The 66,254-nt window shown below is 41.5% G+C and overlaps 1 protein-coding gene and 1 non-coding gene across 2 annotated transcripts; one reads left to right on the top strand and one right to left on the bottom strand.

Moving 5' to 3' along the window:
• The first annotated feature begins 4,625 nt into the window (after positions 1–4,625).
• On the top strand, positions 4,626–58,922 carry LOC130284632 (NXPE family member 4-like). Its single transcript, XM_056535157.1, has 6 exons — positions 4,626–4,652; positions 33,477–33,582; positions 39,953–40,692; positions 46,844–46,905; positions 50,524–50,742; positions 58,360–58,922. Exons 2-6 carry the CDS (start codon positions 33,505–33,507, stop codon positions 58,905–58,907), a joined length of 1,647 nt encoding a protein of 548 aa, XP_056391132.1. The 5' UTR covers positions 4,626–4,652; positions 33,477–33,504; the 3' UTR covers positions 58,908–58,922.
• On the bottom strand, positions 28,472–28,656 carry LOC130290092 (U2 spliceosomal RNA). The gene has a single exon (XR_008847506.1). It is a non-coding gene; the product is annotated as a U2 spliceosomal RNA (small nuclear RNA).
• Positions 58,923–66,254: the final 7,332 nt, after the last annotated feature.

Genomic DNA, 66,254 nt, shown 5'->3' on the forward strand with positions numbered 1-66,254 from the left:
ATGGGAGGGGGTGTGGCCATGACGTTATGATCACAGCCAGCGGTTCTGAGCATTCTGAACAAAATGTTCAGAACGCTGGAGCACCGGAGTACCCCTTTAACCCCTTAAGGACTCAGCCCATTTGGGCCTTAATTTTATTTTTGAGTTTTTCCTCCTCGCCTTCAAAAAATCATAACTCTTTTATATTTTCATCTACAGACTAGTATAAGGGCTTGTTTTTTGCACGACCAGTTGTCCGTTGTAATTCCATCACTCACATTACCATAAAATGTATGGCGCAACCAAAAAAATACTATTTATGTGGGGAAATTCAAAAGAAAACCGCAATTTAGCAAATTTTGGAAGGTTTCGTTTTCACGCCGTACAATGTACGGTAAAAATGACGTGTGTTCTTTATTCTTTGGGTCAATACGATTAAAATGATACCCATGATAACACACTTTTCTTTTACTGAGCTTTAAAAAATCGCAAACTTTTTGACCAAATTAGTACGTTTAAAATCCCCCTATTTTGAAGACCTATAACTTGAAGTGCTCCGTCTTCCAGGCAGCTTAAATCTGACCCTGGCAGCTGGTCAACTTTGCCTCTCCACAGGTTTTGATAAATCTCCCCCATTTTTCTTAAAAATCCCAAGTGAGACAATGGACAAAGGAGCCGTGATGTGGGTCATACTGACATGTCAATCTACGAGAAGGTCTTGAATTGAGTCATGCAGCAGTTTTTAAAGGGGTACTACCAGCCGAACTAATGCAGTTAAAATTGTAGGGCACATACTACTTCTACTAGTGCGACTTTATTAGGTACACCTGTTCAACTGCTTAATAAGACAAATAGCTGATCAGCCAATTACATGGCTGCAACTCAATTCATTTAGGCATGTAGATGGTCAAGACAACTTACTAAAGTTCAAACCAGACATATTGGTATGGAGAAGAAAGGGGATTTAAAGGGGTACTGCGGCGAAAAACATGTTATCCCCCATCCAAAGGATAGGAAATAAGATGTCTTATCATGGGAGTCCCACCGCTAGGGACCCTCGCTTTTTCTGGCGCAGGACCCCGGTAATCTGTGCACAGAGTGAACTCCGATCCATGACGGATGACTGGCGACTCCCCTCCATTCATGTCCATGGGAGGAGGCGTGACGGCTATGTACTAGCCGTCACGCCCCCTCCTATAGACATGAATGGAAGGGGTGTGAAGCACAGCTGTTAGGTCAATAGGACAAAGCACAGGAGAGGGTTTAAAAGACTAATAAAGCCCCATGCACTGCACTGTGGGTGCCATTTTGGAAAGAGAAATCTGAGAAAGAGTAAGGACTACAGATCCCAGAAAGCATTCACAAAGACAATAGCCTTCCAAAGCATGCTGAGCAAAGCATTATTAGTGGGCTGACCTCCTGTCACCTGCAGTACTGTACAGTTAGTGAACTACAAGTTCCAGCCAGCAGTGAATGAGCTTATAAAAGCTATCACATTACAAATCCTAGAAAACTAAGGAAACAGTGGGCTGACCTGGATTTTAGCATAAAAACATATTAAAAGTGTTATGAATGTGGAATCGCCATCTAAGGCCAAGTTACATGTATTTTATGGGTTTAAAAGGGTACTCCATTGGCCAGTGTTTGGAACATTTAGTTCCAAACGCTGTGTGCGCGCTGCGGGGGTCGGCCATGCCCGTTGTGATGTCACGTCAAGCTCTTAACTTGCTTGGCCTCTTTCTGCCTATAGATTTGCATTTCTTCATTGCTATGTTTTTTTTTTTTTTATATTTACTAAATTATAACTTTTAGTTTTTCTTATTTGGGCCACTTCTGCGGAGCACCACAGTGGTCTCTTTCTTTTTTTTGCTCTTAGTGACAAGCCTAACACAGTTATCAGTTGTCTTCAATAATGCAACTTTGAAGCTGTCCCGTTTCTCCTGGACTCCATTGAAACTGTTCTGGTCTGACTCATTTAACACTAAATTCTTTTTTTTAGAAAAGTAATTTTTTCTAAAATCTAAAACTTTTGTTTTGTGTGGTCATTGTCCTTATATTAAACCGCACTGACTGGTAATCACTAGATCCCAAGCTTTCACCTACAGTTATGTCAGATACTGAATCCCCAGTTGTGAGAGATTGTCATATACTGTATAAGAGATTGGCCTCTATTTATAAGAGATCGCTATATGCTGTATTAGGGATTGGCCTCTATTTATAAGAGATCGCTATATGCTGTATTAGGGATTGGCCTCTATTTATAAGAGATCGCTATATGCTGTATTAGGGATTGGCCTCCTTTTTATGTGTAGCTGTTATATTCAGAAGGGTTGGGCCTATATTTTATAAGAGATTATAGCATTTAAAGGGGTACTTCACTGCCCCAGAGTTGGGAGCATTTTGTTCCAAATGCGTGGTGTGGGCTGTGGGGGTGGTGGCGTAACGGTCATGCCCCTAATGATGTCATGAGGGGCATGGCCCTGACGCCACCACCCCCGCAGCCCACACCCAGTGTTTGCAACAAAATGTTCCCAACGCTGGGGCAGTGGTGTACCCCTTTAAATGCTCTAAAGGAAGAGACCACTGTAGTACTCCGCAGAAGTGGCCCAAACAATAAAAACAAAAAGCTATAATTTAGTAAATATAAAAAATAAAAATATATCAATGAAGAAATACAAATCTATAGGCAGAAAGAGGCCAAGCGAGTTATAAGAGCTTGCGGCCACCACGCCCCTTCCCAAAGACTCGCATTGAGGGCGCGTGATGTGACTTCATGAGGGTGTGTGGCCGACCCCCACAGCGCGAACACAGTATTCAGAACTAAATGTTCCAAACACTGGCCAGTGGAGTACCCCTTTAAACCCATAAAATACATGTAACTTGGCCTTAGATGGCTATTCCACGTTCAAATCACAACAAAATTTACAGAGGACTGTAGTATTTATAGAGTCACTTTTAGTGTTAGAGTAGCAATAAGATTTTATGTCGTTATATAAGCCTTTATTTCAAAAGTATAGGAAGATAGTCAGGGTATCCCTTTAAATGCTTATCTAAATTACTTTTGTTAAATTAAAGTTGCTGTGCAATTCTTGTTAAATAAAACATTTGTTTGATCTGCCTCTCTGTTCGTCGTACTTGTTCCTGCTCCTTATTGACTATTACACATACAATGGCTGTAAGCAGAACATTCGTGAGGCAAACAGCTGTTCCTCCTGATCCCCTGTACACATGAAGGCTTGGTCAACATTAGATGGTCTGCCAGTCTCAACAAAATTTCGGCTGACACATGTCTAGTGTGTATGGCCAGCAGGGCTGGTGCAATAATTTTTGCCACCATAGACAAAAGCTAATTTTGCCGCCCCTTGACCTGCCCATTAGCTCTGCCCTTTGACGCGCCCCACCTTACTACTGGGGTGACACACTGTAGCAAACCTCCTCCTCATGGGGCTGATGTATGGAGGTGCCTGTCTGGCCTCGGAGGTGGCACTGCACTCCTCCAGCAGGCTGAAGAGTGCAGATTATTATGGTACCGGGGGGGGGGGGGGGGGGGGGGGGGGTGTTGGGGGATGGATTACAAGGGTGGTGCTGGCTGGTCGGATGCTTTGGATAAGTGACGGGTGCTTTGGATGATGGCTGGCTATTAACTTTCTTGCAGTGGGCAGAGTGGCGCCCCATCAAGAGGGTGCTCTAGGAGGCTGCCTATTTTGCCTATAGGCAGAACCAGCCCTGATGGCCAGCCAGATATTTGGCCAGTCCCATCACATGTCTAATGTGTATGCACAGCTGCTGCTTTTCAGCACATTAACTCTCTGTGATGGGTATACATGCTATTTAGAGGGAAGGGATTGACACCATTACTGCTTTGGTTATGGTGGCTTGAAAAAGGCTGGACTGCTATTCTGCTATTGTGGTGTCACTTTTTATGTCGATCTACAGTAAGAGTTACGCTTTACCTCATCTGGTGCCTTGGACTATGATCTACTAGGAACATAATTATGATGCCACAAAAATATCTTCATAAAATGACGTGGTCTACCAAACATCTTACAGGAAAGGTTACTCTTTAACCAAGGAGATTTGACTAGTCAAATATTGTCTCATAGGCCAACTAAAGCATCAGCCCGGGACACTTTATAACACACAGAAAGGGGAAAAGACGAGGCAAACAGTGTAAAGAGGGAGGACAAGGAGGGTTATTCCATCCCAAGTGATTGATTAAGGTAAGTTGTTAAGGTTGCACATCCAAGGCTGCCATAGTCCTTCCATAGCATGAGAGTCAATTGGTATACAGATGAGCCTTTCATTGGGTCACAATTGGTTCAATAAAGGTGACTGTGTTTTCTAGCTCCAGGCTATAACTACTATGGCTGCTAAAAAAGATCAAATCAAATTTCCGCACCCTATAAAAAGGAAAACCTCCTTGTTTTTAGTTAGATTCCTTTACGTGAAGCGTCTTTTCTCTTTTGCTCTTCTAGGGTATATTCATGTTTAGTTGGCTTCTCGCTCGTTCCTGCCTAAAGTCAACTTTATATTGAATTGTAAGTGAACCCGATGACTGCGCGCAGAAGCCGGAAAAAAAGCCCTGACGTGTTATAGGCAAGAACCAACCCACTTCAAGAAGGGAGAGCATCGAGGAGAAGAAAAGACTCTCTAGATCCAACTCGGGACTCCAGGTATGAAGAGGGGAAAGCTTTCAAACTTTAGGTTATATTTATTGGTTTACAACTTGGATTTCTGGGAAGTTGATTATGAATCGAACTTGTTTTTGTTACAGGAGGAATTATATCAAAGGTCAATGTATGAAAGAAGGAATCCATGTATAGATAAAGCAATCAACCTTATTTCATGGCACTGGGGTCACTCGTGTGAGTACACGGAGGCTCCACTCCATCTCCAATAGTATTCAGCATAAGAAACAATTCACACTTGACAACTGAATGCGTTTTAAGAAAATACTTTACAATTCATACAAAATAGGAGAATTTTCCACTTTTTCAAAGTACAAAAATTACTTCACCCACATTGCTCACTAATAACGTCCGACAGTCCTGATCCAGCAACCGGTACAATTTCACCCTTTCACGGGCATAACGGAGCTGATCCTCCTTCCTCTCACGAAGGGGTAGACAGGTGAGTGTTTGCCGGACACTTCCGACGTTTCGGAGGACACGCCCCCTTTCTCAAGTGAGCATTTACTTAAAACGCATTCAGTTGTCAAGTGTGAATTGTTTCTCATGCTGAGAAAAGGAAGTATTGGGTCAAATTGTGATGGTGGGTTCAAAACTAGATATCTAAAATTAGAGGTCTTGATGGGGGAACCATCAGGATGGCTTGTATTTCATTTAAAGATTTCCATTGGTTGTCAATGTCAAGGACTTAAATGGGTACTCCGGCCCTAATACATCTTATCCCCTATCCAAAGGATAGGGGATAAGATGTATTAGGGCCAGAGTACCCCTTTAAGATATTTTTTTTTATAATAATCTATAACGTCGCCACTGATATCCCCTCTCCTTGGTAGAATGAAGGTACATATCTGTGAGGGTGTAAGCCGTCCAGGTGCAGCTACATATACCTGACTGGGGATGAGATATCGCCCCCCTGTATAGAGTCAGGAGAACATTGGAGCTTATGCCCTAAGGGCCTTCACCCATTTGTTCTTGTGATTGGCCAGGAGGAGGGGTCCAGGAGCCAGACCGGCAACAATCCATATGTTATGATGTGCCCTCATGGCATAATGTCACTTGTTAAGACAGGATCGGAAAATGTATGCCCCGCTTCAGTATAATTTAGCAAAGCAACAACCAATGTGAATAGGGCTTTATTGCAGTGCCTGCCTAGCACCATAGAGACAGTAGTGCCATGCAGGAAAATAGGAGGAGTGAGGGTGCTCTATAGGTTGCTTTATTCTCTTTTATTTGGAAATCATGGGGGTCCCAGCGTTCAGACACCACCAGGGCGGCCAACATATTTACCATCTTTGAGGATAACCATACCAAAGATCACGGATGGTCCAAACTTTTCATGTCCATAGGCTCCATCCTTTTTAAAAGCTATACTCCCATGTAACAGCTTTAAAAAAGTTGCTGGGAATCACAAACACATCAAAATATGAAAAATGTTTTAGCAAAATCAATGCCTGAAGTATATGTAAAGCAGATTGCCAGTCTGGGGGGTGTATAAGCCTATCTTACTGGCAGTATAGCAATATATTATGCATTGATTGCTGCTATTATACTAAAATACCCCACACCAGTACCCCAGTCCCCAAGACACAAGATAAAGGGGTACTCTGCCCCTATACATTTTATCCCCTATCCAAAGGATAGGGCATAAGGATGTCTGATCGCGGGGGTCCCGCCGCTGGGGACCCCCACAATCTCCCTGCTGCACCCAACGTTTGTTTAGAGCAGTGATTCCCAACTGGGGTGCCGCGGCACGCCAGGGTGCTGTTCGGCACTGACCGGGGTGCCGCGGGATTTTGCCATCAAATTTTTATTTTATTATTTTTATAATTTCCCGCCCCGGTGCCGCAGGGGGAGGGAAGTTTGTGTGCGCTTTGCTATGCATGCATCCCCCTCCCCCCTGCGGCCCAGTGAGTGAGTGCCCTGCCAGAGAGGGGAAGAACGTGGAAGCTGCACAGTGCCGGTGTAGTGACCCGTGCCCCAACATCCCCCTCCCCCCTACGGTACAGTGAATGAGTGCCCTGCCGGAGCCCTGAGTCAGTGCCCTGCCGGAGCCCTGAGTCGGTGCCCTGCCGGAGCCCTGAGTCGGTGCCCTGCCAGAGAGGGGAAAAACGGGGAAGAAAAATATCCTGCTTAAGGTACTGTACCATGTCATCCATGTACACTCCTCTACACTCCTCTATCACCCCCTACACCCCTCTGTCACCCATGTACATTCCTCTACACACCTGTCACCCATGTACACCTTTCTGCACCCCTCTGTTACTCCTTTACACCTATACGCCCCTGTATTCCTCTTCACTCGTAAAAGGAGAATCTGGAGGCTAATGATGGTAAAGTGCGGAGCCTAATAGATTTGTTTTGAAGGTTTAACGATGAAGAGTTGTGGCTGGAAGAAATGGTCAGGATGGTCCGGACCAGAGAAGGACAGGGAACAACGCAGAGCCGAGAAGACGTCACTTGTGAGTTGCTGTATAAAGCAGCACTTTAAATTAAAAACCCACTGATAAACAGATATTGAATATTGTGCATTGCAACCTTTTCCCTTTTTTAGTTTTTTCCCCGCGGGGTTCCCCAAGCCGAAAAAGGTTGGGAAACACTGGTTTAGAGCATTGGGTGCAGCGCAGGAGGCTCATAACGTCAAGCCCACACCCCGCTTGTGACATCTGTCACGCCCCCTCCCATAGACTTGCATTGAGGGGGCATGGCCATGATGTCACTAGTGGGGCATGAGTGTGACATCATGAGCCTCAGCCCCGCATCACCAGACATTAGGCAAGAAGCAAAGTTTTCTCCGTGGCACCGAATGTCTGGGGCAATCCTCTTAGTTATATTCAGCTCTGTGACCGAATTGGAGCGTGAGCGGAGCTTAGTGACATCACCGCTGCTGTTCTCTGCTGGGTCCCGCTGCTAGCAAACACGGCCACGCCCCCTTGATGGAGGGGTGTAAAGCCTATGGATAGGGGATCATATGTCTAGGAGTGGAGTACCCCTTTAACGGTGAATTGTAGGGATTGTAGACCTTCCACCTACCCAGTCTCATGACTTACTAGGATATTCAAAGTCTTGAAAATCTTCTTCAAGTGATCTGATTGGTTGCCATGAGCAACTGCACCACTCTTCCTCTGCACATGGGAATAAACACACTGGGGCCAATGAATTATTATAAACACACAGGGGCCAATGAATTATTATAAACACACTGGGGCCAATAAATTATTATAAACACACTGGGGCCAATGAATTATTATAAACACACTGGGGCCAATGAATTATTATAAACACACTGGGGCCAATGAATTATTATAAACACACTGGGGCCAATGAATTATTATAAACACACTGGGGCCAATGAATTATTATAAACACACTGGGGCCAATGAATTATTATAAACACACTGGGGCCAATGAATTATTATAAACACACTGGGGCCAATGAATTATTATAAACACACTGGGCCAATGAATTATTATAAACACACTGGGGCCAATGAATTATTATAAACACACTGGGGGCCAATGAATTATTATAAACACACTGGGGGCCAATGAATTATTATGAACACACTGGGGCCAATGAATTATTATAAACACACTGGGGACAATGAATTATTATAAACACACTGGGGCCAATGAATTATTATAAACACACTGGGGCCAATGAATTATTATAAACACACTGGGGCCAATGAATTATTATAAACACACTGGGGCCAATGAATTATTATCAACACACTGGGGCCAATGTATTATTATATATACACTGGGGCCAATGAATTATTATAAACACTCTGGGGCCAATGAATTATTATATATACACTGGGGCCAATGAATTATTATAAACACTCTGGGGCCAATGAATTATTATAAACACACTGGGGCCAATGAATTATTATAAACACACTGGGGCCAATGAATTATTATAAACACACTGGGGCCAATGAATTATTATAAACACTCTGGGGCCAATGAATTATTATAAACACACTGGGGCCAATGAATTATTATAAACACACTGGGGCCAATGAATTATTATAAACACACTGGGGCCAATGAATTATTATAAACACACTGGGGCCAATGTATTATTATAAACACACTGGGGGCCAATGAATTATTATAAACACTCTGGGGCCAATGAATTATTATAAACACTCTGGGGCCAATGAATTATTATAAACACACTGGGGCCAATGAATTATTATAAACACACTGGGGCCAATGAATTATTATAAACACACTGGGGCCAATGAATTATTATAAACACACTGGGGCCAATGAATTATTATAAACACACTGGGGGCCAATGAATTATTATAAACACACTGGGGGCCAATGAATTATTATAAACACACTGGGGGCCAATGAATTATTATGAACATGCATGGGGGCATAAATTTTGCGGGACAAAGTAGTAGTTTAAAAATGAAAGTTTACTCAGTAGTATATACATCGAAGGGGAGCGGACCATGCCGCTCACTCCCCTGCTTTATAACTGCTGATTGCATCGGGTCTCAGAAGTGAGACCCGGTGCGATCAATCCCTATCCCCTGTATTACTACCCCCAACATGGAACAGACTCTGTCACATGATGGGGGTAGTAGTACAAACACTAATCACTAATGCAGCCTCCCCAGCGGCAGGCAGACTCCCGCAGCCAGGGAACTACTACTCCCATCATGGAAAGACGTTTGGTCCATGATGGGAGTAGTAGTAGTCCCGACTGCGGGAGTCTGATACTAACGGATGGAAAACTGATACAAATGGATGCCACTAAATGTCATCCCTTTGCATCAGTTTGCATCTGTTATTAGAATGGTCTGTTTAGGAGGCAACAACGGAGAAAATATGAACTTCAGCGATCCAAAAAAGTGATGGAGATACCTTTTTTTAATAACATTTCGTAGGGTACCATTAAGAAAAAATATTAGAAAAGATACGGTAGTGATGGAAAAAATTTATTTAACGTAACTTTTCTTTATTAAAACGAAATTCTAATAAATTTTTAAACAGGGATCAATTTATGTGGGCGGGCAGGGCACTAAAAATATAGCCGACAATATTAAAAATGTAGTGTGTGTGTATGTTTTTAAATTTTATTTTTTACATTTTATAGGTAGTACTACTACTACACACTGTTCCATGCTGGGAGTAGTAGTACCTGTACTAATTGACAGATTGCTTGTATAATGGCCGGTCTTCTATGGTCCCCTGCACTGCCGTATATATACACCTTTTCATATTTCCCACAGAGAGCTGTGATTGGTCAGATGGTTCCAGCCAACTCTCTAAATATGAATAATAGGTATATATACGGCATATACTCATACTACAGTGGGACCAGAGGAGAGCGGCCGCCCTCATCTATACATTATACAGGACGATCGCATTGGGTGTCAGAAGTGACACTCGCTGCGATCTGTCTATTAATGCCGGTACTACAGCTCCCAGCATGGAGCAGAGTGTGCTCCATGTTTGGAGTAGTAGTACCTGCAGTTAAGGACACATCACAGCAGGTATCACTCCGGACACCGCTGCGATCGTTCTATCTATTTCAGAGATGCGAGTGCAGGAGAAAGCCGCTCTATTCATCTATACATTGTTAAGGAAGATCACAGGGGTGTCGCTAATGAAGAAATTTGTTATTTAGAATCGAGTCGAAGTTCGGATTCAGTCTCAATCGAATTTTTCATGAAATTTGGAACAAATCCGATTTCGTCAGATTCAATTTGTTCATCTCTGGTATGTAGGTAACTCCTAGACGTTCCGCAATACTGTCATTGTGAGTTATGTCATCTCCACGTAGCTAATACCTTATTGTTTTATTGTTTACAACTAAACTCCATTGACCAAGACTTCTAACCCACAACCTTACATAAATGAAAAGATGCCATCCACCGTGGTCACTAGATTTATAAGGTAAGAAGGAATCCTCAATACGATACAGATAGAGAGACCAATCCATAGGTTCATTATTCTATTATGTATATTATTATACCAGCTGTACATATATAATTATATACAATTTATACCCAGGTTATACCAGCATGGTCCATATCACTATATACAAGAGATATATAACTTATTCCAGCTGTACATATATAATTATATATACAGTATATACCCAGGTTATACCAGCATGGTCCATATCACTATATACAGGAGATATATAACTTATTCTAGTTGTACATATATAATTATATATACAGTATATACCCAGGTTATACCAGCATGGTCCATATCACTATATACAGGAGATATATAACTTATACCAGCTGTACATATATCATTATATACAGTATATACCCAGGTTGTACCTGCATGGTCCATATCACTATATACAGGAGATATATAACTTACCCCAGCTGTACATATATAATTATATACAGTATATACCAGGATATACCAGCATGATCCATATCACTATATACAGGAGATATATAACTTATACCAGCTATACATATATAATTATATAAAGTATATACCCAGGTTATACCAGCATGGTCCATATCACTATATACAGGAGATATATAACTTATACCAGCTATACATATATAATTATATACAGTATATATCAGGTTATACCAGCATGGTCCATATCACTATATACAGGAGATATATAACTTATACCAGCTATACATATATAATTATATACAGTATATATCAGGTTATACCAGCATGGTCCATATCACTATATACAGGAGATATATAACTTATACCAGCTGTACATATATATTATATACAGTATATACCCAGGTTATACAAGCATGGTCCATATCACTATATACAGGAGATATATAACTTATACCAGCTGAACATATATATTTATATATAGTATATACCCAGGTTATACCAGCATGGTCCATATCATTATATAAAGGAGATATATAACTTATTCCAGCTGTACATATATAATTATATACAGTATATACCCAGGTTATACCAGCATGGTCCATATCACTATATACAGGAGATATATAACTTATACCAGCTGAACATATATATTATATACAGTATATACCCAGGTTATACCAGCATGGTCCATATCACTATATACAGGAGATATATAACTTATACCAGCTGTGCATATATAATTATATACAGTATATACCAGGTTATACCAGCATGGTCCATATCACTATATACAGGAGATATATTACTTATACCAGTTGTACATATATAATTATATACAGTATATACCAGGTTATACCATCATGGTCCATATCACTATATACAGGAGATATATAACTTATACCAGCTGAACATATATATTATATACAGTATATACTCAGGTTATACCAGCATGGTCCATATCACTATATACAGGAGATATATAACTTATACCAGCTGTACATATATAATTATATACAGTATATACCCAGGTTATACCAGCATGATCCATATCACTATATACAGGAGATATATAACTTATACCAGTTGTACATATATAATTATATACAGTATATACCAGGTTATACCAGCATGGTCCATATCACTATATACAGGAGATATATAACTTATACCAGCTGTACATATATAATTATATACAGTATATACCCAGGTTATACCAGCATGGTCCATATCACTATATACAGGAGATATATTACTTATACCAGTTGTACATATATAATTATATACAGTATATACCAGGTTATACCATCATGGTCCATATCACTATATACAGGAGATATATAACTTCTACCAGCTGTACATATATAATTATATACAGTATATACCCAGGATATACTAGCATGGTCCATATCACTATATACAGGAGATATATAACTTATACCAGCTGTACATATAATTATATACAGTATATACCCAGGTTATACAAGCATGGTCCATATCACTATATACAGAAGATATATAACTTATACCAGCTGTACATATATATTATATAGCGTATATACCCAGGTTATACCAACATGGTCCATATGACTATATACAGGGAATATATAACTTATACCAGCTGTACATATAATTATATACAGTATATACCCAGGTTATACCAGCATGGTCCATATCACTATATACAGGAGATATATAACTTATACCAGCTGTACATATATTATATACAGTATATACCAGGTTATAACAGCATGGTCCATATCACTATATACAGGAGATATATAACTTATACCAGCTGTACATATATAATTATATACAGTATATACCCAGGTTATACCAGCATGGTCCATATCACTATATACAGGAGATATATAACTTATACCAGCTGTACATATATATTATATACAGTATATACCCAGGTTATACCAGCATGGTCCATATCACTATATACAGGAGATATATAACTTATACCAGCTGAACATATATAATTATATACAGTATATACCCAGGTTATACCAGCATGGTCCATATCACTATATACAGGAGATATATAACTTATACCAGCTGTACATATATATTATATACAGTATATACCCAGGTTATACCAGCATGGCCCATATCACTATATACAGGAGATATATAACTTATACCAGCTGTACATATATATTATATATAGTATATACCCAGGTTATACCAGCATGGTCCATATCACTATATACAGGAGATATATAACTTATACCAGCTGTACATATATAAATATATACAGTATATACCCAGGTTATACCAGCATGGTCCATATCACTATATACAGGAGATATATAACTTATACCAGCTGTACATATATAATGTATATACAGTATATACCCAGGTTATACCAGCATGGTCCATATCACTATATACAGGAGATATATAACTAATACCAGCTGAACATATATATTATATACAGTATATACCCAGGTTATACCAGCATAGTCCATATCACTATATACAGGAGATATATAACTTATACCAGCTGTACATATATATATTATATACAGTATATGCCCAGGTTATACCAGCATGGTCCATATCACTATATACAGGAGATATATAACTTATACCAGCTGAACATATATATTTATATATAGTATATACCCAGGTTATACCAGCATGGTCCATATGACTATATACAGGAGATATATAACTTATACCAGCTGTACATATAATTATATACAGTATATACCCAGGTTATACCAGCATGGTCCATATCACTATATACAGGAGATATATAACTTATACCAGATGTACATATATTATATACAGTATATACCAGGTTATACCAGCATGGTCCATATCCATATATACAGGAGATATATAACTTATACCAGCTGTACATATATAATTATATACAGTATATACCCTGGTTATACCAGCATGGTCCATATCACTATATACAGGAGATATATAACTTATACCAGTTGTACATATATATTATATACAGTATATACCCACGTTATACCAGCATGGTCCATATCACTATATACAGGAGATATATAAATTATACCAGCTGAACATATATATTTATATATAGTATATACCCAGGTTATACCAGCATGGTCCATATCACTATATACAGGAGATATGTAACTTATACCAGCTGTACATATATATATTATATACAGTATATACCCAGGTTATACCAGCATGGTCCATATCACTATATACAGGAGATATATAACTTATACCAGCTGTGCATATATAATTATATACAGTATATACCCAGGTTATACCAGCATGGTCCATATCACTATATACAGGAGATATATAACTTATACCAGCTGTACATATATATTATATACAGTATATACCCAGGTTATACCAGAATGGTCCATATCACTATATACAGGAGATATATAACTTATACCAGCTGTACATATATATTATATATAGTATATACCCAGGTTATACCAGCATGGTCCATATCACTATATACAGGAGATATATAACTTATACCAGCTGTACATATATAAATATATACAGTATATACCCAGGTTATACCAGCATGGTCCATATCACTATATACAGGAGATATATAACTTATACCAGCTGTACATATATAATGTATATACAGTATATACCCAGGTTATACCAGCATGGTCCATATCACTATATACAGGAGATATATAACTAATACCAGCTGAACATATATATTATATACAGTATATACCCAGGTTATACCAGCATAGTTCATATCACTATATACAGGAGATATATAACTCATACCAGCTGTACATATATAATTATATACAGTATATGCCCAGGTTATACTTGCATGGTCGATATCACTATATACGAGATATATAACTTATACCAGCTGTACATATAATTATATACAGTATATATCCAGGTTATACCTGCATGGTCCATATCACTATATACAGGAGATATATAACTTATACCAGCTGTACATATATAATGATATACAGTATATACCCAGGTTATACCAGCATGGTCCATATCACTATATACAGGAGATATATAACCTATACCAGCTGTACATATATATTATATACGGTATATACCAGGTTATACCAGCATGGTCCATATCACTATATACAGGAGATATATAACTTATACCAGCTGTGCATATATAATTATATACAGTATATACCAGTTTATACCAGCATGGTCCATATCACTATATACGAGATATATAACTTATACCAGCTGTACATATATATTATATACAGTATATATACAGGTTATACCAGCATGGTCCATATCACTATATACGAGATATATAACTTATAACAGCTGTACATATATATTATATACAGTATATACCAGGTTATACCAGCATAGTCCATATCACTATATACAGAAGATATATAACTTATACCAGCTGTACATATATATTATATAGCGTATATACCCAGGTTATACCAACATGCTCCATATGACTATATACAGGGAATATATAACTTATACCAGCTGTACATATAATTATATACAGTATATACCCAGGTTATACCAGCATGGTCCATATCACTATATACAGGAGATATATAACTTATACCAGTTGTACATATATATTATATACAGTATATACCCAGGTTATACCAGCATGGTCCATATCACTATATACAGGAGATATATAAATTATACCAGCTGAACATATATATTTATATATAGTATATACCCAGGTTATACCAGCATGGTCCATATCACTATATACAGGAGATATGTAACTTATACCAGCTGTACATATATATTATATACAGTATATACCCAGGTTATACCAGCATGGTCCATATCACTATATACAGGAGATATATAACTTATACCAGCTGTGCATATATAATTATATACAGTATATACCCAGGTTATACCAGCATGGTCCATATCACTATATACAGGAGATATATAACTTATACCAGCTGTACATATATATTATATACAGTATATACCCAGGTTATACCAGAATGGTCCATATCACTATATACAGGAGATATATAACTTATACCAGCTGTACATATATATTATATATAGTATATACCCAGGTTATACCAGCATGGTCCATATCACTATATACAGGAGATATATAACTTATACCAGCTGTACATATATAAATATATACAGTATATACCCAGGTTATACCAGCATGGTCCATATCACTATATACAGGAGATATATAACTTATACCAGCTGTACATATAAAATGTATATACAGTATATACCCAGGTTATACCAGCATGGTCCATATCACTATATACAGGAGATATATAACTAATACCAACTGAACATATATATTATATACAGTATATACCCAGGTTATACCAGCATAGTCCATATCACTATATACAGGAGATATATAACTCATACCAGCTGTACATATATAATTATATACAGTATATGCCCAGGTTATACTTGCATGGTCGATATCACTATATACGAGATATATAACTTATACCAGCTGTACATATAATTATATACAGTATATATCCAGGTTATACCTGCATGGTCCATATCACTATATACAGGAGATATATAACTTATACCAGCTGTACATATATAATGATATACAGTATATACCCAGGTTATACCAGCATGGTCCATATCACTATATACAGGAGATATATAACCTATACCAGCTGTACATATATATTATATACGGTATATACCAGGTTATACCAGCATGGTCCATATCACTATATACAGGAGATATATAACTTATACCAGCTGTGCATGTATAATTATATACAGTATATACCAGTTTATACCAGCATGGTCCATATCACTATATACGAGATATATAACTTATACCAGCTGTACATATATATTATATACAGTATATATACAGGTTATACCAGCATGGTCCATATCACTATATACGAGATATATAACTTATACCAGCTGTACATATATATTATATACAGTATATACCAGGTTATACCAGCATAGTCCATATCACTATATACAGAAGATATATAACTTATACCAGCTGTACATATATAATTATATACAGTATATACCCAGGTTATACCAGCATGGTCCATATCACTATATACAGGAGATATATAACTTATACCAGTTGTACATATATATTATATACAGTATATTCCCAGGTTATACCAGCATGGTCCATATCACTATATACAGGAGATATATAACTTATACCAGCTGAACATATATAATTATATACAGTATATACCCAGGTTATACCAGCATGGTCCATATCACTATATACAGGACATATATAACTTATACCAGCTGTACATATATATTATATACAGTATATACCCAGGTTATACCAGCATGGCCCATATCACTATATACAGGAGATATATAACTTATACCAGCTGTACATATATATTATATATAGTATATACCCAGGTTATACCAGCATGGTCCATATCACTATATACAGGAGATATATAACTTATACCAGCTGTACATATATAAATATATACAGTATATACCCAGGTTATACCAGCATGGTCCATATCACTATATACAGGAGATATATAACTTATACCAGCTGTACATATATAATGTATATACAGTATATACCCAGGTTATACCAGCATGGTCCATATCACTATATACAGGAGATATATAACTAATACCAGCTGAACATATATATTATATACAGTATATACCCAGGTTATACCAGCATAGTCCATATCACTATATACAGGAGATATATAACTCATACCAGCTGTACATATATATATTATATACAGTATATGCCCAGGTTATACCAGCATGGTCCATATCACTATATACAGGAGATATATAACTTATACCAGCTGTACATATAATTATATACAGTATATACCCAGGTTATACAAGCATGGTCCATATGACTATATACAGGAGATATAAAACTTATACCAGCTGTACATATAATTATATACAGTATATACCCAGGTTATACCAGCATGGTCCATATCACTATATACAGGAGATATATAACTTATACCAGATGTACATATATTATATACAGTATATACCAGGTTATACCAGCATGGTCCATATCCATATATACAGGAGATATATAACTTATACCAGCTGTACATATATAATTATATACAGTATATACCCAGGTTATACCAGCATGGTCCATATCACTATATACAGGAGATATATAACTTATACCAGTTGTACATATATATTATATACAGTATATACCCAGGTTATACAAGCATGGTCCATATCACTATATACAGAAGATATATAACTTATACCAGCTGAACATATATATTTATATATAGTATATACCCAGGTTATACCAGCATGGTCCATATCACTATATACAGGAGATATGTAACTTATACCAGCTGTACATATATATTATATACAGTATATACCCAGGTTATACCAGCATGGTCCATATCACTATATACAGGAGATATATAACTTATACCAGCTGTGCATATATAATTATATACAGTATATACCCAGGTTATACCAGCATGGTCCATATCACTATATACAGGAGATATATAACTTATACCAGCTGTACATATATATTATATACAGTATATACCCAGGTTATACCAGAATGGTCCATATCACTATATACAGGAGATATATAACTTATACCAGCTGTACATATATATTATATATAGTATATACCCAGGTTATACCAGCATGGTCCATATCACTATATACAGGAGATATATAACTTATACCAGCTGTACATATATAAATATATACAGTATATACCCAGGTTATACCAGCATGGTCCATATCACTATATACAGGAGATATATAACTTATACCAGCTGTACATATATAATGTATATACAGTATATACCCAGGTTATACCAGCATGGTCCATATCACTATATACAGGAGATATATAACTAATACCAGCTGAACATATATATTATATACAGTATATACCCAGGTTATACCAGCATAGTCCATATCACTATATACAGGAGATATATAACTCATACCAGCTGTACATATATAATTATATACAGTATATGCCCAGGTTATACTTGCATGGTCGATATCACTATATACGAGATATATAACTTATACCAGCTGTACATATAATTATATACAGTATATATCCAGGTTATACCTGCATGGTCCATATCACTATATACAGGAGATATATAACTTATACCAGCTGTACATATATAATGATATACAGTATATACCCAGGTTATACCAGCATGGTCCATATCACTATATACAGGAGATATATAACCTATACCAGCTGTACATATATATTATATACGGTATATACCAGGTTATACCAGCATGGTCCATATCACTATATACAGGAGATATATAACTTATACCAGCTGTGCATATATAATTATATACAGTATATACCAGTTTATACCAGCATGGTCCATATCACTATATACGAGATATATAACTTATACCAGCTGTACATATATATTATATACAGTATATATACAGGTTATACCAGCATGGTCCATATCACTATATACGAGATATATAACTTATACCAGCTGTACATATATATTATATACAGTATATACCAGGTTATACCAGCAAAGTCCATATCACTATATACAGGAGATATATAACTTATACCAGCTGTGCATATAAATGATATACAGTATATACCCAGGTTATACCAGCATGGTCCATATCACTATATACAGGAGATATATAACTTATACCAGCTGTACATATATAATTATATACAGTATATACACAGGTTATACCAGCATGGTCCATATCACTATTTAGAAGAAGATGTTATTAGGGAAAATCTTTCTCTGGTAACCAATAGGTAAGAATTAAAGGGGTACTCCACTGGAAAACATTTTTTTTTTAAATGAGCTGGTGCCAGAAAGTTAAACAGATTTGTAAATTAAAGTGAATTCCATAGGCGAAGGTGGAGCCGGCACTGAGTAAAAACATTCCTTTAATTAAGTCATAGTAAAAGTCCATACAAAGGCAGGAAAAATGAGCACTAGGACAAAAGTGTATACTCCTACAATGGACCTCAAAAAATGAAACCCAACCAATATATAGTGTACAAAATGTTGACAATCTTTATTGACAACATAAATGAATACAATGTGACAAAATTAGAAACCCCCCAAAAAAGACCCCATATGTAACACAAGACAGTTTAAAACTTGCGGTGGGGGGGTCAGGTGTCCAGAAATAAATAAATAAGAACTCCCATAAAGGGTTGTCTATAAGATGCACCAATAAATATAATAAGTAATTAATGTATATACACAAACAATGACATTAATGATCATAGCAGCTGAAAATCCATGGAAAGTGCATAGTGCAAACCAGTGTAATCCGCAATTAAATGTCCTCAGAAAGTGCTCAGTGAATACAGTGCATATACAAAAATATAACAGTGACTTACATATGCTGATGCAACTGACAGGATTACTGGAATTACTCACACGTGTGGCTGACATTGTTCGGCGCTCCGAGCGCACACGCCAGAAGTGACCGCGGGACTGGAAGCGCGTAGTCGCCGCATCACAGAGGCCGCAGTATTGCAGTGTCTTGCGATGGAGCGAAACCACCTCCCCCCTCGCACGTCACCCCCGGGCATGCGCACGGAGCGCACCACCATACCGCGCCATATTAGAGGAGGGCAAGAAAAAGGGCAAACCATATTGTTTATTGAGAGTACATCCCCAAATAGGATATAAGTTACCAGAATTCGAATATAATATTAAATTAGATCAGACATACATGTATGGGAATGGATTAAGTTACCATGTTAGTTGATATGAATGAATAGAATGATAATATATAATATTGCTATATTAGTAGGCATAAAGGAATGAAATAGAAAAATATATAAAAAGAAGCATGTTGCACAATATTTATCCAAAATCAGCCCTACTACACACATTTTATAATAATAACAAAGTTGTTAATTCCCCCAAAATGAATAATGAATAAGAAATAGATAGAGGATGTATATAGATAAGGTAAAAATAAATAAAGTGTGATATTGAATAAAAGTGTAATGAATGGTGAAATAAATTGATTTGAGTAAGGAAAAATTAATAAAAATCTGGATGTGTGCGCTAAATAAAGTTCTGTGTAAATGTGATATGAATAAATATATTTAAAAAACCAATTCATAGTGATGGCGAATAAATAGATGAAATATGTGTGAATAAATGTATACAAAAATATATCAATTCATCATAATAGTGAATAAATAAATAAATAATTATGTGCAAATGAATGTGAGAAAAAAAAAAAAAAAAAAAGAGTGAGAAAATGATACCATAAAGTATGGATCACAAGGCAATCATGCTAGTCATGCCATAAATGAATATCATGGATTTATATGTCGATCCTATTGGCTGTTGGTCTTCCTGACAGAATTGGTGAAAAGGATTGAAGAGCAAATTATTCTCCATGTCAATTTGAATTACGGTATAAAATAACCTGAAAAAACTAAACACAAACAACAATGATTAATATTAGTACTATCAAGTTTTGCCCCTTGTTGATCTATTTAATAACCTTCTGGATGAATTAAAACCCTTCAAACCCCACCCGCACCACCACCATTTATAAATAATGTGTAAAGAGTAGCGGGAGGCACTCACCAAGCTTCAGTTAAAAGAAGAACTTTATTTTCATGTTCAAAGGTGCAGGTACAGTAGCATGTGGAGAGACAGACGCCAGAACCGGGCCAAGTTGCTTGACCCGGTTCTGGCGTCTGTCTCTCCACATGCTACTGTACCTGCACCTTTGAACATGAAAATAAAGTTCTTCTTTTAACTGAAGCTTGGTGAGTGCCTCCCGCTACTCTTTACACATTGCTTGCATTGTCTTGGACTTCATTGGGACTGAGCACCACCGAAGGCTCTTTTTAAGAAAATCTCTCTCAGTGTCTATCCCCTTCCCTGTGATCCTGAGCTGGCTATGAGGATTTAGTAGCAGGTAGTGCCGGTATCTGTCTCTCTCCATTTGCTATTACCATTTATAAATACCGATAAAAAACAATAAATATAAAATATCCTAAAATGGATCCAGAGTTCTTAGTGGTTTATAAAAAGCACGCCAAACTTAACTGTTCATTTAGGCCGCAGGGTGACATGGTCTTCAACAAAGTGGTCCATTTGCATTCCATTTGGGACAGTCTTTTCATCACGTTCCCTCCTCGTGAGCCCATGTGAATTCTGTCAATACCTCTGAATTGTAATAATTTCTCTTGACAGTTGTGTGATCTTCTAAAGTGGCGTGGAATAGGTTTTAGCTTTTGCATTTCTTCAGCATCCTCCACATTTACTCTAGCAGCATTTCTAATATCTCTCATGTGTTCCAAAGCTCTGACCCTCAATTCTCTGGATGTCATTCCGATGTATATTAAGACACACGGCCATGTTGCATAGTATATCACTGACGTAGTTCTGCAATGAATCGGATGGACAATTTTGTACTCACAGTCATTTCTCGAATTAGAAAACGTTTGAGTCTTAACCATTTGTGGACACACAGAACAGGTGCCACATGGATATGATCCCCACTTTGGTCCTTGGGAAGAAAATATAAATTGAGATCTAGGGGGGTACATAGTGGCTGTCACGATTCGGCTAGCTGGATGTGGATCCTCTGTGTCAGCTAGGGATTGGCGTGGACCGTGTCGGTGGACCGGTTCTAAGATGCTACTGGTATTCACCAGAGCCCGCTGCAAAGCGGGATGGTCTTGCTGCGGCGGTAGCAACCAGGTCGTATCCACAGGCAACGGCTCAACCTCTCTGACTGCTGAGAAGGCGTGGGACAGAAGGACTAGGCAGAGGCAAGGTCAGACGTAGCAGAAGGTCGGGGCAGGCGGCAAGGTTCGTAGTCAAATGGAATAGCAGAAGGTCTGGAACACAGGCTTTGGACAACACTAAACGCTTTCACTGGCACAAGGCAACAAGATCCGGCAGGGAAGTGCAGGGGAAGTGAGGTAACATAGCCAGGGAGCAGGTGGAAGCTAATTAGGCTGATTGGGCCAGGCACCAATCATTGGTGCACTGGCCCTTTAAATCTTAGAGAGCTGGCGCGCCCGCCCTAAGGAGCGGAGCCGCGCGCGCCAGGACATGACAGCCGGGGGCCGGAACAGGTGAGTGACTTGGGATGCGATTCGCGAGCGGGCGCGTCCCGCTATGCGAATCGCATCCCCGCCGGCAGTGTCAGTGCAGCGCTCCCGGTCAGCGGGTCTGACCGGGGCGCTGCAGAGAGAGAAACGCCGCGAGCGCTCCAGGGAGGAGCAGGGACCCGGAGCGCTTGGCGTAACAGTGGCTTTGTACCAACATGTCGTTCAGGGTCTTGGAACGTGTTGCTGTTACTAAAGGTCTGGATAGTATGAGTGTCTTAAATTCCTTGTCTTGCGTTAAAACCTGCCAATAGTTTTCTACAATTTTCCTCATGTCGGGCCATTTCGTATGGTAGCTTGTGATCGATCTTAATTGTCCATCATCCGTCTTGATTTTTTTTGGATCCAGGAGTTTTTGTCTATTCATTGCCTTTGCTTTGATATATCCATCAGCGATATCTCTAGGTTTATAACCTCTCTGTAGGAAACGTAATCTCAAAGAACGCAACAACCAAAGCTAGCAACGCCGTTACTACTAGCAACCAACATAAAGAAAGACCCAGTATCCAGGTCCATAAAGCATACTGAGACAGGTATGGGTGTTCCCACAGCGCTACACGCTAGAAACAGCAGAGTCCAATGGACATTCACATGAAAGAGAATTAGCGGAGTGCTCACCATGTAGATGTAGGCACTTAAACCGGATGTGTAGAATCACAGACTCCGATCAATCCTGGCAGGGAGACGGCAGATGGATACGGGGGGAGCTTCAGATGTTGGGCCACGGACCGTTACACACCCCTAGGTGCTTCGTCAGGCCTGACGAAGCGCCTAGGGGTGTGTAAGGGTCCATGGCCCAACATCTGAAGCTCCCCCCGTATCCATCTGCCGCCTCCCTGCCAGGATTGATCGGAGTCTGTGGTTCTACACATCCGGTTGAAGTGCCTACATCTACACGGCGAGTTCTCCGCTAATTCTCTTTTATCTGAATGTCTCTGTAGGAAACATTGTTCAAATTGCCCAGATTGCTTATCATATTCATCTTCCTGGTCACAAATTCTTCTTGTCCTGACAAATTGACCATACAGAATGGCACAAATTGTCTGTACCGGGTGAGAAGATTTTGCATGTAATAAAGAATTGACACTGGTATCTTTACGAAAGACTGTAGTCTGTAAGTTTCCTGTTGTATCTGTAAAAATTCTGATATCCAAAAAATTAATTGAGTCCTTTTTTGATGACATGAGTCAGCCTAATGTTCAAGTCATTGCAATTTAGATCTGTAATGAAATTTTCAAGAGTAGTACGTGAACCTTGCCAGATGAACAGGATATCATCAATAAAATGCATCCAAGACACAATATGGCCATCCTCCATACCTTCATGAGTTAGAACACTTCTTTGTTCCCAATATCCAAGAAATAAATTTGCGTAAGATGGGGCACATGTAGTACCCATAGCCACTCCCCTCATCTGTAAGAAATACCTGTCTTTAAATAAAAAGAAATTGTGATGAAGTACAAACTTCAGTAAGCATAATAACAAATTAAGGAGAATCCAAACCCTCTCATTTGTAGAAAGTATTTGCTAGCAGTCAGGCCATGGTCATGATTGATGCAAGTATATAATGACTACATGTCACAAGAGACTAAAAACATGTCTGTCTCTATCATTACTCCATCCAATCTCTGCAGCACTTCTCCTGAGTCTTTAATATATAATGGAAGATCTCTGACACAAGGTTGTAGGTAATAATTGAGAAATTTACATACTGGCTCACACAATCCCCCTCTTCCTGATACTATTGGATGTCCAGGTGGCTCATCGAGCCGGCGCGTTTCATGGCATGACTAAAGGCCAATAAGCCTGAAACGCATCGGCTTTCAGAGGTGCTTCCAGTATGCACTACTGCACTTTTGTCCTAGTGCTCATTTTTCCTGCCTTTGTATGGACTTTTACCTCACATAATTTTATCTCACATAATTTCAAAGAATCTAACTCCTAACTTCAGCGGATTATTCAATCATGTTGTCAAGATTCCCTTGGGGTTCCAGATGAGTATCACTTCCACAAATGTCCCAAACACACTGTGAAAAAATAAAAAAATATCAGCGAAAGAAAAATTTGTACATACTATATACAGATGAATAAATATCAACCTCGATCTGTCAGGATCATATCACCAGGCAAGATACCGGATACATTATATCACTTCACATGTACGGTTTCATTGAAAAATCAACATTCAACCCTTCAGGCTGTAAGACACGTAACTTGTCTATCCATACAAGTTCACGTCTTCTCAAGATTTTCTCTCTATCTCTCTGCCTCTTCTGGGTCAAGGTATATGGTAAATAATCACGAATCTCTATTGATCTTATGTATGTCTAAACTCTGTAAAGTGCCTGGGGTCTGGAAGCTAATTTTTACCTGTCCGTATTGAGGATTTATGATTATTGAGCCTGATCTTGCATTCAGTGGTTGTTTCGCCTATGTAAATCCTTTGACATAGACAAATTAAAACATAAACAACATGGTCTGATTTACAGGTGACATGATGGCGTATTTTATATTCCATACCCGATACTGGATGTTTAAAGCTGTCTCCCTTAATCGTTAGTTTTTCAGTTATCACAGCTCATACATGAATAACACCCAGGCTTCAATGAGGGGGCTATATTTTTCTGATCAGTATACAGATCAGTATGGACTAATTTATTTTTCCAATTAGAGACCCTTCTGTATACTAATATGGGTGGAATTTTCAATTCAGGAATCTTGCCAAAAGAATGAGCAAGAATGTTCCAGTGTCTACGTATACTCTGAATGATCTTCTCACTCAGAGGAGTGAAGGTAGAAACAAAAGGGATATGTCTTGTAGCATTTGTAACAGGAGTATTTGAATGTAGGATGTCCTCTCTCTTAATTAGCTCAATCTTACGTTTATGTGAGAGCACTACCTGCTTGGGGTAACCTCTATGTGTAAATTTCTGCCCCTTATCTTTCAGTCTTTCCTCTAGTGTCCTTGGGTCCTCAACAATCCTCTTCACTCTAAGGAACTGACTATATGGTAGCGACTTTACCATTACCCTCGTGTGTGCAAAAGCGTAAAAGGTTGTTTCTATCTGTCGGTTTCACAAAAAAGTCGGTTACAAGTCTGTCATTTTCTATGTACACCCAAGTATCCAAGAATTGGATACCAGTCTTGCATGCCACCATAGTGAATTTGATGTCTCCATCTATGTCATTCAGGTCTCTAAAAAATATATTTAAAAAAAATATTAAATTCGTCATCTGTGCCTCTCCAGATTACAAAGACGTCGTCTATATAATGCCACCATGTTAAAACTTTGTCAAAGTGGTGTGACGTACATATAGACGACTCTTCCATGTCAGCCATTACAATATTGACGTTCGTTGGGGCCATATTAGACCCCATTGCTATACCCCTTAATTGTATGTAGTACTTATCTTCACAAAGAAAATAGCTACAGGTCAGAATTATTTCCTCCAAACTCAGTATAAATTCTTTACAATCTTCTGAGTGTGAACTGTTGTCTAACACTTTGGTGATGCTCTGTCTCCCTCTACAAGCTCACCACATCAAATGAGACTAGAATACAGTCCTTGGGGAGCCTAACCTCTTTTAATTTTAGTAAAAGGTGTCTCGGATATTTGATGTTGCACCTACAGCATATTCACGGAGGATTTTATCTACATAGATTGCGGCTGGACTCAGTATTGAGTTTCAACCCAACGGGTCGCCCTGGTGGATTAATCAGTCTCCTGTGAATCTTGGGCAACATATATATATTTTTTTGATTTCGTTAACCATTTGAACTCTTCTAATGATACAAATTTAAAATTTACATCGGTGTATAGCTATATCAGTTTAGAATTCTTGGATGCCCAAATACGTAAAGAGAAGAATGGCAGCAAGGTGGGGGTGGGGGGGTGGGGGTTGGTTCGCAAAGAGCAGGCAATTCATTACTACATTTTGACAGCTATCACCCAACCCACATAAAATCCTCCATTCCATACAGCCAGTTTTCGCGCCTGCGGCGAAACAATGAGGACGACTGTGATTTCTATGCACAGGCAAAGGATTTATATTGCAGATTTGTAGAAAGAGGTTACCCTCCAGAGATTTTGGATGTTGCACTCAATAAAGCAAAGTCTTGCAGTTGCCACTCCTTGCTCCGCAGAAGACGCAAATCTATAGATTCGAATAATTCTACCAGTGTTCAGACAGAGCGGTTTGCTTTTACTTTTAAATTTAGCCCGATGGCAGATAAAATCAAGCAGATAATACATAAACATTGGTACATTGTTCAAAATGACACGTATTTGAAAAATATTAGTAGTCAGAAACCTGTGATATCTTTCAAAAAAACTAAAAGTATTGACAGTACTATAGTCCGTAGCAAGTACAAATCCAGATGCAAATTGGTTAAATATCCCTTCCTGCAGGAAACTACAAATGTGGTTCCTGCACTTGGTGCCCATTTATGAACACAGAAAAAAATGTATGCATTGGAGGCGTCCAGGTGAACGGACTTGTTTACTGCAGAACGAAAAATCTTGTGTACGCTTTAGTATGCCCATGTAGATGTTTTTACATTGGATGTACTATAAGATCTCGCAATACCCACTTCAGGGAGCACGTCTATTCGCTTAAAACAAAAAAGGGAGCACCTCGATTTTTTTTTTTAAAGCCGAGGAACGTGCTCTCGAATCACCCAAAAAGCAAGAAAAAGTGCAAACGTGTTACACTAAAAAAACGTGCACAAAGGATGCGATCTATCGCAAGCCCTTCTCCGATAGGAGAGAGGCACCCCAACAAACCTTACCCTTCGCCTCCGGACCAAAAGGTACCTGCGAGGTTCCAGGTTCGATGTCCCTTTTCACCGAAGCTACTAGGGGACCACAAATGCTCCCGGCATCCCCCTTGGCGTTAGCCAAGGTATCTGCCCGCAGAGCCGATTACGGTAGGTACCGTGCCAAAGCAGGAGTACCCGGGGTGTTTGCAGGGAGGTGCGGAACCTAATGGCCACACACACCTCCCCTAGACCGCCGGGAGGGACACCCAGAAGGGCTACCGCATCCTGACAAATCCTGTGAACACACAACACGCAAAAAGTGAGACAGTGAGACAATAATAAATAAATAAGTGAATGTGGACAGATATACTGCCGGGACATCCGGCCGGATCTATAAAAATTTCTCTGATCCTAGCCAGAAGGCCGGGAATCAAGAGGTGAGTGCCACAAGGTGAAGAGATTATGGTGCCCGTGCTTCAACTCAGTGAGCCAGTATTCCCAGTGAGTTTCGGCACCTCGGGGTCACCACTCCCCGAGGCACAAAAGTACCTCGGCTCTAGACCCTCTAGGCCTCATGGCGAGACCCGGAGGGATCAGGTCACATCGGAGCAGCCGTCGAGCTGATTCCTCAGAACCAGCCCCGGAAAGCCCTGGTACACCTGCCCCCTACCATGCAGCACCCATCCCCACACCGGCGTTACTGCCCACCGGCATGAAAAACTGATAAGAACAGATACTACACTTGATCTTAGCCAAAAGGCCGAGAAGCTTCTCGGGAGCACCTCGATTTATCTCACACTTGCAAGAAGTGCACGATAATAATCCCTCTTGTTTAAAAATGTGCGGCATTGAAAGAGTGTTCCCCGTTGAAGGTATTGAGAGACGGAAACTGTTACTTCAAAGAGAAGCGCAATGGATTATCAGTACCGGAGAACTGGGAAATCTTGGTCTGAATAACCGCTCAGACTTAAGTATGTTCATATAAATGTTTTGTATTGGATGACGTTTTGTTTTGAATGTTTTCTAATTTTGGATTTTTACTTCTCTGACGCACCTGTGTCACGTGGGTAGGCAGGTATATACCTCCCCCTCACACTGGTGCTAGTTGCAATGTGATGAAGCACAACTCTGTGTGAAACAGTTACTTTCATTGCAATGGCCTCCAGGCGTCCGAACTCACCATGCTGGCTATTTTTAAAGCACTGAAATGAACAGAAAATAAAAGATTTACCTTGGAGCACGGACCTGGTGAGTGGCCTCTCGCCTCGTTCACTTCTTTGCATTTCATTGAGATTGAGCACCACCAACACCGGCCCATTTATAACTCACCCTCCAAGAGCAGCCAGACTGCCCCTACACACCACAATAACAGCAAGGTTGTGCCGACTGCTGCCTTTTTGTAAGCACATACAGTGATCCCTCAACTTACAATGGCCTCAACATACAATAGTTTCAACATACAATGGTCTTTTCTGGACCATTGTAACGTGAAACCAGACTCAACATACAATGCTACGGAAAGTCCAGATCTGTGATACCTGTCACAACTGGATGAACTGGCCAATCAGAATGGGCATTTTACTGGTAAATCCCCTGTATTACTGAAGTACAAGCACTGAATGGCTGTCTGGTAGCGCCCCCTACAGTACAGCGAGGAACTACAAGTTCTGTACTACTCCTTACCTGTGCCAGGGTTAGCTGCTCCTTTGGACACCAAGTAAGGGTGACTCCATTTGGGACACTGTGTGTTCTGTATAGGACCCTGAAGAAGCTTCTGTCCTCTACATAAACCATTGTTTCCCAACAAGGGTTCCTTCAGCTGTTGCAAAACTACAACTCCCAGCATGCCCGGACAGCCAACGGCTGTCCGGGCATGCTGGGAGTTGTAGTTTTGCAACAGCTGGAGGCACCCTTGTTGGGAAACACCGACATAGACAGTGATTTACAGCTCCCAGCAGCTCTTTCTTACTTTTATATGTAAGGATTTGCTTTATCTATATTAGTTATCTACTTATTTTTCTTTAATCCTCACTTGTTCCTATTTTTGGATGACATTTTGGTGGCTTCAGAACCGATTACCAGGTTTCCATAGAGTTCTGGTCTCAACATACAATGGTTTCAACATACAATGGTTGTCCTGGAACCGATTAATATTGTAACTTGAGGGACCACTGTATATAATTGGGGTCCATCACGCCCCCCTCCCATAGACATGAATGGAGGGGGCGTGGTGTGACATCACGTCCCCAGTCCCGGAAACCCGAAGGTTTCCGAAACTGGAGACGCAGCCCCCGCATAAAATGCCGGTGGTGCAGGAGATTGCCTGGGGGGGGGGGGGGGGGGGGCCGCTGCTGAGATAGGGGATAAGATGTTTTTGCCCGGAATACCCCTTTAAATTCAGCAATGTCCATTGATGTACGTAGGAGACCCTCGATCTTCATGACTTTATGTCAATGACAGTGATCTCCTTCTGCAGATACTCAATGTTGGACAGTATGAGATCAAATGCATATTTATTTGTTAAACCTTCAAAGGTGCGGCAAAAGTCCTCATTATTCGGTAATTGGTTCGGTTTAAGGTGCGTTCTCAGTCCTCGGGTATCATGTTGCTTTGGTAATATTTGCTGGAGAGTATATGAAAACAGGATGGGCGCAGAAATAGCAGATTAATCCATTATAGTAACTAACGTGTGTTACAACTCGCACTGTGACCGGACATGCTGGCCGCGAGCGCATCCCTTGCCAATCTCCCTGTACTGTTTCAGGGACAGGCAGCGCTGCGGCTCGCATGTCCGGCTGTGGGCGCACTCAGCCGGCCGGAGGATACTTACACCACCATGTTCCTGGCTCCTCTGTTTCTCCTGACAGCTGGCGTGCACCTACCCGCTTCCTAGGGCACGCGTGCCGACTCTCTGAAATTTAAAGGGCCAGCGCACCGATAATTGGCTATTTCCGGGTGCTGACCCTATAAAGTGTTCTCACTTCCTTTGACCCCTGCCAGATCTTTGTGCTACCTTGCCATTGAGAAAGTGTATCCGAATTATGTTTTGCTATACCGTGTACCAGTTCTGTTTGCTACGTTCCTGTCCACTGTATCTTGCCGCCGGTCCTGACCTTCCTGCCTGTCCCTTACCAAGAGTCCTTCCTTACCAGTCTGTACCTTGCCTCACCTTAGCCGTCACTGTGGGCAAGTTGCTCCAGGGGTAGCGACCTGGGAGTTCGCCCGCCGCAGCAAGTCCATTCCACTTTGCGGCGGGCTCTGGCGAAATCCAGCGGCTTTCATCATCGTCCTCAGTGGTACAGCGGATCCACTATTCCAGCCATTACAACGTGCTCTGGCTCTTCTGAGTCACAAAACTGTGTAGAGCCGGGAAATAACCGGCACTGTGTACAGGACTCCTGGTCCAGGTGGGTGCTCAGCTGCTGAGAACAGGACTTGATGCCCCATAAATTTCAAATCCAACAGAAGAAGAAGCGGCATTCCAGGGTAACAAGCAATAGCGTGGTTTTATTCACCCATCAAGTTACAGTGCTACGTTTCAGGCTTCACAATGAGACCTTCCTCAAGCCAATTATATAGCTTCCGGACCTGTGCTCTCTGTTTACAAGCGGACACAGTGTGATGAAGAGATGATGGGAGCGTACACTTAGTATTATCGGGTGAGTCACAGCCCACTTTTGAATGGAATATGTTAGCACTGGAAGATGTTTTGGTGTACACGAAGATCAGAATACAGTGACCCCCCGACCTACGATGGCCCCGACATACGATCATTTCAACATACGATCACTCTCAGAGGCCATCGCATGTTGAAGGCAGCATCAACATACGATGCTTTTGTATGTCGGGGTCATCGCATAAACGGCTATCCGGCAGCGCAGACTGCTTCAGCTCCCACCGGATAGCCGTTTACGGTGCCCCGTTTGGTCCGCTGACGATCACTTACCTGTCCTCGGGGCTCCGGCTCCTCCTCTTCGGGATCCCCTGCATTGTCGGCGCTCTCCATCGTCATCATCACGTCGCTGCGCACGCCGTCCCGTCATCCAATAGGAGGGGCGTGCGTAGCGACGTGATGGCAGCGACGGAGAGCGAGTATGCCGGGGAAGCAGAGGCCTTACCGGAGCGTCGGGGACACCTCGGGGACAGCGATGGACGGTGACATCCAGGGCAGCTGTGACGAGCGGTGACGGTCCGGAGTGGCGGGGAGAGGTGAGTACAACTTCCTCTAACAGTTGTCTACAACCTGCGGACCTCCAGATGTTGCAAAACTACAACTCCCAGCATGCCCGGACATCGACGTCTCCATCGACGTCATCATGTCGCTGCGCACGCCGTCCCATCATCCAATAGGAGCGGCGTGCGTAGCGACGTGATGGCGGCGACGGAGAGCGAGGATGCCGGGGAAGCAGAGGCCTTGCTGGAGCGTCGGGGACACCTCGGGGACAGCGATGGACAGCGACATCCAGGGCAGCGGTGACGAGCGGTGACGGTCAGGAGCGGCGGGGACAGGTGAGTACAACTTCCTTTAACAGTGGTCTTCAACCTGCGGACCTCCAGATGTTGCAAAACTACAACTCCCAGCATGCCCGGACAGCCGTTGGCTGTCCGGGCATGCTGGGTGTTGTAGTTTTGCAACATCTGGAGGTCCGCAGGTTGTAGTCCACTGTCCTATACTTTCCATTGCACGGATCCCTCAACATACGATGGTTTCAACAAACGATGGTCCGTTTGGAATGGATTACCATCGTATGTTGAGGGACCACTGTATGGCTGCGTATTGGACACAATGTATCACTTGTCACTAGTTGTTTCTTATGTAATGATGTATAATACACTGTGTATCCATTTATATCTGTTTACATGAATATATTATGCAAAACGAGGTCACTGATGTCACTGATGAGCACCATATAAAAGGAAGTGATGTAAGGCTGGGTTCACACCACGTTTTGTTAAATACGGTTCCCGTATACGGCTGGGAGGAGGGGGGCGGGGCTTAATTGCGGCGCCCGCACTCAGCCGTATTCGGGAACCATATTTAATGCATGTCTATGAGCCGACCGGAGTGAACCGCAGCCTCCGGTCGGCTTCGTTTTCGTCCGTATGCGGTTTCCCGACCGCAGGCAAAAACGTGGTCAACCGCTTGAGGAAGGTCTCATTGTGAAGACCGAAACGTAGCACTGTAACTTGATGGGTGAATAAAACCACGCTATTGCTTGTTACCCTGGAATGCCGCTTCTTCTTCTGTTGGATTTGAAGTTTATGGGGCATCGAGTCCTGTTCTCAGCAGCTGAGCACCCACCTGGACCAGGAGTCCTGTACACAGTGCCGGTTATTTCCCAGATACTCTTCGAAGCGCACTACTACATACTGCTTTCACACATCTTACGTGGGCTGTTATATTGTACTTTTTGGGTGTTACTTGTGTTTTCTGGGTTAGGGAATCTTTCCTTGCCTTGTATTCTTGTTTTTGATGATTTAATAAAAAAAATACTGTATTTGTGTATATGGTGGTATTATTGAGTAGGGGCAGCAATTTGCAGGAAATGTACAATGTAAATAATGTCTGTATATCAATATGTTTTTCCTTAGGATTATATCTGGGTATATATCAGCGTCCATGTATAGGAGGCGTTTTCTATTCCTCATTGCTGCGGTATTTCTTTTTGGCTTAACATGGTACTGGAAAATATCTCAGGTGAGACATAATGTTTTGTGTTTATCTTTTATAGAGAAATATACCTATACTCGAGTATAAGCCCAGTTTTTCGTGCTGAAAACGCCCCCCTCGGCTTATACTCGAGTGACCTCTCCGCCTGTCAATCCCTTCTCAGTGGTCTTCAACCTGCGGACCTCCAGATGTTGCAAAACTACAACTCCCAGCATGCCCGGACAGCCATCGGCTGTCCGGGCATGCTGAGAGTTGTAGTTTTGAAACCTCTGGAGGTCCGCAGGTTGAAGACCGCTGCGGCCTTCGTCATCATCCAGACACCCCCTTTAGTTTTCTACTCACCTTCCCCTCGGTGGGAAGGAAGGGTGAGCTGGTCCGGGCCATCTATGCTGCAGGGACGTCCCTGTGCTTCGTCATCAAGGCAATGTCACTAGTCCGGGGCCGGGCCCGGACCGCGGAGAAGAGGGCCCCCCCCCGGGTGAAAATGGACAGCCCGGAACGACTAACCCTCCCCACCGGACGGTCCCATAGATGCATAGATGGCCCGGAACAGCTCACCCTTCCTTCCCACCGAGGGGAGGTGAGTAGAAAACTAAAGGGGGTGTCTGGATGATGACGAAGGCCACAGTGGTCTTCAACCTGCGGACCTCCAGAGGTTTCAAAACAACAACTCCCAGCATGCTGGGAGTTGTAGTTTTGCAACATCTGGAGGTCCGCAGGTTGAAGACCACTGATGAAGGGATTGACAGGCAGTGATGATGAAGGTGGGGAGGGGATGATGATGGGGGTCTGGATGATGACGGGGGTCTGGATGATGACATGGGGGGGATGATGTATTTCCCACCCTAGGCTTATAGTCGAGTCAATAACTTTTCCAGGGTTTTTGGGGTGAAATTAGGGGCCTCGGCTTATATTCGGGTCGGCTTATACTCGAGTATATACGGTAATGTGAATCCTAAAGTGTGAATATCTTCTTATTGTATCTTTATCCCCTAGAGGACACAACAACTTACATTTTAGTCTTTTCGTTTTTTCCTCCTTCATTTTCAATCTACAAACCTATTTGAGGGCTTGTCAAACTGACACATTCTCTTTACACTGTGGGTCAAAATGATTAAAACAATACCCATGTTTAAGTTTTTCTATTATTATACTGCTTTTAAGAAAAAAAAAAGTCAAATATTTATAATGAAATACGCCCGTTAAAAATTGTCCTAATCTGGCCACCTATGACTTCCTGCCCTAGGAATTTGATGTTATATACCCATGCACAAAAAACCCCATAAAGAAATAATAAATAATTACATCCCTTTTCTCAAAGTTTTCATAAATTTATCCATGCATTTCTTAGATTGTTTTCTAACTTATAGTCATAGTTCCTAACCCTCTGAATTAACAGATCACATTCTTGTAAGCTGTTTTTTGTTTTTGTTTTTTACCAAACCATTCACCAATGATCAGTAATTTGGCATAAACTGTGATCTTTGCCATATTCTTCTATAATTCTAAAAATAAACCTTTACTTACGGTCCAACTTGTTTTTTTGAAAATCTTTGGCAAAAAGATAATATCATTGCGCCACTGATCTCAGCACTGTGGTACCAAGGGGCTTTGGGGATCCCAATTTGAAATGGGATTTTTTTTAATGTACATCTCTGTCTATATGAAATTGTAACCTCTTCACATTGTTTGAGCTATTGACAAATTATTCCCAGATATCATCCTGTCACCAATACCATTCCAGAGTCCCAGACAGAGAAGAGTCAACCAATAGCAACCAAGAGTAAAGCTGACCATATAATCCCCCCACCCACCCCCTATACACATGTACACTTGACTTCTTCATAGACAATAGAAGGGGTTAGACTCTACCAGAATCCTCTGTTGGCCATTAATCTTCCCAAGGTTAAAAGGTTTGAGCATTTGAAATTTAACATGTCTAATATGTCCCTGAGATCAGGAGGCCACCATTCACATGGTTGGTCTGGTCCCTCCAAAATCGGCAGGTTTGGCCTACACTAGTCCTATATGCATGACAAGCTTAACTCTACCGGTGTTTGGTCTGTTAAGAGCCAAGACTTTCTTTTAGGCCGGTCTCATTTGCATGGGCTGTGGACAATATATCTGGACACATCTCCATGACAGACCAACAAGAGGTCTGAAAAACGTTAGTATTGCTTAGATAAATGGCTAGAAAATAGGGACAAATTCTGGCATTAGGCAACAGATTGCCTGTCCTTTTGTTCTACAGATGTCTCCAGAAGGGGATTATTGGGCTAGTAAAATCTACAAACCATAGTAAAAGTCAGACTTAGCAGTTTGATAGTACTGAGGTGGAACCGTAGGTGTATTTGAGAAATCACATAGCATTGTCAGTGGAGGTCAACCCCAAGAAGGTCCATCACTGAGTAGGTCCATCATTGAGTAGGCTCATCATTGAGTAAGCCCATCATTGAGTAGGTCTATAACTGAGTAGGGCAATCATTGAGTAGGCCCACCATTCAGTAGGTCACTCACTGAGTAGGCCCACCATTCAGTAGGTCATTCACTGAGTAGGCCCATCATTGAGTAAGTCCATCAATGAGTTGATACATCATTGAGTTGGTCCATCATTGAGTAGGCCCATCGTTGAGTAGGTCCATTATTAAAGGGGTACTCCCCCTGGAAAACATTTTTTTTTTAAATCAACTAGTGCCGGAAAGTTGAACAGATTTGTAAATTACTTCTATTTAAAAATCTTAATTCTTCCAGTACTTATTCTTTTTTAATTTCCTTTCTGTCTGACCACATTGCTCTCTACTGACACCTCTGTCCATTTTAGGAACTGTCCAGAGAAGGATAGGTTTGCTATGGGGATTTGTTCCTCTTCTGGACAGTTAATAAAATGGACAGAGGTGTCAGCAGAGAGCCCTGTGGTCAAACAGAAAGGAAATTCAAAAAGAAAAGAACTTCCTTTGGAAAATACAGCAGCTGATAAGTACTGGAAGGGTTAAGATTTTTAAATAGAAGTAATTTACAAATCTGTTTAACTTTCTGGCACCATTTGATAAAAAAAAAAATGTTTTCCAGTGGAGTACCCCTTTAAGGACCCGGGGTTTTTCCGTTTTTTGCATTTTCGTTTTTTCCTCCTTACCTTTAAAAAATCATAACTCTTTCAATCTTTCACCTGAAAAACCATATGATGGCTTATTTATTGCGCCACCAATTCTACTTTGTAATGAAGTAAGTCATTTTACCCAAAAATCTATGGTGAAACGGAAAAAAAATATCAATGTGAGACAAAATTGAAAAAAAACCCCGCCATTTTGTAACTTTTGGGGGCTTCCGTTTCTGCACAGTACATTTTTCGGTAAAAATTACACCTTCTTTTTATTCTGTAGGTCCATACGGTTAAAATGATACCCTACTTATATAGGTTTGATTTTGTCGCACTTCTGGAAAAAATCATAACTACATGCAGGAAAATGTATACGTTTAAAATTGTCATCTTCTGACCCCTATAACTTTTTTATTTTTCCGTGTATGGGGCGGTATGAGGGCTCATTTTTTGCGCCGTGATCTGACGTTTTTAGCGGTTCCATTTTTGCATTAATAAGACTTATTGATCGCTTTTTACTCATTTTTTCATGATATAAAAAGTGACCAAAAATGCACTATTTGGAATTTTTTTGCGCGCACGCCATTGACCGTGCGGTTTAATTAATGATATATTTTTATAATTCGGACATTTCCGCACGCGGCAATACCACATATGTTTATTTTTATGTACACTGGTTTTTTTTTATGGAAAAAGGGGGGTGATTCTAACTTTTAATAGGGAAGGGGTTAAATGATCTTTATTCACTTTCTTTTCCATTTTTTTTTTTTGCAGTGTTATAGCTCCCATAGGGACCTATAACACTGCACACACTGATCATTGTTATCCCATAGGGACCTATAACACTGCACACACTGATCTTCATCATTGATCACTGGTTTCTCATAGGAAACCAGTGATCAACAATTCTGCCGCATGACTGCTCATGCCTGGATCTCAGGCACTGAGCAGTCATTTGGCGATCGGACAGCGAGGAGGCAGGTAGGGACCCTCCAGCTGTCCTGTAAGCTGTTCAGGATGCCGCGATTTCACCGCGGCTATCCCGAACAGCTCCCTGAGCTAACCGGCATGGTTTTACTTTCATTTTAGACGCGGCGTTCAACTTTGAACGCCACTTCTAAAGGGTCAATAGCGCGTGGCAGCGCAATCAATGCCGCGCGCTATTAGCCATGGGTCCCGGACGTTGTTAGAGGCCGGGCCCGTGGCCCCGCGTTATAGATCGGGAGCGGACTCAGGGCATACAGGTACGCCCTGGGTCCTTAACAGGTTAAGTAGGCCCATCATTAGGTAGGCCCATCGCACAATAGGCCCATCATTGAGTTGGCCCATCAATGAGTAGGTCCATTACTGAGTAGGTCCATTACTGAGTAGGCCCATCATTGAGTAGGCCCATCACATAATAGGCCCATCATTGAGTAGGTCCATCACTGAGTAGGCCCATCATTGAGTTGGTCCATCATTGAGTAGGCTCATCATTGAGCAGGCCCAACATTGAGTAGGTCCATCACTGAATAGGCCCGTCATTGAGTAGGTCCATCACTGAATAGGCCCATCATTGAGTAGGTCCATCACTGAGTAGGCCCATCATTGAGTTGGTCCATCATTGAGTAGGCTCATCATTAAGTAGGCCCAACATTGAGTAGGTCCATCACTGAATAGGCCCGTCATTGAGTAGGTCCATCACTGAATAGGCCCATCATTGAGTAGGTCCATCACTGAGTAGGCCCATCATTGAGTAGGTCCATCACTGAGTAGGCCCAACATTGAGTAGGTCCATCACTGAATAGGCCCATCATTGAGTAGGTCCACCACTGAGTAGGCACATCATTGAGCAGGTTTTCTCAGTTTACCTCAAGCAGAAGGTGACTTGGGCGATCGAGTTGCTCATCTCTGGGAATTATATCTATCTACAGTATATATATATATATATATATATATATATATATATATATATGCTGACATGTAAAATGTAACTAGACGACTTAAATGATCTTAATTAATAGCCATGTGCACTGGCAAAAAATTTATAACAAATTTAGTTATGTTGTAGGTTTGGAATCGGATTTCCCGATTGTTCGTAATTTCCGATTGTTCGTAATTTCTTCGTATTTCACACGATTATTCGTATGTAGCAGAATTTCCATTCTTAGGGTTAAGTAAGTAGTACTCTAATAAAAGTACATGCTTGTCACTTTTGAAAAAAGTCTCTTATCCTGATGGTTTTGTTTTGCAATGAAATCTTAAAAAGTGAAATAATATCCCAAATCTCCAATTGGGCTTTGAATACACTATGTGACCACAGAGTCTATTTTTTAACCAAGAGATCACCTTCTAAAAGAACCTTGAATACACTTTACTTTCAAGTGGCTCCTTCACAGAGAAATGCATTCTAATCTCTGTTTGAAAAACACAGCTAGAAGCCCTTATATCCTGTAGTGTTGCCCAACATTGGCGTATGAACCCTAGCAGTTGGTTGGGACTCGGGAGCAAATATTCTCATTTCTCTCAAGGACTGACATTATATCTTTCCTTATTTGTAACTTGTAAAATGTCAATCTTTTCTACAGCTAAAACATAGATGCCGTCCATGTTATCCCCCTTCTGATCATTCATCAAAATTCATTATAAAAAGCCTGCCTGTGGCACAAAATTACTAAAATGTACTAAATTTGTACACACCCCAAGAAAAGAACACCTAGACTAACTAAACCCCAAAATAAAAAAACAAATGTGAAATGAAGGACACGGATGACGGGGGGAAAAAAGCAAAAGAACAAAAATCAAATCTCACAGCACAAAAAAACCCCAGAAAATAAAGTGAAAAAAACACAAAATTAATAAGGATGGCAAAGATAAATCTAAGTTTTTAGCACAGATCTCAACAACACTTCTCTCTCTATCCACTTCTCTAACATACAAAGAGCAGTCACATGATAACCCACAATCCAACCCCCAGCAGCTGAACAATACATGTGATTGGATAGAAAGTGCCAGTCACGTGTTTAATCGTGTCTTCGGTCGTTCGAACACACGATTGTTTTTAAAATCGGTTAGTTTGCGATCGTAAGTTTCAAAATTTTAAAAGTGTTCCGATTCCGAAATTTGCGCCCCGAAGTTTCGGGTTCATATGATTTTGGACACATTACGAGTCGGAAAATCGGATGCATTACGAGTCGGAAGATTCGTCCTATTTTCGATTCGGAACGAAGCGAATCGCACATGTCTATTAATTAAAATACATATTCTAGTGACATTATTTTTGCATGTGGATAATAGATTTTCTTCATTGTTTTATGGCAGAATCCATTGCAGCAGATTCTTCACATTTGTCTAAGACCACCAGAGGAGGTAGAAGATCTTATAAGAATAAAAGAGGTGGTGACTGTTCCACCCAAGACTGAACTTCAAGAAAAAATAGATGCAATGTATGACAAAATTGAAAAAAACCTTATCCCCAATGTGACATTTAAGAATTTTAATACAACCTCAAGTGGAAAACACAGTAAGGTTTCCCTTGTAGACTCTCAAAAGAAATATTGTATCGGTGAAGACTTTGTGGTGCGGATTGATATGTTCGATCACTTGGGTAACAGGAAGACCTACGGAGGGGACTTCATAAGACCGAGACTCTTTTCTCAAGAACTTGGAGCTGCTGCTTCGGGAATTGTAAAAGACTTCAACAATGGTTCCTATCATGTCTACTTTCCCTTGTACTGGGCTGGCAATGTCAAAGTCCACATCCTCTTATTTCACCCCAGTGAGGGGGTGGCTGCCTTGTGGCGAGCCAGGCATTCCAGTCTAGGAGTTATAGGATTTGAGGGCAAATTTGAAAAATCTGGTAAAGATGCCGTGAGTAAATGTGGTTTCGAAATTGACAGAGAAGAGGGGAAGGAGATCTGCGAGTACAAAGATGATCTATACGAGGAGGCCTACTACTGCTACAAAGTTCAAGACTTCCCTTGTGAGAGTCTGAGAGACATGAGGGGCTACGAATTAGGTGTATCCTATCTTACCAAAGAGGAAAAAGAAATGTTTCAGAGGTACAATATCCATTCTGTATACTTCTTAAAGTATTGAAAATACTTTTCTTGCATAAGTGTAGATGTAGAGAGCAGTAAAACCACTCAAAGGCTTCCTATATCCTTAGAATAGCTGGCTCTGTACTTTGAAAAATGGTGGGAGGTTAAAGGGTTACTCGACCCCTGGACATTGTATCCCCTATCTAAAGGATAAGATGTCTGATCACAGGGGATCTGCCTGACATTCTAAACATGAATGGGGCATGGTGTGATGTCATGTCCGTGTCCGCCTGAACCCAGCATTTTGAACAACAATGTTCAGAACGCTGGGTCCCGTCCAGAGATCGTGGGGGGTCACAGTGTCGGAATCCCTGCTGTTCAGACATCTTATCTCCTATCCAAAGGAGTGTCCAGGGGAGAGTACCCCTTCAAGTACAAGCAGGGTTCCCACCAAGAAGTGGTGTCCATTTCAGTCTCAGTAAATGTTGAGGTCATTATGGAGTTAAAGCCCTTGAATGTCTTGTAGCCTATAGATCTCTATAGCAGGCAGAGATTATGATACAAAACTTCTGCAAGGATGTAAGGATTAAAGGGGTACTCCAGAGGAAAAACGGATTTCAAATCAACGAGTACCAGAAAGTGAAACAGATTTGTACAGTAACCCCTCGAGATACGATGTCCTCGACATACGTTATTTTCAACATACGATGGCCTCTCAGAAGCCATTGTATCTTGAAAGCAGTATCGACATACGATACTTTTTTGTCAGGCCATCGTGAAAATAAACGGTTCTCCGGCGGCGCTGCTAGCTACAGCTGCCGCCAGGCCACAGCACCAGGCTGTTTCAACACTGAAATCACGGAGGAGCGGAGCTTCAAATCTCGCGGGGAAGTCATGTGACTTTGAATCGTCACATGACATTGCCGCGAGATTCACTCAGTGACTGCTGCGGGCCAGGTGTTATACAGTACAATAAAACAGAGTGGTGAGTCCTAAAACGTATCCCCGGCCCCCGGCGCATTAACCCCCATGTACATTAACCCCCATGTACATTAACCCCCATATACATTAACCCCCATGCATATTAACCCCTTAACCTGTTAACGACCATGGACGTGTATACACGTCCATGTGCCGTTAACGGGGTATGGCGTGGGCTCCCGGCCCGCGCCATACCGGACGGCCCCCAGCTGATTCATGTAGCTGGGGGGCGGTGTTAATAGCCGACATGCGGCGATCGCTGTGGCTTGCTATTAACCTTAAGATCGCCGCTGTCAAAGCTGACAACGTCATCTAAAGGAAGCTTTGAACACTCCCTGGTGGTCCAGTGGGGTAGATCGCCCCCCCCCTACAGCGCGATTTTGGGGGCTTTCTATCCACTGTGGAGCACAGATCAATGTGGTTCTATGCAACCATAATGATCTGTATGAGGAATCTGATGATTCCTCCTAAATGTGTAAAAAAAAGAAAAGGAACAAAGTGTAAAAAAAAAAAATAAGAAAAAAGTCTAAAAACACACACATTAACCCCTTCCTTATTAAAAGTTTAAATCATCCCCCTTTTCCCAAATTCCATATAAAAAAAATATAAACATAATAAAAATAAACATATATGGTGTCGTCGCGTGCATAAATGGCCGACCTATAAAATTATATCTTTAGTTAAACCGCACGGTCAATGGCGAACACGCAAAAAATTCCAAATTAGCATATTTTTGTTCACTTTTGATACCATAAAAAATGTATAAAAAGTGATCAAAAAGTCCGATCAAAACAAAAATGGTACTGATAAAATTTCAGATCACGGCGCAAAAAACAGGCCTTCATACTGGCCCGTACGTAGAAAAATTGAAAAGTTATAGGGGTCAGAAGAGGACAATATTAGACGTATTCATTTTCCTGCATGTAGTTATGATTTTTTCCAGAAGTGCGACAAAATCAAACCTATATAAGTAGGGGATCATTTTAACCGTATGGACCTACAGAATAAAGATAGGGTGTCATTTTTGCTGAAAAATGTACTGCGTAGAAACGGAAGCCCCCCAAAGTTACAAAATTGTGTTTTTTCTTCAATTTTGTCTCACAATGATTTTTTTTTCCATTTCCCCGTAGATTTTTTGGGTAAAATGACTGACGTCATTACAAAGAAGAATTGGTGGCGCAAACTGTGCATCCCTGGCTACCTAAGTCCCTGGCATACCTCACTGTTTACCAGCCAGGGTGCATCCTGGTGTTGTAAAACTAGAGACTATCTGGGCATGCTGTAGTTTTGCAACAACTGGATGCACCCTGCACAAAACACTCTTTTTTCTGGTTTATCTGTACTTTGTGTGGTTATTTTTACTTACTTTGGGTTGAAATTTTATTGACTCAGGAACCAATTACCAGTTTTCCATAGAGATATGTACTCAACATATGATGGTCTCGGGGCTCCGGAACCAATTATGAGTTTTCCATAGACATATGTACTCAACATGTGATGGTTTCAACATACAATGGTCCTCCCGGAACCAATTACCATCATAGGTTGAGGGACCACTGTAAATTACTTTTAAAAAATCTTAATCCTTCCAGTACTTATCAGCTGCTGTATGCTCCAGAGGAAGTTGTGTAGTTTTTTCCTGTCTGACCACAGTGCTCTCTGCTGCCATGTCAGGAACTGTCCAGAGCAGGAGAGGTTTGCTATGGGGATTTTCTCCTACTCTGGACAGTTCCTGACATGGACAGAGGTGTCAGCAGAGAGCACTGTGGTCAGACTGGAAAGAACTACACAACTTCCTCTGGAGCATACAGCAGCTGATAAGTACTGGGTCAAGATTTTTTAAATAGAAGTCATTTACAAATCTGTATAACTTTCTGGCACCAGTTGATTTAACCCCTTCCCGCTATATGACGTATGCATCCGTACATGCACTGGAAACTTTCGCGCACTGGGACGTATGCATACGTCCTGATAATCTCCAGTTCTGCTGTGCGCAGCTCAGGAGATCGGTGGCGGGACCCAGCTGTCAATCACAGTTGACACGCCGGTCTCGGCAGCATTAACCCCATAGATGCCGTGATCAATCCTGATTACGGCATCTATGGTGTTGACAGGGGGAGGGTGCTCCCCCTGTTCACCAATGGCAGTGCCATTGGTTGCTATGGCAGCAGGAGGTCAGATGTTCTGCAGTACAAATGTATTGCAACATAGTGTAACCTGTTAAAAATGAAAAAAAAAAAAATTAAAGTTCTTAATTAAAAGTATGAAGTGTAAAAAAATTAATAAATTCCCCTTTCCCAATAAAAGCCCTGTATTATCATAAAAAAAACCACAAATCATATCCACACTAGGTATTGCCATGTCCTTAATGACGTGTACTATAAAACTATAATGTAAATTATCCCCCACAGTGAATGCCGTAAAAAAAAAAAAAAAACGCAAAATTTGCCAATTTTGGTACAATAAGCGGAATAAAAAAGATCAAAAGGTAGCATGTGGTAGCAAAATGATACCAATAAAAAGTACAGCTTGTCTCACAAAAATAAAGTCCTCACTCAATGGCGCCGGACGAAAAATAGAAAAGTTATGGCTGTAGGAAACACAAAAAAGGGAACAAAATATTTTGCTCAGAAAAGGCAAAAGAACATAGAAAGCCATATAAAATGGTATCGCCATAATCGTACTGACCCACAGAATAAATATAACATCACTTTTACCGCACAGTGAGCACCATAAAAAAATGTTTTTTTTTAAATGCCAAAAATTTTTCAGTTTTTCACAATATTTTGGAGGTTTTCACAAAAAAATGCTGCATATGTCAACAAAAATGCACCAGTTATATAAAGTACAATATGTCACGAAAAAACTATCTCCGAATCGCTCCGCTCAGAAAAAGCGTTCTAAAGTTATTACTAGTGTTGCTCGCGAATATTCGCAATTCGAATTTTATTCGCGAATATCGCATATTCGCGAATTCGCGAATATTCGCGAATATAGCGCTATATATTCGTAATTACGAATATTCGTGTTTTTTTCATTTTTTTTTTTCATTTTTTTTTTTTTCACAGTACACATCACAGTGATCATCCCTCTCTGCTTCCAGCTTGTGTGGTGTAAAGAAGGCTCTAATACTACTGTGTGAGACCGCTGTGCGAATTTTCGTTCATGTTGTTTTTGTATATGCAAATTTTCGCATATGTTAATTTTCGCACACGCGAAAATTCGCATGTGCGAAAATAAAACGAGAATATTACGAATATGCGAATATTCGCGAATATGACGAATATTCGTCCACATATTCGCGAATATTCGCGAATTCGAATATGGCCTATGCCGCTCAACACTAGTTATTACCAGAGAAACATGTCAAAAAAAAAAAGCCTGGTCATTAAGGTAAAAAATGGGTCCGTCCTTAAGGGGTTGAAAAAAAGTTGTTTTGCACCGGAGTACCCCTTTAATACCCCTGTGGCCTGTCACATGAATCATGAATACCCAATGTTAGTATAAAGTAGCATAAAGTAGTTTCAAATTAACGCGATTTTAGGTTTACATTGTTGCATGGGACCAACTGGGGTTTACATGTACTGACTACAAATGATATGTACGGTGTCCATTATAGGACATCGTCAGTCATCAGACATAACTCCGTCCTCCGTCAGGTGAAACGGCGTCCCACCTCCTCCCTCGGCCCAATCTCCGTCAGGCGTCAGCCGCAACTCCCTCCTCCCTCCTTTGTCATCCTAAAGTCTCTCATCTGAAACTCCTTCATCCCTCAGACGAAAAACCTTCCTGCCGTGTAGCAGAACTGAGTCAGTGTTGGCTCTATGCTCTACGGGTTCTGCTATACATGTTATTCAGTGTCAGCTCTGCTATACGGGTTCTGATGCACATGTAATTCAGTGTCGGCTCTGCTATACGGGTTCTGCTATACATGTTTTTCAGTGTCGGCTCTGCTATACGGGATCCACTATACATGCTATTCAGTGTCTGCTCTGCTATACGGGTTCTGATGCACATGTAATTCAGTGTCAGCTCTGCTCTACGGGTTCTGATGTACATGTTATTCAGTGTCGGCTCTGCTCTACGGGTTCTGCTGTACATGTTATTCAGTGTCGGCTCTGCTCTACGGGTTCTGCTGTACATGTTATTCAGTGTCGGCTCTGCTATACGGGTTCTGCTGTACATGCTATTCAGTGTCGGCTCTGCTCTACGGGTTCTGCTGTACATGTTATTCAGTGATAGCTCTGCTCTACGGATTCTGCTGTACATGTTATTCAGTGTCGGCTCTGCTCTACGGGTTCTGCTATACATGTTATTCAGTGTCGGCTCTGCTCTACGGATTCTGCTGTACATGTTATTCAGTGTCGGCTCTGCTCTACGGATTCTGCTGTACATGTTATTCAGTGTCGGCTCTGCTCTACGGGTTCTGCTGTACATGTTATTCAGTGATAGCTCTGCTCTACGGGTTCTGCTGTACACGCTATTCAGTGTCGGCTCTGCTCTACGGGTTCTGCTGTACATGTTATTCAGTGATAGCTCTGCTCTACGTGTTCTGCTGTACATGTTATTCAGTGATAGCTCTGCTCTACGTGTTCTGCTGTACACGCTATTCAGTGTCGGCTCTGCTATGCAGACTCTGTAGAACATGTAATGTCTGTAGTGCATGTGCAAGTTTCACAGTTTCTTCTCTGCTATACATGTTGTGCAGTGTCGGAACTACTATGCGGCAGGAAGTTGCGTCTGAAGGAGAATCATCTGAGGCATGACAGCGTTTTGGATGACGGAGTTTTGGAAGAGGGAGGATGGAATTGTGGCTGAAGGATGACGGCGATTGGTGTGAAGGAGGAGGCAGGACAACGTTTCACCTGACGGAGGATGGAGTTGCGGCTGACGACTAACGGCGATTGGTCTGAGTGAGGAGGCATTACGCCGTTTCACCTAATGGAGGACGGAGTTGCGGCTGACGACTAACGGCGATTGGTCTGAGTGAGGAGGTGGGACACCGTTTCACCTGACGGAGGACGGAGTTGCGGCTGACGACTGATTGCGATTGGTCCGAGGGAGGAGGCGGGACGCCGTTTCACCTAACGGAGGACGGAGTTACGTCTGATGACTGACGATGTCCCAAAATGGACACTGTAGATATGACCAAGTATAAAATCTAACAAGTTTCTGTCTTATTTTGTTTAAGGAATAATATAGCTGTAGAAATCCCCCCTACGTTTGATGCAGTGAGTGTTACCACATGTGGAGGTAAGTGTTTCCTGATACAAGAAAGGTTAAATCCTGTACAATCCCTTTAAAATGAGGGTGGGTGGGGTAATACATGCTTTTGGCCTTAGCCATACATGAGGCCTTCGACATGTTTTATATTATAGACCTCAGGGGTGAGGCCTGCGGCAGCCTTCTTTTATTTAGAAAGGTAACAAGACGGCACTATATAAATCATGGATATAATTGAAACCTTCTGACCAAAATAGCCATCTAATGTCATATGTGAATAGAGGAGGAGGGGGATGCAGCTGCAGCTCCCCTTACTTATCGTGTGTGGGAGGGCACTTCCCTCTCCCATAGACTCCTCCCCTGGAAAGAAGTGTGATCTGCTGATATGGATATAGGGTGTGGAAATGTGTAGGCTCTCTGTCCGAAGTGGGTGGCCGGCCCCCAAGGTTGTTTGATAAAGGAGAAGGTAGACCCAGCCGAAATTTATGCCGGCCCAACACAGGGTGAGAAACAACAGTAACAACTCTTCCCAGCAGGGGGGAATTCCGCAAGTGGAAATTCAGAAGTGTGAATAGGATTGCGCAAGCCCATAGAAGTCTATGGGCTTTAATCTGAGGCAAAATTCAGCAAATGAAAATTCTGTCGTGTGAATAGACCCTGAGTCTGCACTAGAGCTGCATACACAAATCGCAAGGAGATTTCCCTAATCAGGTTATTTGCAAAATTGCATAGTTTTTTTTATATTCACTAGAACAATAAAACAATGTGTCGTGGCGGATGAGAGGACACTGTCCCGTGGGGGTGTAGGGTGTTTAGGGTGTCGTTGTGCAGGATAATTAAGGGTGCTGTTAACCCTTGTCACTCGTGACGCCAGGGTGAGGGTTAAATACTGTGTTTCTTGATAGGCCTATTGCCACCCTTCCCAAAAGCAATAGGTGATTCAGAAATAAAGGATTGTCCACAGCCGCTGTTAACTGAAAACTTGCAGGAACTTTTACTGAGGAATTTCTGTACATTTAGTAATAGTAACAGTCCAGATAACAGAGTCTCTTTACATTAGGCTTGAACAGCGATTGACAGTCGGTTGGGATTATATAAGCCTAATTTGGCTTGTGGAGAATTGTAAAGCAGAGATCCCCTGGATTTAGGGGAATATTGAGGCCCAGTGATCCTGCGATGAGTAGCGGGGAATTGCTTAGTACATCCGCTATGTTATAGGCCGAGGCCACAAGGCTTCGGCCCAGTAATTAGTCTTGTAAGCTGCGGAGGTCCTACCTCTTCCAGAGTCAGCAACCCAAGAGAGGGATCAAGATGGCTCAGGTCCCTTATATGGGTTGTGGCCGGCGGTTTTGGATTGGTCCGCAACGACTGTCACCCCCGTTACAGTGCATTGTGGGTGCATACGTCACGGGAACCTCCAAAGGTCCTGTTGCAAAACCATAGAGTTCTAACCTAATCACGTGACCCGCAGGTCCTGCTACGCTTCGAACAGGTAGATAACTAAATCTATACATATCTATACTTATACTAATATAAATATTAAATAAAACTGCTAAATACTTATTGACTAAGTGAGAGGTGACAAGGGGAGATCTACAACAGAGGGACCCCGACGTCCTAGGGACTCTGGCTATGGGGACCTCTTACACAGGTATCATATAAAATACGGTACCGGGACACCACACAATGCTTGTGAATTGTAAATGTATACACACCCTTCATAATGAATCACACTAACAATAAAATCCAAAGACAATATCATAAATCCATCCACCAGGTGCTGTTTTATGAGGAATTAAAAGTTCTGCTGGTATTTAGTGGTAGACGTGTCAAGCTCCTTCCTATAATACGGCTTTACAGTTCTCGGGCGTGAAGTTTCTTCAACACTTAAAGGGGTACTCCACCCCTAGACATCTTATCCCCTATCCTTTGGATGTCTGATCGCGGGGGTCCCGCCGCTGGGGACCCTCGCAATATAGCATGCAGCATCCATCTGTATCTGCATCCGGCAGCGCTGGAGGTTCTGGCTTCCGACCACGGGAATGGAAGATCGTAACGTCACGACTCCGCCCCCGTGTGACTTCACGCCCCACCCCCTCAATTCAAGTCTATGTGAGGGGGCGTGACAGCCGTCATGCCCCCTCCCATAAACTTGCATTGAGGGGCATCATACGGGGGTGGAGTCGTGACATCACAATCTTCCGTTCCCGTGGTCGGGAGCCAGAACCTCCAGCACTGCCGGAAGCAGATACAGGTGGGTGCTGCTACTGCATGCTATATTGCGGGGGGGGGGGGGGTCCCCAGCAGCGGGACCCCTGTGATCAGACATCTTATCCCCTATCCTTTGGATGGGGGATAAGATGTCTAGGGGTGGAGTACCCCTTTAAGTTAAAGTGAATGTCAGGTTCTCAATAGAAAACTGGGTTCCTCACTGGGTTCTAATGTTCTTTAATGGGTCTGACCTTGCAAACATGATACAATGACACTATATCGCCATCTTCTGGTGGATATGTTGTAAAATTGTTGAATTTTTCTTTGTCTGTTTGGGCAAAGGTGCAAAAAACCTGGATCATGGGAACATGACATTACGTTTTAAGCCTCTTAGACCGAACTCACAATACGGAATATCTGACCGGAAATATTCCGGGTGGAGATACAAAAGGCGGTCGGCACTGGGCGGTCATTGCCGGTCCCCATAGATGGCAATGTACAGTATTCTGCTCAACATTCCGCTGAAAGAATAAACAAAGGCATTCTTTAGGTGGATGAATTTCCTTGCAGCACAATCCTATTGCTGGCGAATGGATACCAGTGTAAATTGCACACCACGGAATTACAACGGTGAAGTTTTCCGCCGCTGCAGTTCCGCAGTGTGCAATGTATGGTGGAATCCATTTGCCAGCCAATGGCTGTCCGAGCATGCTGGAAGTTGTAGTTTTGCAACAGCTGGAAGCTCACTATTTGGTATAATTGGTACGTAATGATTACAATGAACATAATGTAATACTTTATTTCACCTGTGGGGGCACTGTAAGGTTAATGTAAGTTTGCTTCTGGATTCCCTCCAATTATTACAACTCATCACTGAGTGTCCCAGAACCCTATGACCAGCACATAGGAAAAGGATCCTTATAATATATAATTGTCTTTAAAGGAGTACTCCTCCCCAAGACATCTGTTTCCCTATTCAAAGGATAGGGGATAAGATGTCTGGTCCATGGGGTCCCGCCAATGGGGACCACCGCGATCTCGGCTGCGGCACCCCAGATATCCTGTGCACGGAACAAACTTTGCTCTGTGCCGGATGACTGGTGATGTGGGGCAGAGGCTTGTGATGTCAGGGCTGCGCCCCCTCAATGAAAGTCTTTGGGAGGGGGTGTGATGGTAGTCAGGCCCCCTCCCATAGACTTCTATTGAGGGGGTGTGGCCCTGAGGTCACGAGCGGGGTGTTGCCCTGATGTCACGAGCGGGGCGTGGCCATGATGTCATGAGCCTGCGGCTCTGTACCCAACACTCTAAAGGAATGCTGGTGCAGCAGGGAGATCACGGGGGTCCCCAGCAGCGGGACCCCTCCGATCAGATATCTTATAAGATATATAAGATGCCTAGGGGCAGAGTACCCATTTAATGATCTTGTGTTTTTCTTAGAAACAAAAGAAGCCCCAAAGCCACAGTGTAAGAGCGGAATGAACTCCCCTCTCCCGAGCGGACACTTTTACGACAACATCTGGAATCCTGTCTATTGTAACATGACTTTATATAAAACCGATGACGACTTTACCAGATGTCTTCAGGGGAAGAAGCTTTTCCTTATCGGAGATTCCACATTACGCCAATTTATAATGCACTTCACCGGGGGCATCAAGAGTAAGACCTCTACTTGTCTTTACAGTCGTAAAAATATATGTAATAATATAAGAAGTTGTGGAGTTCTTTCCAGTCTGACCACAGTGCTCTCTGCTGACAGCTCTGTCCATGTTAGGAACTTTCCAGATCAGAAGAGGTTTGTTATGGGGATTTGCTTCTGATCTGGACAGTTCTTGATCCAGACAGAGGTGTCAGCAGAGAGCACTGTGGTCAGACTGTAAAGATCTACACAACTTCCTCTGTAGCATACAGCAGCTGATAAGTACTGGAACAGTTAAGATTGTTATATAGCAGTAATTTACAAACCTGCATAAGAAACAGGAATATCCAACGTGGAAATCATGCAGAACAAAACTTTTTTTCTTTAAAAAGCAAGTGACGCATTTCAGGTGTGGTATACACCTTTTGTTGTTTGTGTGTGTTTTTTTTACCTCCCTTTCCAACACGCAACCCAGGTTTTTAAGCCATGATGTCGCGCATCTCAGCCCTGGATTTTTCCAAGGAGGCTGTGGAGCATGCCAGCGTCCGGCAGTGCAGCTTGTAACCTAGACCAGAAAACAAATAGTGCACAATAGAAAATAGTACGGAGCACTCACCATGCAGGACTCTATTGTAGAAAATTGATTTCATTATGCTGTTACAGAAACATGCGGGTGTAGAGACGGAGTGGCCGGAGCGCTTCACCGGCGCTTCAAGCGCCCCTGCCTCTCTGTCTCTACAATCAACCCCTGCATGGTGAGTGCCCCGTACTTACTTATATTTTGCACCATTTGTTTGCACTAAAGGAAAATGCAGGATCTGATTATAAGTCAGGCTGACAATGGGCGGTGGGGGTGGGCCACGGATGGACTGCTCTGTTGCTGGATGGAGGCCCTATAAAAAATGTAATATGGAATTGTTATACGATTTTAATACTTACAGGCCCCTTTCCAGCAATCCTTGCAATGGGTTTAAAGGAAGCTGTCAGTCAGTTCACACACACTAAAGCCAATACACTGGGTTATAGTGTGGGTGAACAGGAGTCCAACGAGGGGTCACTTACTAAAATATGTCCAGTAGGTCCTGAAATATGTCCCCCAGAAGATCCTCTGTTGAATTCAGTGAATTGCACGCTAGAGGCGGGACTCTGCCGGCTCAATTTACATACTGTGACTCCACATCCTAGTGACGTGGAGTCGCTGGTCACGTGAGCACTCTGCTCTTTGTATAGAGCACATGCACTGACTGACTATATTCAGATCTCACTTTGTAATTTAACAAAGGATCCTCTGGGGGACATATGTCAGGACCTTCTTTCTGAAGAATTTCTTTTTTCCCCTAGTAATCATCCTCATAAACCTCACATGTTATGGTATGGCCGATACATAGACGATATACTATTTATATGGGGGTCGAGTACACAGTGTTAAATCCCTTTTTTGGACAATAATTCCTGGAATCTTATATTTACAGTTTCGAATCACTCACAGCAGGTATTCTTTATAGATCTTCACCTTATTGGCGATCAACGTGCAAACAGATTTTTTTCCAGTATGTAAAGGGTTAACATCTGTCTCCCATAGTGAACACCTGAGTTCGACACGTCATCTCTATAACAGAATTCTCTATTTACCTTTTGAATGTGCGATTAAGGGTGTATACCACACCTGAAACGCGTCACATGTTTTGTTTCTGATGTTTGCTTTTAAAGAACAATGTTTTGTCACTGCACAATTTCTTCGCTGGATGTTCCTGTTTCTTCTGCATTGCTGTGGGTGCTGCCCTGCTCCGCCCGAGACACAGTGGGTAAGCCCTGGAGTACCCTTTTATAGATATCTGCATAAGCCCTCCTTTTTTATAGTTCTATTTGTAGAACAGTCCCCCAAGAAATGGGACTATTAGGGTGACTGTTAAAAAAACAGATTGATAATGCAGGTTCAGATGGAAACTTTAATCCCTAGAGGATACAAGACCTAAATGTAAGGTACTTGGCGCACCATGACGTACATAAACATCAAGCAAATGATGTGAGCGCAGGAGTTTTGCTCGCCTTATAGATGGCAGATCCAGGCTATTAGCAGTCACCTATGGGGACTAATTAAAAAAAAAAAAGAAAAAAGTGAAACAAGTTTTGAAAAAATATAAATAAGTTCTTCACCAAATACTAATTTAAATCACCCCCCCACTTTCCCATTTTACAATAAAAAAATAAAAATAAACATAAATAAATAAACAAATAAATGAACAAATAAATCAATAAATAAACATATTTGGTATCACCACATGCGCTTAAGTCCAAACTATTAAAAATATAATGCTAATTTTCCCATACAAGGGAATGGCATAAATGTAAAAAGAAACAAAAAAATAATAATTGTGCAAAAACAACCCCCCCCCCCCAAAAAAAAAAAAAAAAACTATTAACTCCTTAAAGAGTACCTATCATCAATTTTTTTTGATTTGTTAGAGTTGATTGTATATAGAACAACTTTGTAATTAGATTTAATGTAAACAAAATGCTTCCTTTTATGTGTTTTTTGTGGGGTCTCTCTAGCCGCAAGCTTTTCATTGATTTTGGACTCCGGACTCCGAAATCGCAGTGCTAGCTGTGCACGTGACCAGCTCAGCGCAGCTCCCCGCCTGTCAATCAGACAGGCGCGAGCGCTGTGCTCACATGCAGGGCACTGAACACCGAGGATAAGCGGCGCTCTGAACACTGAGGATAAGCGGGCATCTGGGCAGTGAGGACAAGCGGCGCCCCATACACTGAGGACAAGCGGCGCCTCGTACACTGAGGATAAGCGGCGCCCCGTACACTACACTGAGGACAAGCAGCGCTCCATTCACTGAGGACAAGCAGTGCTCCATTCACTGAGGACAAGCAGTGCTCCATTCACTGAGGACAAGCAGCGCTCCATTCACTGAGGACAAGCAGCGCTCCATTCACTGAGGACAAGCAGCGCTCCATTCACTGAGGACAAGCAGCGCTCCATTCACTGAGGACAAGCAGCGCTCCATTCACTGAAGACAAGCAGCGCTCCATTCACTGAGGACAGGCAGGCATCTGGGCAGTGAGGACAAGCTGCGCTCCATTCATTGAGGACAAGCGGCGCTCCATTCATTGAGGACAAGCAGCGCTCCATTCACTGAGGACAGGCAGGCATCTGGGCAGTGAGGACAAGCGGCGCTCCATTCACTGAGGACAAGCAGCGCTCCATTCACTGAGGACAAGCAGCGCTCCATTCACTGAGGACAAGCAGCGCTCCATTCACTGAGGACAAGCAGCGCTCCATTCACTGAGGACAAGCAGCGCTCCATTCACTGATGACAGGCAGGCATCTGGGCAGTGAGGACAAGCGGCGCCCCGTACACTACCCGAGGTGAGGGCGGAAGCAGTCCCCCCCCCAGCAGGCTTCAGTGAGGCGGAGCCTGCTGGGGCACTCCCACATTCTCCTGCTGGGTGCTCACACTAAGTGAGCAAGAAGATAGGTTACTTACAGAGCTTTTTAAAGCTCTTTAAAAATTTTTTTTAGGGCAGGGAAGATGTTAGATGTAGTTAGGGAACATAGCTTAAGTTAGTGTACAAAAGTTTATTTAGTGATAGGTACTCTTTAAGGACTTAGGGCATACCTGTACACCCTGAGTCCACTCCCCTTTTACAACACGGGGCCATAGTGCGTCGGGCTCGGCCTCTAACAACCGCCAGGACCCGTGGCTAATAGCGTGCGGCACTGATCGCAGTGGCGCGCGCTATTAACCCTATAGACGCGGCGTTCAAAGTTGATTGCCGCTTCTAAAGTGAAAGTAAAACGCTGCCGGTTAGCTCAGGGGGCTGTTCGGGACAACCGTGAAATTGCGGCATCCCGAACAGCTGTAGGACAGCAGGAGGGTCCCTTACCTTCCGCCTCGCTGTCCTATCGCCGAATGACTGCTCAGTGCCTGAGATCCAGGCATGAGCAGTCAAGCAGCAGAATCATTGATCAATGGTTTCCTATGAGAATGTAAAAGATCAGTGTGTGCCGTGTTGTAGCCCCTATGGGACCTATAACATTGCAAAAAAAAAGTGAAAAAAAAAATGAATAAAGATCATTTAACCCCTTCCCTAATAAAAGTTAGAATCACCCCCCTTTTCCCATTAAAAAAAAAAACAAAAAAACATTGCAAATAAAAATAAACATATGTGGTATCGCCATTTGGAAATGTCCAAATTATAAAAATATATCATTTATTAAACCGCACGGTCAATGGCGTATGCGCAAAATAATTCCAAAATCCAAAATAGCGTATTTTTGGTCACTTTTCATATCATGAAAAAGGAATTAAAAGCGATCAACAAGTCTGATCAATACAAAAATGGTACTGCTAAAAACTTCAGATCACGGTGTGAAAAATGAGTCCTCATACCGCCCCATATGCGGAAAAATAAAAAGTTATAGGGGTCAGAAGATGACAATTTTAAACGTATTTTCCTTTAGTTATGATTTTTTACAGAAGTCCGACAAAATCAAACCTATATAAGTAGGGGATCATTTAATTGTATGAACCTACAGAATAAAGAGAATGTGTCATTTTTAACAAAAAAATATACTGCGTAGAAATGGAAGCCCCTAAAATTTACAAAATGGTGTTTTTTCTTCAATTTGGCTACACAATGATTTTTTTTCCGTTTCGCCGCAGATTTTGGGGTAAAATTACTGACGTCATTATAAGTAGTGGTGGCGTAAAAAAATAATCCATCAAATGGATTTTTAGGTGCAAAATTGAAAGGGTTAGGATTTTTAAAAGGTGAGGAGGAAAAAACGAAAGTGGGAAAACGGAAGAACGCTCAGTCCTTAAGGGGTTAATAACAAGTGATCAAAAAGTCGCAAAATATATGCAAAAGTGTAGTAATAAAAACTACAGATCACAACACAAAAAATAAACCCCACATACAGCGCCATACAGCTTCAAATTAAAAAAGTTATAGAAAAGAAAAGTTTTGAAGGGGTACAGCAATGGAAAATATATATATTTATTTTATTAACTGGTTCCAGAAAGTTAAACAGATTTGTAAATTACATGTGTTTAAAAATCTTAATCCTTCCAGTACTTATCAGCTGCTGTATGCTCCACAGGAAGTTCTTTTCTTTTTGAATTTATTTCCAGTCTTACCACAGTTCTCTCTGCTGACACCTCTGTCCATCTCAGGAACTGTCCAGAGCAGCATATGTGTGCTATGGGGGATTTGCTTGTACTCTGGACAGTTCCTGACATTTCCAGAGTTCCTGACAGTTCCAGAGAGCACTGTGCTCAGACTGGAAAGAACTACACAGCTTCCTCTGGAGCATACAGCAGCTGATAAGTACTTGAAGGATTAAAATGTTTATATAGAAGTCATTTACAAATCTGTTTAACTTCCTGGTACCAGTTGATTTAAAAAATATATATATTTTCCACTGGAGTACCCCTTTAAGAATACTTATTTTATTTTAAAAAGTTAGACTTTTTTAAGTAGTAAAATAGTAGAAAAGCATGTAACCATGGGTATCGTTTTAATCGAATGAATACAAAATGTCAGTAGTAAAACCGTGTCATTTTTTTTCATTGCGCTTTACATTTTATGATAAAATAAAAGGTGTCATTACAAAGTACAATTAGTCGGGCACAATACAACAACAAGCCTCATATGGGCCTGTAGGTAAAAAAAAACAAAAAAAAAACACACACACAAAAGATTTATGGCTCTTAAAGGGGTTATCCAGGAAAAAACTTTTTTTTTTTTTTATACATCAACTGGCTCCAGAAAGTTAAACAGATTTGTAAATTACTTCTATTAAAAAATCTTAATCCTTTCAGTACTTATGAGCTTCTGAAGTTAAGGTTGTTCTTTTCTGTCTTCTCTCTGATGACATGTGTCTCGGGAAACGCCCAGTTTAGAAGCAAATCCCCATAGAAAACCTATTCTAAACTGGGCGTTTCCCGAGACACGTGTCATCAGAGAGCACTTAGACAGAAAAGAACAACCTTAACTTCAGAAACTCATAAGTACTGAAAGGATTACGATTTTTTTTATAGAAGTAATTTAGACTTGCAGGGTGCAGCAGAGAGATTGCGGGGTTCCCAGTGGCAGGACCTCCACAATCAGACATCTTATCCCCTATCCTTTACATAGGGGATAAGATGTCTAGGGGCGGAGTATCCCTTTAACCCCTTAACGACGAAGGACGTACATTTACGTCCTAAGCATAACCGTGGGCATCGGAGTGATGCCCGGATCATGCGCGGCAGGTCCCGGCTGTTGATCACAGCCAGGGACCCGCCGGTAATGGCGGACACCCGCAATCCCGCGGATGTCCGCCATTAACCCCTCAGATGCCGTGATCAATACAGATCACGGCATCTGCAGCATTGCGGACACTAAAATGGATGATCGGATCGCCCACAGCGCTGCTGTGGCGATCCGATCATCCTGCACGGCAGCAGGAGGTCCCCTCACCTGCCTCCGCTGTCTTCCGGGAGTCTTCTGCTCTGATCTGTCTTCCCGCAGACCAGAGCAGAAGATGACCGATAACCCTGATCAGTGCTGTGTCCTATACATAGCACTGAACAGGATTAGCAATCGATTGATAAAAAATATTTTTTTAACACTTTTTGGGGGTGAAATAGGGAAAATGGGACAATTTACGTTTTTATTGGGGGAGGGGGTTTTTCAAATTTTTTTTACTTTATTTTTTTACTTTTTTTACTTTTATTTTTACACTTTAGGGGACTAATAGTCCCCTAAAGTGTAAAAATAAAAGTAAAAAAAGTAAAAAAATAAAGTAAAAAAAATTTGAAAAACCCCCTCCCCAATAAAAACGTAAATTGTCCCATTTTCCCTATTTCACCCCCAAAAAGTGTTAAAAAAATATTTTTTATACATATTTGGTATCGCCTAAATCGCATAAATATCTGCACTATTAAAATAAAATATTAATGATACCGTACAGTGAACGGCGTGAACGTTAAAAAAAAAAAGTCCAAAATAGCTGCTTTTTTTTTAATAACATTTAATATGCAAAAAAATTTATAAAAAATTTATTAAAAGTTTTATATAAGCAAATATGGTATCAATAAAAAGTACAGATAAAGGCACAAAAAATGAACCCTCATAACGCCGCTTATACGGAAAAATTTAAAAGTTATAGGTCTTCAAAATAGGGGGATTTTAAACGCACTAATTTGGTTAAAAAGTTTGTGATTTTTTTTAAGCGCAACAGTAATAGAAAAGTATGTTATCCTGGGTATTGTTTTAATCGTATTGACCCAAAGAATAAAAAACACATGTCATTTTTACCATAAATTGAACGGCGTGAAAATGAAACCTTCCAAAATTAGCAAAATTGCGGTTTTCTTTTTAATTTCCCACACAAATAGTATTTTTTTGGTTGCACCATCCATTTTATGGTAAAGTGAGTGATGGCATTACAACGGAAAACTGGTCACGCAAAAAACAAGCCCTCATACTAGTCTGTGGATGAAAATATAAAAGAGTTATGATTTTTTGAAGGCGAGGAGGAAAAAACGAAAACGTAAAAATAAAATTGTCTGCGTCCTTAAGGCCCAAATGGGCTGCGTCCTTAAGGGGTTAATCAAAATGTTTGTGTCTCTCTCAAACAGTAGCAAAATATTTCCGGTACCACGGATCAGGATGGAGTGAGTGGCACAAAGCACTAGAAGCCATAAATCTTGAGAAAGATATGTACATCTCCTATAAGAGGCACGGATTCCCATTAGAACATCCCCCATTCTACTACTTCAAGGAGGACATGTACACCAGTCGCCAGATTGACCAGCTGGCCGGGGGGAAGGACACCATAATTATGATTACAATGGGACAACATTTCAGACATTTCCCAATAAAGGTTTTCATTAAACGGGCTTTCAACATCCGCCGAGCAGTGGAACGTCTGTTCATCAGAAGTCCGGACACCAAGGTGGTCATCAAGTCCGAGAACACGAGAGAAACCTTCTCGCCGGTGGAGATGCAAGGAGACTTACATGGCTACCACCAGTATCTGGTCCTACGGGAGGTTTTCCAAGGGATTAATGTTGGGTTTGTAGATACATGGGATATGACGGTGGCAGCGGGCTCTGTGGTCGTCCATCCCTCGGGACACACATTTCAAAGCATCTTGAGTATGGCTTTTAGTTTTGCTTGCCAATAATAAAATAAAAAAGTAATGAAAACCCAATGATCCTATCTTATTGTTTATGTTTCCAAGTTTCAAAACATAAGAAGGCAATGAATCCTCCTACAATGGGGCACCATTTTGTTTTTAGCTACACCCCTCACCCTCAGCCCTATGGTGTGTGCCCAAAAGTGCTTTACATAAGTGTTCTAGAGTGTTCTTTACATAAGTGTAGTAGAGAGTATATTGCTACAACATGTAGTATACTTTAACCTGGATACATTTTTTACCTTAAAGGGATACTCCACCCCTAGACAACTTATCCCCTATCCAAAGGATAGGGGATAAGATCTCAGATCACCGGCCGCTGGGGACCCCCACAATATAGCAAGCAGCACCCACCTGTAACTGCTTCCGGAAGCGCTGGAGGTTCTCTGGCTAATTGCTCCTGACCACGGGGACGGAAGATCGTGACGTCATGCCAAGCCCCCTCAATGCAAGTCTATGGGAGGGGGCGTGACGGCGTGACCACAGTGCTCTCTGCTGACATCTCTGTCCATTTTAGGAACTGTCCAGAGCAGCATATGTTTGCTATGGGGATTTTCTCCTGCTCTGGACAGTTCCTAAAATGGACAGCAGAGGTCAGCAGAGAGCACTGTGGTCATGACATCAGAGAAATCAAAAAAGAAAAGCATTTCCTCTGTAGTATAAAGCCCCTAAAAAGTACTGGAAGGATTAAGATTTTTTAATAGAAGTAATTTACAAATCTGTATAACTTTCCGGCACCATTTGATTTAAAAAAAAAAAAAAAAAAAAAAAAAAAGTTTTCCACGGGAGTACCCCTTTAACCCCTTCATGACCCAGCCCATTTTCACCTTCAGGACCTGGGCATTTTTTGAAAATCTGACCACTGTCACTTTAAACATTAATAACTCTGGAATGCTTTTACTTATCATTCTGATTCCGAGATTGTTTTTTCGTGACATATTCTACTTTATGTTATTGGTAAAATTTCACTGATATTTGTATCCTTTCTTGGTAAAAAATCAGAAAATTTCATGAAAATTTTGAACATTTTGCATTTTTCGAAATTTGAAAGTCTCTGCTTGAAAGGAAAATGGACATTCCAAATAAATTACATATTGATTCACATATACAATATGTCTACTTTGTGTTTGCATAAAAAAATTGACAAGTTTTTACTTTTGGAAGACACCAGAGGGCTTCAAAGTTCCGCAGCAATTTTCCAATTTTTCTCAAGATTTTCAAAATCGTAATTTTTCAGGGCCCAGTTCAGGTTGGAAGTGGATTTTAAGGGTCTTCATATTAGAAATACCCCATAAATGACCTCATTATAAAAACTGCACCCCCCAAAGTATTCAAAATGACATTCAGTAAGTGTTTTAACCCTTTAGGTGTTTCACAGGAATAGCAGCAAAGTGAAGGAGAAAATTCTAAATCTTCATTTTTTACACTCGCATTTTCTTGTAGACCCAATTTTTGAATTTTTACAAGGGGTAAAAGGAGAGAAATCAACCTAAAATTTGTAACCCAATTTCTCTCGAGTAAGGACATACCTCATATGTCTATGTAAAGTGTTCGGCGGGCGCAGTAGAGGGCTCAGAAGGGAAGGAGCGGCAATGGGATTTTGGAGAGTGAGTTCTGAAAGGGTTTTTGGGGAGCATGTCCCATTTAGGAAGCCCCTATGGTGCCAGAACAGTGGACCCCCCACATGTGACCCCATTTTGGAAACTATACCCCTCATGGAATTTAATAAGGGGTGCAGTGAGCATTTACACCCCAATGGCGTTTGACAGATATTTGAAACAGTGGACTGTGCAAATCAAAAATTGTATTTTTCATTTTCACAGACCACTGTTCCAAAAATCTGTCATACACCAGTGGGGTGTAAATGCTCACTGCACCCCTTATTACATTCCGTGAGGGGTGTAGTTTCCAAAATGGGGTCACATATGGATATTTATTGTTTTGCGTTTGTCAGAACTGCTGTAACAATCAACCACCCCTGTGCAAATCGCCTCAAATGTTCATGGTGCACTCTCCCTTCTGGGCCTTGTTGTGCGTCCCCAGAGCACTTTGCGCCCACTTATGGGGTATCTACGTACTCGGGAGAAATTGCATTACAAATTTAGAGGGTCTTTTTTCCCTTTTACCCCTTGTGAAAATGAAAAGTATAGGGCAACACCAGCATGTCAGTGTAAAAAATTAATTTTTTTACACTAACATGCTGGTGTAGACCCCAACTTCACCTTTTCATAAGGGGTTAAAGAAGAAAAAGCCCCCCAAAATTTGTAAGGCAATTTCTCCCGAGTACGGTGATACCCTATATGTGTACCAAAACTGTTGCCTTGAAATACGACAGGGCTCCAAAGTGAGAGAGCGCCATGCGCATTTGAGGCCTGAATTAGGGATTTGCATAGGGGTGGACATAGGGGTATTCTATGCCAGTGATTCCCAAACAGGGTGCCTCCAGCTGTTGCAAAACTCCCAGCATGCCTGGACAGTCAATGGCTGTCCGGCAATACTGGGAGTTATTATTTTGCAGCAGCTGGAGGCTCCGTTTTGGAAACAGTAGCGTACCAGATGTTTTTCATTTTTTTGGGGGGAGGGGGGCTGTGTAGGGGTATGTGTATATGTAGTGTTTTTTACTTTTTATTTTAGATTAGTGTCAGTGTAGTGTTTTTAGGGTACAGTCACATGGGCAGAGGTTCACAGCAAGTTTGCCGCTGGAAGTTTGAGCTGCAGCGCAAAATTTGCGCCATCTCAAACTTGCAGCACTCACTGTAAACCTCCGCCCATGTGAGTGTACCCTGTCCATTCACATTGGGGGGAGGGGGCAAACATCCAGCTGTTGCAAACTCCGAGCATGCCCTTTGGCTGTCCGTGCATGCTGGGAGTTGTAGTTTTGCAACAGCTGGAGGAACACTGGTTTGGAAACACTAAGTTAAGTAATAAACTTTCAAGTGTTTTGCATCCAAACTTAGTGTTTCCAAACCAGTGTGCCTCCAGCTGTTGCAAAACTACAACTCCCAGCATGCATGGTCTGTCAGTGCATGCTGGGAGTTATAGTTTTGCAACAATTGCAACAGCTGGAGGCACTGAGGTAGGAAACGGACAATGTTTCCCAACTAGTGTGCCTCCAGTTGTTGCAAAACTACAACTCCCAGCATGCCCAGACTGCCCAGGCATGCTGGAAGTTGTAGTTCGGCAATATCTGAAGGATCAGATGTTGCCGAACTACAACTTCCAGCATGCTTGGGCAGTCTGGGCATGCTGGGAGTTGTAGTTTTGCAACATCTGGAGGTCCACAGTTTGGAGACCACTGTATAATGGTCTCCAATCTGTGCTCTTCCAGATGTTAGAGAACTACAACTCCCAGCATGCCTGGACAGACTGAGCATGCTGAGATTTGTAGTTTTGCAACATCTGGAAGAGCACAGATTGGAGACAATTATACAATGGTCTCCAAACTGTGGGCCTCCAGATGTTGCAAAACTACAACTCCCTGCATGCCCAGAAATCCAAAGGCTGTCTGGGCATGCTGGGAGTTGCAGTTTTGAAACTCCCAGAGGCAGCAGTGAGATCGCTTTACGACGATCTCACTGCTGCCAATGAAGATGCCGCCCTGCTGCCGGAAACTCACCGCCGGGACACATCACCCCCGGGACCGCCTGGAGGACGCCGCTCGCCGCCGGGACTGCTCGGGACACCGCTCGGACGGGTAAGTGACGCCGGGGGACGGGTAAGGGACACTTAGCAGAGCGGTGTGTGTCCAGATCCCCGTGATCGGGACTCACACACCGCGCTGCTAAGTATTTTCATAGCGAAACGCTGCTATCAGCTAGTCAGATTTGACCAGCTGATAGCAGCGATCGCTGGGGGGGGGGGGGTGGGGGATGAAACCCCCCGTGGTCGCACGGTAAGATGGCTGGCTATCAGTGATAGCCACCATCTTTCCGGGCGCTGCGGGATGCCGCGAGTAGCGGCAAAAATGTTCATGACGTACCTGTATGTCATGGGTCGGGAACACCTTGCCACCCATGACGTACAGGTATGTCATAGGTCGGGAAGGGGTTAAAAGGGTAATCTGGTGAAAAACATTTTTTTTTCTAATCAGCTGGTGCCAGAAAGTTACACAGATTTGTAAATTACTTCTATTTAAAAATCTTAATCCTTCCAGAACTTCAGCTGCTGTACATCAGCTGCTGTATGCTCCAGAGGAAGTTGTGTAGTTCTTTCCAGTCTGACCACAGTGCTCTCTGCTGATGCTCTTTTTATTATATAGTTACATAGTTACATAGTTAGTACGGTCGAAAAAAGACATATGTCCATCAAGTTCAACCAGGGAATTAAGGGGTAGGGGTGTGGCGCGGTATTGGGGAAGGGATGGGATTTTATTTGTCTTCATAAGCATTAATGTTATTTTGTTCCATGAATGTATCTAATCCTGTTTTAAAGCTGTTAATTGTTCCTGCTGTGACCAGTTCCTGAGGTAGACCTGTCCATAAATTCACAGTCCTCACGGTAAAGAAGGCGTGCCGCCCCTTGAGACTAAACTTTTTCTTCTTCAGACGGAGGGAGTGTCCCCTCGTCCTTTGGGGGGGTTTAACCTGGAACAGTTTTTCTCCATATTTTTTGTATAGGCCATTAATATACTTATATACGTTTATCATATCCCCCCTTAAACGTCTCTTCTCAAGACTAAACAATTGTAACTCCTTTAATCGCTCCTCATAGCTAAGATGATCCATGCCCCATATTAGTTTAGTCGCGCGTCTCTGCACCCTTTCCAACTCCGCAGTGTCCATTTTATGGACTGGTGCCCAAAACTGAACAGCATATTCCAGGTGAGGCCGTACCAATGCTTTATAAAGGGGGAGTATTATTTCCCTGTCCCTTGAGTCCATGCCTCTTTTGATACATGACAATATCCTGCCGGCTTTGGAAGCAGCAGCCTGACATTGTGCTATTCTGTAGTCTGTGATCTACAAGTACACCCAGATCCTTCTCTACCAGTGACTCTGCCAGTTTAATCCCCCCTAAGACATACGATGCTGCAGGTTATTAGTACCCAGATGCATAACTTTACATTTATCCACATTGAACCTCATTTGCCAAGTGGATGCCCAGACACTTAGTCTATCCAAGTCATCCTGTAACTTATGCACATCCTCTATAGACTGTACTGTGCTACAAAGCTTGGTGTCATCTGCAAAGATAGAAACAGAGTTGTTAATGCCATCCTCTATATCATTGATAAATAAATTAAACAGCAGCGGGCCCAGTAATGAACCTTGGGGTACACCACTAATTACCGGGGACCAATCAGAGTACGAATCATTGACCACCACTCTCTGGGTACGATCCATGAGCCAGTGTTCAATCCAGTTACAAACTAAAATTTCCAAACCCAAAGACCTTAACTTACCTGTCAGACGTCTATGAGGGACAGTATCAAACGCTTTAGCAAAATCCAGAAACACTATATCCACAGCCATTCCTCTATATACAGAGCCCTCCTCTATATACACAGCCCCCCTCTATATACACAGCCCCCTCTATATACACAGCCCCCCCCTCTATATATACACAGCCCCCCTCTATATACACAGCCCCCCTCTATATACACAGCCCCCCCTCTATATCCACAGCCATTCCTCTATATACACAGCCCCCCTCTATATACACAGCCATTCCTCTATATACAGAGCCCCCCTCTATATACACAGCCCCCCTCTATATACACAGCCCCCCCTCTATATCCACAGCCATTCCTCTGTCAAGGCTTCTACTCACCTCTTCATAAAAGCAAATTAGATTGGTTTGACAACTTCTATCCTTAGTAAACCCATGCTGGCTATCACTTATAATACAATTATCCCCTATGTATTCCTGTATGTAATCCCTTATAAGTCCTTCAAACAATTTACCCACAATGCACGTTAAACTTACCGGTCTATAGTTTCCTGGGGAAGACCTAGAGCCCTTTTTGAAGATTGGCACCACATTGGCACAATACCAGACACCAGAGAATCTCTAAATATCATGAACAGGGGTACAGATATTACTGAACTTACCTCTCTAAGAACTCTTGGGTGTAGTCCATCCGGCCCTAGGGATTTGCTTACATTTATATCACTTAACTTACCTTGTACCATCTCTACATTAAGCCAGTTCAGTACATTACATGATGTGTTACCAGCACTGACCTGTACATGATGTGTTACCAGCACTGACCTGGCCAATGTCAGCTCCTTTTTCCATAGTGTATACAGAACTAAAGAACCCATTCAGTAGCTCCGCTTTCTCTTGATCGCCTGTGACAACCTCCCCATTATCATTATTAAGGGGTCCTACATGCTCTGTCCTTGATTTTTTTGCATTTATATATCTAAAAAAATATTTAGGATTAGTTTTGCTTTCTTTGGCCACCTGTCTCTCGTTTTGAATTTTTGCTGTTTTTATTAAATTTTTACAGATTTTATTAAGCTCTTTGTACTGTTTAAATGTTATCGCTGACCCATCAGATTTGTATTTTTTGAAGGCTATTTTTTTGTTGTTTATTGCTCTTTTAACATCATGTGTCAGCCATGTAGGATTTAGTTTTAATCGTTTATATTTATTCCCCTTTGGTATATATTTAGCTGTATAGTTATTTAGAGTTGATTTAAAGATGTCCCATTTACCTTCTGTATCAGTATTTGAGAACACCTCCCCCCAGTTTATGTCCTGTAGTGCAGCTCTAAGCCCAGGGAAATTTGCCTTTTTAAAGTTATATGTTTTTGCCTTCCCCGCCTGTCTTTGTTTTCTACATTTTAAGTCAAAAGTAACTATATTGTGGTCGCTATTACCAAGGTTTTCCCGCACAGTTACATTACCAACCAGCTCTGCGTTGTTGGAAATGATCAGATCCAACAAGGCATCACTTCTTGTTGGGTCCTCCACAAACTGGCCCATAAAATTATCCTGCAATAAATTTAGGAATTGTCGCCCCTTTGTAGTTTTAGCCAACCCCGGACCCCAATCTATATCTGGATAGTTAAAATCTCCCATTATTACCACTGTACCTGCCCGGGCGGCCCTCTCTATTTGTTTATGAAGCCGAACTTCTATCTCTTCAGTGATATTAGGGGGTCTGTAGATTACCCCAAATATTATTTTTTCAGTATTTCCCTCCTTTTGTAATTCTACCCACAGTGATTCCACATGCTCAGAATCATCACACACTATGGCATCGTTCACACTGACTTTCATGCCACTTCTTACATACAGACAGACTCCACCACCTTTTCTGTTCATTCTATCCTTGCGAAACAATGTAAACCCCTGCAGATTGACAGCCCAGTCATGCGAGGAGTCCAG

Source organism: Hyla sarda, chromosome 8 (assembly GCF_029499605.1).
Source record: "Hyla sarda isolate aHylSar1 chromosome 8, aHylSar1.hap1, whole genome shotgun sequence".
Lineage (NCBI taxonomy): Eukaryota > Metazoa > Chordata > Amphibia > Anura > Hylidae > Hyla > Hyla sarda.

Coding starts and splice junctions, on each gene's coding strand:
- LOC130284632 (XM_056535157.1), top strand. CDS start 33,505: ATGTATAGGAGGCGTTTTCTATTCCTCATTGCTGCGGTATTTCTTTTT. Junction 40,693..46,843: donor GAAAAAGAAATGTTTCAGAG/GTACAATATCCA, acceptor ATTTTGTTTAAG/GAATAATATAGCTGTAGAAA. Junction 46,906..50,523: donor GAGTGTTACCACATGTGGAG/GTAAGTGTTTCC, acceptor TGTTTTTCTTAG/AAACAAAAGAAGCCCCAAAG.